Raw genomic sequence first — 59,420 nt, forward strand, 5'->3', positions numbered from 1 at the left:
ATATATATCTTATAAAATTATATAATAATTTTTTTTTTAAGGGGGGCAATTGCACTCCCCCCACCACCACCCCCACCACGGCGGCCTTAAGCTGAGTCTGCCCATGTCTATATCAAACATTAAACTAGTTTCTTAACAAGTTTGTTCACGAGCTCTATATCAAATATTAATCGAGCTTCTTAATGAGCTCTTATCGAATTTGTTTATGAGCTTTAAATGATATTATTCATAATCATAAACAAGTCAAATAAATAGTTATTCAAGATTATTTATTTAAGAATCGAGTATTTAAAAAATGGTTCAAACTTGTTTAATTAGTTAAACAAGCAAGACGTAAAATGACTCGGGCCATGAGTAACATGTGGAATACTTGATTCTTTTGTAGCTCTAAGTATAACAAAAACAACAACAATAAGCCTTTATCCTAGTATATATGTTTATGTGGGATATGCTCAATGAATCATTTTTTCTCCTTTGTGCCCTTTTAAGAATCAATTAAAAATAATTAAAGTTTGTACCCCCACGCATGAAGGCATGAAGCATAGAAAAAGAAAATATCAGAAAGTTAAATAATTTCATTGGTTGTTTTTTCACTTATTCTGGCACTTCCTGAAACAAATTCAACTCTTGTGTTGGGTAGTCAAAGTATAAGAGCAACCTATATACAGTGAATTGTAACTTATTTCTTTTGATAACAAAATATTGCTTTCGGATATCCCCTTAGTCAGCAACATATGCATGAGGGGAATATTCTGACTCAATGAAGGCATAACTAGGAACTGATTAATGTGTAGCTGCCTCAGCATATCAATGAAGTGTTGGATGAATGTACTGATCAAATGATTATAAACTTCTCTTAAAGTTGAAATTCTACGATGAAAATAAATCTTTGAATAATATCCCTACAAAATTGCGAATGAGAATAAGTAGACATAGTTAGTCATAGTTTGTGCAAAGGGGTACCGAGCAGCAATATACAATGGTTCCTAAGCATTGGTATAGACAAGTTCCAAGCTACATAACCAAAAGGTACCGAGCTATTATGGTACTGAGCATAGTACCTAGTACAGCCGCTTGGTATCAGCTACCGAGCGATACCGAGTTTGTCGAGTATCTGTAATGTGAGTTCAAAAATATAAACATTGAATTGATATTAAGGAAAAAATTATATTTGAAACCCACATTGAATCTCTGATACGCATATGTTAAAAAGGTTTAGCAATATTTGAAACCTCCGCATACATGTGTACTGCTGCTCGGTACACAATGGTACTGAGCATTCAAATCTTATTTCCTACATACATTCTAAAAACATTTTTACAGCAGCAATTAAAAGTTGGAAACCCTAAACCTATACATTTTATTTATATAAATATTTTACAGGAAAATAGAACCAACAGTTTCAATGGAGAATGTACTTCTATCCTCGTAACAAAATACGAAGATTTGGCACGACTTTTGCAATGATAGTGATGAGGAAACAAAGGAGCTTCAGACAAAGATGAATCACTCAGAGATGAAGAGAAATTGAAATGCCTTGATTTTGAATTTTTGACAGTGGCCCGCAGGTCTTTTTTCATTAAAAAGTAAATTTTCACGTCCGATCTAGGTCGAGTCGTTGGGCCTCGCATAAATTTGGAAAAGCACGAGCTTAATTTCAAGTTTTCATCAAGTCGGGTCTACATGTCGTCGGGGCACTACGTGGTATCATTTTATTGGCATCCGACTGTAGAGCTATATCAGATGTCCGCACCAAGTAACTTTTTGTGGTTATGGGGTATAAAGAGAGAAAATATCAGCAAGTTTTATATATATATATATATATAAACTAATTCAGTTGAATAAAATTTTAAATTTTCTATTAAAAATTAAAATTAATTGTCAAAAGTAGGATGGAACACCGTCCACATTAACTATGCATTTGATTTGACACTAAAAATAAAAAACAATAATAACTAAAAAAATAAAAACAAAAGGACGGCGTCGCTGCATTGTAGGCGCAATTTACGTGGCTCTCTCGCTGCAAAGCAAACCGCGGTTCACAGGATCCAAAATTTTGAAAGACTATAATACCCTCACCCTTTGGCTCCTTCCATAGACCAAAAACGTCCGCACCACTCGCTCTCATCCATGGACAAAATTGTAATCTCAAATAAACCTCCTAACAAAGCAACAAACTAAACCCATTAACCCCAACCCTTTCTGTCTTTCTTTGAATCTGTAGCCCTCTTCTCCACCTCGAAAAATTATTCTGTGCGGAGTCCCCATCCTCCATTTTCATTCTTATAACCCTAAATCCTTCCTTTTTCATTCTGATAGCTGGAATCTCTTCATCGGATCTCTTACCTTGCTCCTCACCATCTCCCTTACCCTACCAACAGGTAACCTTTTTTTTTCTTTTTCTTTTTGTTTTCGATCGATCAATTTCCTCCAATGATTCATTTCTTTTCAGAAGAAACGAAAATGTTTTCGAAATGCTAATTTCATTAATTTTTAACTCCTATAAAATGTCAACCAAGCAAATGATACTGTATTTCGATCCTTGTTTATTTAATTGCAAGGTTGCAACGGTGGCGTGGAAGGCGCGACTGGAATGACAGATGGAGGAAACAAACTCTCCAGTGCCCGGAAACAATAAGCCAGAGGAATCTACGGCAACCGGCAATTCTGGCGGAAAAACAACCCCGCAATGCTCTGTGATCATCGTGTACAAAGCTAAGATCGGTAACAAGCTCCGCAGGGTAACGGTAGTGTGGAACAAGACTCTCATCAACCACTCCCTCTCCATCTCCGTCGACGGTTCCGGCGGAAGTTGCGATCCACCCTCCACCTGCAGAGTCGATCTCAAGCCATGGCCCTTCTGGAGCAAGAAGGGTTTCAAATCCGTCGACGTTGGCGATCACCGAGTCGACCTTTTCTGGAACCTTCGCCACGCCAAATTCTCCGGTGGAGGTAGCCCGGAACCCACCGGAAGCTACTACGTCGCTCTCGTCAGCGGCGAGGAGGTCGTCCTCCTTCTCGGCGACTTGAAGAAGAAAGCCTATAAACGGACCAAGGCGCGGCCGTCGCTCGACGACGCGAAAATGGTTTTGAAGAAGGAAAATGTGTTTGGGAAAAGGTCTTTCTCGACGAAGGCGAGGTTTGATGAGAGGAAAAGAGAGCATGAAATTGTGGTGGAGAATTCGATATCAGGGGTGAATGGGAAGGAGGATGCGGAAATGTGGATCAGAATTGATGGGATTGTAATGATGCATGTGAGTAATTTGCAGTGGAAGTTCAGGGGAAATGAAACGGTGATGGTGGAGGGTTCGCCGGTTCAGGTTTTCTGGGATGTTCATGATTGGTTTTTTGGGGGGCCGGGGATGGGGCAAGCGTTGTTTATATTTAAGCCTGGGGCGGCGGCTGCAACGGCGATGGCGACGGCACTGGCGGAGATGGCCTTGATGGAGGAGGAGGAGGAGAATGAGGAGAGGAGCGAGAGCGATTTGAGTTGGTCGAGTGAGAACGAGGGAAAGCAGCAGGTGGTTGCAGAGCAGAATGAGTGCGGCGATGGGTCGTCGGAGTTTTGCTTTATGCTCTGTGCGTGGAGAGTGGAGAAATGAAAAGGAACTATGTAAGATAATTTGATATATATTTTATATTAGTATGAGATTATTTTGATAGAAATTTATTTTCATAGAATTATTGGGAAAGTATATGTGGCCCAATATTTGAAGTCTTAAGATGCTTATTTCTTCAAAACACATACTTTTTGATTTCTTAATCATTAATTCATAAAAAAATTAATCCATGCATGAGCTATACTTTTTAGTAATGTTGTGGGCTAAATATATGCCTCAATAAAGTCAGAGAATTTTTCGTCTTAGCGTTCTACGAATATTTAGCACATAAACAGAGAAGAATAAACATCGAGATTTTTACATGAAAAATCATTGAAAAGATAAAAATCATGGGGCCGCACCTAGTCGAAATGATTCCACTAAATTTGAGTGAATTACAAATGATTGATTTGTTCTTGCAGTTGAGGACGATCAGATTACAATAATCAATCATCAGGTCAAATCTAATGACGAACAAGGGTCGGACGGATCCTTGTACAAAGTTAGGATGTTAAACTTTATATTTCTCTACCGCAAAGAATATTCCATAACGCAATAAGAAATATATTTTATTATATTCATCTAACATCAAAAATTAATTAACATGATAATTCCATTAAATCATATAATTAGAAAAATATTATTTGTTAAGAAAAACATTGAAATTGAAGTCTTGTTTGTTTGACTAACACTAACTAAATTAAATTAGATTATGTCAGAGGATCAACTTGCAAGAGGAGACTCTGCGAGGCTGAATCAAGTTTAAAAACTCCAGAACCAATAGGAATTAGGGTTCAAACGGATAATATCCAATTCACTTGATTCAATCTAGCCAATCTAGAATGGCGTGGACTAGCTCAACACAACTAGGCCAACTCCTTCCATGCTTATGACAAAGGATCTTCTTTCTTAGACCATAACCCTAGCAGGAAGGGTAACATTGGATTAACCTCATTGAAGTAACCGCCAAAGAAGAGTATGATAATAACTTTGGGTTCAATTACATAGGCCTAAATTTTTTCTTTATTACGATGTCCTTTATGCTCTTCCTCATTTGAGATACTTTGATATGTTTCCATCCCACCTATTAAGTTTCTCGATCGGGTCTATGAAGCCAACTTTATACTGTTATAACATATCCTTAGATGTCTACTTTTAGAGCAAAATCATCTCCCATAAAATATTAGAGTTTTTTACTATTGATTATGTGTTTTTATATCACGCATATAGTTTTTAGATTATATGTTATGTAAGGCCAAGACCACAGTAAGATAAGTATGGCTTTAATTCTAAGCCACTCAGTATAAATTTTATCCTCAATCTGTGTATGTCCCTTAGAGGATTGTTCTTTCTTTGAATGTTTCTCATCAAGATCCTTAAAATAATCTATCTAAACTCAATAGTGAAGATCTCAACATCGTTTCTAATTAAGATGATCATAATGTTTTCTCTCACCATGAAGCTCTTTGCAATTTCCTTTACCAAGAGGATCTCAATGTCTTCTCCCAACTATGATGATCTAAGTATATTCTCCAAATTTGTTGATCCCATCATATTCGTCAACTTTGAGGATCTTAGCATTTTCTCTAACCTTGAAGATGTCAGCATGTTCTCTAATTATGAAGTTTTTAACATCTTCTTCAACCCTGAATATCTCAATATCTTTTGATCTCAATATTTTCTTCCACCGTAAAGATCTTGACATTATCTCCTACTAAGAGGATCTTAACATCTTTTAACGTTAAAGATCTTGATGTTTTCCCACCACTTTTATGATCTAAGCGTGTTCTCCAAACTTAAAGATCTCAATATATTCTCCAAATTTAAAGATTATGACATTTTGTTTCATGTTGAAGTTCTTGAAAGCTTCTTCAATCAAGAAGAGATTAGTACCTTCTCCATCCTCGAATATCTCAACATCTTCTCTATCCTTGAAGATCTTAGCATCTTCTCCAATCAAGAATCCTAATTCCCTTCCAACCTTAAATATTTTAGTATCTTTCTTTACTAAAATGGCCTAATTCTTTTTTTATCTAACTTCAAGGATCTCAATGTCTTCTCCAAATATGAAGATCTCAGTGTCTTCTCTCAACTTTGTAGATCATGTTGTCTTATTTAATTTTGAAGATCTCAATATCTTCTCATACTTATACATTCATAACATATTTTTTAACAAACTATTCAAGCACCTTTAGCTAGCCTATGTAGCCTAATCATACTAACCTAACTAAATCTCTAGGATAATTTCTTTTAGTTAGCTTTTCTAAACCATAACATTTAGATTAGATTCTCCTATGGCTTCCCCATTGCCTCCTTAGCTCACCTCAAACATCCATTAGGTTTAATTGGATGGTTATATATTAATTAAGCTTGATATAAGGCACTTTATCCATGAGATTTCAAAAGCTTGATATAAGGCCAATATAGCAACTTAGAAATATCCTACACTTGACATGCCACCATTATCTCTCCCTTCTAAAGAAATTAGGCCTAAGAATGGCCCATTTGACATAGCTTAAATTAAGAAAGAACCAAGTACCTCTCTATAAATCTCCTTATTATCTATATTTTGCTTTCTAAAGATTCGTAAGTGATTGTGAGGCTTCCTCTATTATCCCATTTGTAATTAATATCCTCTATGTGCACCTATAATGAAGTATTACAAGCTCATAATAGTGCTTTCGTTAGTATAAAGCTTGTTAAAAAGACATGAGTAGTTTCTTTTATCAAAGATTCATCTCTTCTAAGAAAACCTCACATAACCTTTTGGATTTTAGGCACCAAATGTTATGAAAATAATGTCCATAATCATAAAATTTATAACTATGTTTAGTTATTTTATGAATGCACACTTTGTAACTAATGATATGGCCTTAGGGATAGGTTTTTCTTTATCTCCTAATGGAGATCTAGTACTCACATATAAAGAATGTTATGTTTTGTCAGACATTAAGACTCTTTTAATGAACAATTCTTATTTATTGTTGGAGGTTAAAGAAGTCCCTTAAGTCCTTCCATCAGATTAAGTTAAATCATTGTCTATGATTTAATCATATCATTAAATATCTAGGTTTCCCAATTTAATAGGATTGCTCGATCGTAGATAAAATGGTTGATATTTATTATGGATAGGGGGGTCCAGCCTAAGGATAACATAAACTACATTGTTATAGAACCATGTTGAAAGTATAATAGTCAATTTCTAACTATGAATGCTTTCAAACTTTAATAAATCATAACTTTTACTAAAGATAAAATTATTTGAAATTAATAATGCTAGGTTTTGACTTACATCATTTTCTAATGAAATTGTTAAGATTTTGATAATTCATACAAGCTTTAACTCAAACTAAAAAAGTATAAAAAAAAAACTTAATTATCCCAATAAACTTTAAAATGTGTATTAGGAGATATTAGGATATATTAAATATTGTTTAATATTTAACATCTTTATATCATACATCTATTTAAGTGATACTAAAAATTTAAAAATTATTTAAATATTTATAAAATACTTTTAAACACTTTAAAATATGTTTAAACTTAGGCTTACCCAGTTTCTATAAGGTGTTAACTTTGGTTCATTTTAAGTGTTGATTTTAACTTGTTTAGTTTACTTAGTTTACCTTAGTGATTGTAGATGATATATTAACTTATCTTAGCTTGACCTTAATATTCAAAGGCAAACTACCTATCATATTGGAATTTAATTAATATTGAGGCTTCTTATATCTCTTCCTAATAATAGCATTTTCTCACTAACATTATGATGTTTAGTATTCTTACCTTTGCATGACCTATAAATTCATAAGCAGATCACCAATCCTATTGGATCCTAATTGACCCAATATATCTCTAAACCAATATTTGGCCATAATATGTCTTAATATTCTTAAGATGTCTAGTGGTCCTACCTTAGCCTTATATTGAAATCCATAAGCAGACCACCTTACATCATTGGATTACTTAATAAACAATAATGGCATGACCCATATCACACCTTCTTACAACTTAATTTATTCGCCTAGAGTATACCCTTATACTTTTGGTGATATGCTTATAATCTAACTTGATTTATCTTCCTTAAGCCATACATCTTGCTTATTATATCCAACTTCATTCAGTGAACTATAATATTCATATTACCCGTTGCTCCTTACTTTAGATAGTCTCAAGTGATCATTTATAACCTTAGCAAATCCTAAAATGAACAAAGGATTTTTAGTCCTAATTTAAAACTCTATAATCTTTAGAATCTATAGGATTCACCTTTTTATTGTTTTCTAAGATATTATAATGGTGTCATTTCACATTAAAGTGAGATGCACATATCACTTGTAACACTCTAGAATCTAATTTTAAAAGAATTCTCTATTTATCTATTAATTAATCAACCAGAGCTTTTATGAATTAACCAACCAGAGCTTCTAATTTAAAAAGAATTATCTATTTATCTATTAATTAATCTACTAGATGCACATATCACTTGTACCACTCTAGAATCTAATTTTAAAAGATATATCTATAAATATTAATTAATCTAGAAGCAACTAAAAATTCTACATATCAAAATATAAAACTATATTCATCCCTAAAATTATGTACAAAAGCCATGAGATCAATCATTACATTCATTTCAACTTTCTAAGCTCCTCATTACAAAAGAATAGAACTAGAGAAAAAATATAGAAATAAAATAAAACATGAATTCCTGATCTCTCATCACTCTACTAAATCCTAACCACTTCCTGAAATTATAAAACAACAGAGTGAGCTAACAACTTAATTAGTAAATTATCAAAACCTACAATTGAAATTAATATAAGATAATATAAATAATATGCATGTAATCATTCAATCACTATCAGCATGAACATATAAATATAAAAGCATGTAACATTAATGAAATAATAACATGAAATATAATCAATAAACATCAGTACAACTATATATCGTAAGAATAGTAATCAGTAGCCAAGGGAACCATAATTAGTTGTCCTATTAATTTTATACCCAATAATTATAAAATAGTTTATATAGCATCTTATTACATTAGTACACCTATCATTATCATATGCATGTCATATATCGCCTATGTTATGTATGTATATCATATAAATATATATTAAATATATTTGTATCAATTTTTTCAAATACTTGTATCAGCCATAATATATGTCTTATATAAATCATGTCATATCAATTGGTTTTCATTTCTCTGGGATGAGCAAACTTAAATGCAAAATTTCTTAAATAAAATTCTAACCATTACACTAAAAGGAATATTGATGTTTAAAAGTTTAGCTTCTTTTTTACTTAAGGGTTAACCTTACTTGGGTTAACCTTACTTCAAGTTTAACCTATGGGTTAACCTTACTTCAAGTTTAATCCCAATTAGGCCTAATAGACCAATTGATTTTCTAAGCCTTCAATTGCCTTATCCAATAATTTAGTCATATTTAAGTTAGATTTAATTAAACATTGGATCACTTAATTGGTTTTCATTGTTGTCCACCAAAAGTCAACCTAAACCCCTACTAGACCTTTGAGCTCAATTAGTTTTTTTTTGACTCATTAATTGGTTAGACCTATTCCAATAGGTTCAAACTAGAAAACTATATATAGATTAATCCATATTGACAATTAAACTACCCCAAATTAAGTTAAACTCATAGCTAGCCGCTAAATTATATAGACAATAAAATAAAATTAATCAATCATAGTTAGGGGTGAAAACGAGTTAACGAGCTCGTGAGCTTGCTCGAGCTCATGAGTCGAGCTTATTGAGTCAGGAGCTCGAGTTCGAGCCAAGGCAAACTCAACCTTATTACCTGTCGGCCCGCTTGAATTGGTATGGGTTAGTAAATTTGGGTGGGCAAGTTACATAATGCGTCATGTGAGATGAGAATATAAGCTATTTTTGAAAATGAGATTATGTTATTGCTCCCTAAGTCATCTTCTCACCCACCTTCTTCTTTCTTTCAACTGTGAAACTTGTTGTCGCTCCCATTTTCACATTCATTCCTTCCCGATGTTCCCACAATCTCTTCTCAATCTTCTTTTTGGGTTCGAGACTACCATCCAAAATCATCTTTTGATCACTCTAGGCTCCATTCTTTGCAATACTCTTCGATTAAATTTTCCCCTTTCATCTCCTTTGTAGTTATTCGATTTCTTATAGAGGTGAATACAAAATTTTTAGGTAATTCTTTCAACCACCCATGCATTAACGAGTCGAGCTCTAGCCTAAGGTCTGAAAACACGAGTCGAGCTCTACCCTAAGGTTTGAAGACACAAGTCGAGTTCGAGCCACCTGAAATCTATTTTAGTTTAGCTCTAGCTTGCTAAGGCTCGAACTCGACTCGACTCAGCTCAATTTCACCCCTATTCATAGTTATTAATCATAGTAGGTTCCAATATGTTATAAATAAACTCTTTAAGCGAAATTGTTCCTTTTAAGTCCTAACTGGCCTTAGTTGACATATTTAACTTAAACATGCCATAACCATGAAATTGACAATTTTGATTGAACCCGAGCCTTACATTGAATTTCAATAAATCATCCATAGTAAACAAAGTTTGATTATCTCATCAAACCCAACTTGATCTATTGAATCATTTAGGTCATTTTGACTAATTTGACAAAAAATGGGTCAATCCAATTATTGCATTGGTTTTTACAATTGTTTACCTTAAGTGTAACTAGTGAGTCAACCCAATTAAACCAATTGGCCTCCTTGAATCCAATTGGACCCCTTTGAACCCTTAAGGCTAAAATAACCAAAATAATCAAATTGACTTAAACCAATTTGTCCAATTGAATTAAATGAGTTCATAATACACAAATTAAACTCAATTGATATTTTCTTGACTAATTGAGCTTAAATGATCTAACTTTGTTCAATAAAAAAAAATCTTTTAATTATGTTTCGTTTTGGATAGCTTTATGAAAATATAAAATACCAATTATTTTAACTTATTAAAGCTTCATTTGTGAAAACTTTATTATTGCTTTCTAAAACAACTTTTTAGTACAATTTTTTTTTGCATTAAAAATTTATATACTAAAAAAATGCTTTAGAAAGTGGCAAGAAAGCTATCCCAAATGAAACCTTAATTACTTAAACATTTCCAAAAAAAGTATCAAATTGCTTGGAGATGTTCTTTATGCTTATTGAATCCATTTGGACATTGAATTCAATTAATATTTACTATCATGCAAGTTTTGAAATTTCCAATTTGCATATTTCAATTTTAAAAAATGCTTACATGATTCATTGGAGTATGAATTATTGCTCATGCACATCAAGTTGATGATTTCAAAATCATTTCATAATTTTCATACATAATTACCTATTATTAATAATTGAATTATGGGATCTTTTAATTATTAAAAAAATATATAATTACTTGTTTGCAAGGAGGTTCAAGAGTTGAAAGAAAAGAAGAGTTTTAATTCATTTCCCCATGATTGCACTCGACGACCATCCATCATCTTACTATTGTAGCTTGACTACTAATATTCAACAATGTTGTTGGACTTTAACGGTTTGTATATGAACACTTAATTTATGTTATTCCTATAAAGAGAATTAGATAATTATTATCAATTGTATAATTATTTCTTTAAAATTATAGAGAAAAATTGATTCTTGTATCTATAATTATATGATGGATTATTATAATTTAGCCAACCTTTTCTTTTTTTTTGGATTTTTCACATAACAAAATTTATTCTCTTACAAATTTTGTCAATGCATGGTGGATCTTATTATAAAATTAGGATATTAAGCACTCTATTGACATGAATTTTCTAGCATGTAACATAGATGGATTAATCAAAACTGATAGAGTGTAAATAATTTTTAACTTTTTATTTTTAATGTAAAAAAATTGCTAAAATGATTATTTAAGACGAGCTTTTAGTGCGTACAGTTTTGCTTCTTAGCATTTTTCAACGAGAAATTACAACTATTTCCCAATTCCATATCTTATGCTTTATAATAATTTTCATCATGCAAAAAAAAAAAACTCTTAATAATGCATTGATAATTTTTTTTTAAATTTACATATATATTACAATATTTTCATGTATTTATATATCTAACACTTCAAATTTTCTATATATATATATATATCATTTTGATATCTAAATCATATTAAAAGTTATGCAAAATAAAAAAAATATATCAATGATATTTTTGATGCAATTTAATTATTTAAGTATTATATAATAAAATATTAAAAATTTAATTATTAAATACGTAAATATAAAAAAAAATATAATATATATTCAAAGAAGAGCAACAAATATTTAAAGTGCACGACTCAAGTCAACAACCATGACCCATTGGATCCATTCACGGCTCCCGCTATTCGAAGCTTGCTAAAGTTCGCTGTAATAGTTTTTCAGTTCCAGACCCTAAAGCCTGCGCTTTGCGATCGTTCGCTCTGGGTTGCTTCAACAGCCATGGTTTCAGAGCCACCGCTCCCGCCTTCCATCTCCGCGCAGCTCAAGTATCTACTTGTCCATTCTCCTCACCCATTCAGGGTACTAACATAAGCTGAGACTTCTTTTTGTCCATTACGATCGACAAGCACAAACCCTAACTTTAGATCTTATCGTATTCTTCCTCAGATCGAACAGATTTGGTCCGGTTGCAAGAATTCACGCTTCTCCGACCGCTTTACCCTCCTAGTCCCTTTTTGTCTCGACTACGTTAAATGTGAGTAAATTTCTTGTTAGCGTGGTTTCTCATTGCCATACTTCATCGCTTACTTGGGTTATGTTAACTCGCGATTTTTTGGTGTGATAGGGGATATTATATATAATGCTTTCTATCCCTTCTCGGCACCCGACATTGTCTTCTTGCTTGATGATGAAGAATTCCGACCACTTCTTCCAGTTAGTGATCGTGAGGGGGGAGCGGAAATTCAAGCCCGGTTAATGAGAAGCAGCTTGTGGGACTGGAATAGCAAAGATCCTTCCAGGCTTTTCAAGCTCGTGCATGAGATGAGGTTCTCGGTTCAAAGATCTGGGTTTACATTTTTTTTTAAAAACTGGTTTACATCTTTTTAGGTTCTTATGATTGTTTTTTTGCTATTTTCTCAAATTTTAGGGACTTGTATGTGCAATATCAGAGGAGGCGTGTGGGGGAAGTTAATGATGCCAGACTGAAGTTTGAGATAAGCACAATTCTCTCCCGGGAGGTTGGTTTAAGAGATGCTGTGTGAATTGGTGCTATAATTGGTACTTTAGGCAGTGGTTTTTGATGTTTTCAATTACAGGGTGTGATCTGCTTTATAACTTTTAATTTTTTTTCGATGTTGACTTTTCTCCACCTGTAGATCCTAAAGAGAAAGCCTAAATCTTGAAACAATTTTCTTTATCGGATAGTTCTGAAACAACTTATTGTTGTCTTTAGTTTCTTACCCTTTCCATGTTTGGAGGATCTATTTTCTTATATCTTTCCTCTTCTATTCCCATATTTTATGGCATTGGGGTGTGGTGCAGCCCATGAGATACTGGAGATTTCTAATCAAAGAACTTAAGCGCTTACTTAAAATATCTCAAATTATGACTGGCCTTTTTCTTTAAGTATCTGCCATACGTAAATTAAAACTCAGAACTTTGCTGAAGGCAAAATCATTCTAACTATCAAAATCTTGATTCTTTTGATTTAGTGGTTTTATCTTTACCAAAGTGTCCCGTTATATATCTAGACCGAAGTTTAATTATTAGAAAATCTTGAAGCGATGATCTATGGATACAAAAATTTTTTTTCTTGATAATGATAGCCATGTAGAACAGAAAAAAGGCCAGTCGGAATAAGAGGTTTATTCAAGTGATCACCATAAAGAAGATGAAAATTAGGGCATGTGGTATACTTATCTTTTATCCTTAAAAATCTAAGGATTTGTGATTTTAACGAGGTGATGACTAAAGTAACTCATGATATGGTATAAACAGCTTTATTTTTCATACTTGATTTGTGCTTCAACATAAAGAAATAGTCTTATATGAATTCAACCCATTTTGCATGCCTGTGATTAAGGTTTTTTTTTTTTTTGGTGTTGATGAATTTAAGTGCTTGATGGTCAAAATGTAGGACAAATTCATTATGTAATAGATAATATCTCTAATGTTTTAGGGATTAGATAATGACATAAAATTTCCTATCATAATTGGAGTAACGTTACTTTGCATGGTTTAAATTTTTACTAAAATAAGAAACATGATCGTCTTGACTACGCACTCCAACTATGTCGATCCTAGATGCATCAAAAGAGACTTCAAAAGGCTTGGCAAAGTCAAACAATCAAATGATATGTTAAGTGGTCATGAGGATTTTAATCTGGTCAAAGGCTTTGACTACTTTAGTATTCATACAAACTTGTTTTTTTTAAGGAGGTATGTCCTTGGGACCATGATTGCACTAAAATCTTTAATAATCTCCGATAAAATGTGGCCAATCCATAAAAACACTTAACATCATAGAATGATTTTAGTATTGGCCACTCTATTATAAATTTAATTTTAGTAGGGTCATGTTGGAGTCTATTAATTAAAATGATGAACCCTAGGAATATGAGTTTTTTTAATGGAACATTTTTTGGTTGATGTAAAGTTTTTAGCTCTTATGATTTTAAAAACAAGTTGAAGATGCCCTAAATGTAATTTTTCAACCTTGATATTGATCAAAATATCATCAAAGTATAGCACTAAAAACTTTTCTATGAATAATTTAAATACTTTAACCATCAATCTCATGAAGGTTCTAGGAGCATTGGACAAGCCAAAGAGCATAACTAACTATTCATATAGGCTCTTTGGTGTCTTAACATCAATCTTCTATTCATTATCAAGTTTTATCCTAATTTGATGATAGCCACTTTTAAGATTTATTTTAGAGAAAATGACTGGCCCAGAAATAAGATCGAGCATGTTTTCCAATCTAGGGATGAGGAGCCTATACTTAATTGTGATTTTATTTATGGCATGATTATGTATGCACATTCTCCAATATTCATCTGTTTTGGTGTGAGAAGGACTAGGACAACACAGGGACTAAAACTTTTGTATAAGAAGCCCTTCTTAAGAAGGTCATTCACTTGGCTTGCAATTATGCATATTCAGTAAATTTCATCCTATAATGGGGTAAGTTAGGCAATTATGAACCTGGGGTGAAGTTAATGGCATGCTGGATATCTCTCATTAGAGGTAGCTTATCAATTAATTCATCAGGGGTCAGATTAGAGAGCTCAAAAAAGTTATTAGAGATTACAGAGGTATTTGAGTCTTTGAAGAAGTGAGAGAGATCTCTCCTTAACATGTAAAAAGTATATAGTGTGACGTCCATGAAATTTTTTTTCTCAACCCTTTGAACCCTATATTTTCAATATGGATCATAATAAGAGGAGGTAAATTAGTCGAGAATGCTTTCAGGGCTAAGGGTGAGGGTGAAGTAGGGGGGTCAATAACTATAATCTATAGTTTGACTGTTTTCTTATGGGAAATCATAGATTTTAGGTTAGAAGAGGTTTTATGTGGGGGAAGTAAGACTTATTTCTCTTGTGGTTTTATGGGGAGCAACTTGATGGTCTTATTATTAACTTTGAATACATAAATATTTTCACGATCATTATAAATCGGGCCCTTATTATAAAGCCATAGTTGCTCTAATAGCATGTGCCCTATGTTTATGGGCAGAACATCACACCAGATCTGATTCTCATAAGTACTTACGTTAATTGAAATTAAGCATATAGAGTAACAGGTAAAAATGTGTAATTTACCCAACTTGTATGAAATGGCTCAGGTTGAGGTTCATGTTTTAGGTTTATCCAAATAAGGGAACTAGTGGAGATAGTATTCATTGTGCTTCTACCATTTATAAAAACTTTATATATCTTTTCATTACAAGTGGTTATTATTTGAGAAATGCTATGTTGAAGTCAGTTTTTTAAATTTTGTTTTGCCACTATAAGACATCTCATAGAAGTCATGAGTTCATTCAATTCAATTTTTATTTTTGAAAAGGGTCATCATCCAAAAATACCTCATAGGTATTATATTCAAGGGACTCAGTCTCATCTAAAATAGGATTTTTGCAGTACATTGGCTTTGCATGACCTTTTTTTGACATTTAAAACAAATAATATCATTAGTTATATTATGGTTGGGTTCAGGGGGAGTTTTAGGCTGGTGAGTACTAGTAAATGACAAGATATTAGTTGTTGAGGCTGATTGTCTAGTAGAAGATCTAGATGTGCAAGTTGAGTATGATAGTTTTTTAGGTTTTAAAAAGCGGATCATTTTCTTTTTTTTCTCAATTATCCGAGTAAAGTGAAAGGCATCTTTTGAAGTATAAGGACTATGTAACTCAACTTCATTCCTAATTTCATATTGGAGTCCAGTGACAAATTTATTGGCAAGTTGTCGATCAAGGTCGGTGTAGTTTGTCCATGCCAGAAGGGACTCGTAGGTATTCATATAGTTAATTACAGGCGTAGTTCCTTATTTGAGGGCTAATATTTGGTTATATAGATATTTTTCAAGAAACCTCGGATGATATTTGATTTTGAAAGTTCTTTCGGGTCAACCCAAGTCCATTGGCTTCCATCACTCCTAAGTTTTTTTTTTTTGCTATGATATTGGTCCAATATACTTTAGCATACCCTATAAGTTTTCTCTTGGCAAAGATTGTGTGCTGATAATCAAAATATTATACCAATTAAAAAATCCTCCATTAGGTCAATCGGTATAGAAATTTATTAGGGTCATGAATTTCATTAAAAGTTGTGGCTTTAATTTTTATTTGGGAAACCCTAAAATCTTGTCTAGGTTGATGTCGTTATATAGGAAGTCTTCTAAGTTTATCATCCCTAGGTTTAGGCTTAGGTGGGGTGTGGAGCCTAATTATTAAATTTTGTCATTGGTGTTGAAAAGTGGAAAACCTATTAAAGTTTTCATCAATAACATCTATTTTTTTTCTGTGGTTTTATGGATGTTGCTTACATTATTTTGAAATTCTTCAAATTGATGTAAGGTGACAATTTTAGGTGACATTTTGATATGCAATGTGTGGTGATTATTATTATTATTTTTAAATAATTAATGAGAGAAAGATGAGAGAGGGAAAAGAATACATGTGTTATCAAAGTGAAATTGAGGTTAAAAGAGAACTTCTAGGAGAAGATGATGGTACATGACCAGTTACGTCCTAAGTTCTCATCAGACAGTTTAGGTCTTTTGACAAAGTTTTATTTAGCCTTAAAAGCACTGTATTTAGTACAATATATTCTAATGCATGCAATTTATTTTTAATCTTTTATAATTTTTGCAAGGCAACCAATCATTTTAAATAATAATAAATGCACAAAGCTTAGAAAGTTTAAATGATGACTACATAAATATAATTTCTAGCTATCATACCTTAATTTCAATTAAGGGAAGGTTTTTATTCGTGGAACATACCCTTTCTATTTAAGGAATTTTAGAAAAATTTAAGTTATAGTATGTTCATACAAAGGTTAGGTCAGGTCTTTTTTGTAGTGTTAATAATTTGGATAAAGAAAAATTCTTGTAGAATTGCTAAATAACATATAATTTTTCTAAATTTGTTTGAATAAGCTACCAAATAAGAAAATTTAAGGCTTTGGGATAGCAATAATGACCTTTATTGAAGAAAAACAAAACTTATTTGCAAGGTACCTCAAATTCTTCCATTCTTGAGAAAATTAGACCCTTCAGCAAAAACTTTCAGTTTTTTGCATTCAAGGTTGTTGGCCTTGACTTCTTTGGAGCCATTGACTTTGATACCACTATGTAGCAAAGGCAGCGATTTGATTGGTGTCTTCTTATGGTGGTGATAGATGGTTTAGTTGGTTGTTGGTGAAATGAGAATACAAGTTTTTGACAGATTTAGAGATGAAACTTTTAGACTTTCAAATGACAAGTTTTTCCTGGATAAAAATAGGTAGGAACTTCTAATCAAAGGTTTGGGAACTAATGGTAGTTTTTTTGGGTTTTTGATTAATAGTTAAGGCATTATGTTGTTTTTAAGTCGGTTGCTCACAGAAGGAAATCGACTCGCGATATTGGTATTTTTGCTATGAGTTCTTGTGGTTATTGGAGATTTGAGTCCCTAGAAGATTTTGAGGGATGCGTGAAGATATTTGGGAGAGTTTTGGAGATGTTGGATGTGTTTTGGAGTTGAGGGAACTAGACTCAAGGCTAAGTGGAAGTGGTGAAAATTGTATCAGAAAAGGAGGGGGCTAATGGTAAGAAGAGATAATTAAGGACAAACCAAAGCTTTAGGGGGGTCAACCTCCAAGCTTTACCAATAAGTAGAGCAGCCACCAAGCCTCTTTATATGAAATTTACACATTCACAAATAGATTTTATTCAATGAATCAATTAGTATAAAACATTATCCTATTTATAGGTTTTTTTTCAAGAGTAGACAACTTTGAAAAGTCTTATGATCCAATAATTATATGGTTTGTTGACATGACCTAATATAAAAGGAAAGAAAAAAAAGAAATAACTAAATAAAAAGCTTTTAAATATATGAAAATTCGGATTGACCATATAAGACTAATAAAGTGGTCTTGAAATCAATTAATTTTTGAAGATTATTGTCTTCTCGACTGATATGTTCCATCTACCCATCAATGGCTTTAAATTTAGCTTTTTAATTACTCTCTTATGATTTAATGAGGATTATGAGACGTTTATGGGCTTGTATGGAGAGTTGTGCATAATGAACGGCTCAAATCTTGATCCATGACATTGATTTGTGATCTTGTTCTTGACCTTTGTCTTGATGCTGCATCAGACAATAATTTAGTATTGGTTTATAAAGTGAAGTTCTATAAGCTTATTCAGTTCTTAATGTAGCCTGAGAAATAAGGTGAATAATATATTTTTTTCCTGATAAATGGTTGAGATAATAGTGTAAGTTTTTAAAGGAAATAATCCAGCATAGTGATATAAAATGAACATAGGCATGCATATAGATGTACTTGTGATGATGACATCGTTCAGAGATTCTGACACGTGTACCGGCAACGAAATCGTAGATCGACGACTACGATTCAGTGTCTCTACTTTTGATGCATTATGTTTTATTTAGTTTTGTTGTTTTTCGAGTTTACCCTTATGGGGAAGTGTTTTGTTATTGTAGCCAGGAGGGCAATTGTGTACTTTTTTTTTTCATGTTTGAGACATATATAGTGGTCTTATGTGTTGTAATAGGATGATGAATGATTAAATAAAATTTTGTTTTGTCTTCTTCTTCTTCTTGTGAGTGTACTAGAGAGAAGGGAGAGCCCAACATGTGGGCAAGCGCAATACCCATCAGTCACTGGAAGAGTCCGTGGCTCGTGGTCTTTTTCTACGTTCTCTATTCTATCTTCGTTATCACCCACCGGCTTCTCGTCACTCTTCCACCTTCTTCCTGCAACCAAAATACCTCACCTCAATCCCACTTAATTCCCCTTCCAAGCCCCCCACCCGTCGTCCTAGCCCTTGGCCACCTCAACCCGACGCCAAGCCCACCTCTTCCCTCCTTGACCGCCAGCCCCATCCTTATCCCAAGTCATTATGATGATTTTAATCATCATAATGACTCCCTAAATTGGCTTTTGCAATGAAGGAAGGAGTTAGAAAATTTTGAAATTCAAATTTGAAATTAAAAAACTTTCCATATTTACAAAATTCTAAATAAGAAAAGTTTTCAAATTTGAATCCAATCTAAATTTAATTTAGAGAGGATTTATTATTTTCCCTCCTAATTTGCCTTAGCTTGTTTGGAAAGTACTCAACTCCTCCACAATCCCCTCACCCTTCTCTCTTGATACCGCCGGCCCCATCAATGGGGATTTTCTCCTTTGCTTCCTAATGAGGCCCCACCCCTATTTAATTTGATTTCAAATTTCAAAAAATCCCTCCAATTCTACTTAAAATTTGAAATTAATTTCAGATTTGAATTAAAACTTCTCTCCCCTCTTCAACCTAACCTAAGTCCTCTCATCTAAGCCGCCCCTCTCTTCTCCCCACCTTTGGCCGCCCCTCTACTTGTGCCTCCCCTCTTGAGAAACCCTAGTTGCTCATGAATATTGAAACCAAGAGAAGAAGACAAGTTCCTCCTTCATCCTCATCATTGGTGCATGGCCGATCCTGAGGTCGACCATGACCTTGCCTACAACGCCCAAGGGAAAATCGACATTCTCCACTCCCCTTTCTACGAGCCTGTCTGGAAGTACGACGAATCGGTGGAAGACTACGTCAACCACATCCTCTACTGCCTAGTGGAGATGATCGAGCTTCAACAACCCAGGACACCTTGGCTTCTCCTCGGGAGATCCACCCCACCTCCACCCTCGGCTACCTCTCCATCAACGAAGGTCTTCGGTGCCATCTTCATAGTGGTAGCCTTTTTCCTCGTATGCTTCGTCTTCCTCCACTAAAGCCTAAGAGTGATTGAGTGAGAAGGAACTCTTAGTGACTATATCTTGATGTTACGTCGTGAATTATTGTTTATTTGCTATTAGTATTATTATCTTGTTTTCGTTGTTATTGCGATTGTCCTGCTAATCTCATTGTAAACGCTTGCTATTACTTAATCTTTTAACGGAAGTTCTAAGAATTTGACTTGAGTGGAACATAAGTTCTTAATTAGCACAGTTCATGTTCAATATAATTTCAATTTTTTTATCAAGGTTAGTAAATTATCAATAGAAAAAGTTTGCCGCATCGAGTAAAAATTTGTTATAAACTCATGATAGATCTACATGATTGAATATTGAAGTACCGCACATATCTCAATCTATCTTCTTCTTACCTTCTTTTAATGATAATGATTGTCACAACTATTAAGCATGACATGAGCGTGGTTTGAGTATTCAACATCGTGAAAAAGTTCTCTATATTCAAAGTGGATAATGATGAATTGAAAATGCTCAGTGAAACACATGCAAAAGCATTTCTGAATGATTATGTAAGACTCTAAGAAGCATGGGATACAGTGATTTAACTATGGTTTAATTGCTTCCAAGAGCCAAATGTAGTCTAAAAATTAGGAGTCAAGAAAAAAATGACATTGATGGAATATAAATGTTATTAGGAAAATGCTATTTTTGATTTACAAAATTTGTCAGTTTGCTTTAGTGATTTTTGACTTGTAAGATGCTTTCTATTTGTATTAGTAATTTTACTTGCCACTATTTCTCACACTCACAATTTCTCTTATTTTTTTCTCATGAGTTTGACATGCAATTTCAATTGCATTTCAGTTCACATACTCAATTTGATTTTCTGATTGAATTAAAGTTTATCCAATTTATCTTACAGGGAATCGAAGTCTGTTTGATTTCTGGGCCTGACAAGGTATGCCCTTTTGATAGATAGTTCCATTGTTATTGTCGTCAACAATATGATTGGACCACCTAAATTTCTCATTCCAGCGCTTAGTATAATTACATTTTTTTTGGTTTGCCCCATTCGCCCTTTTTTACCAAGATCCCCCTTTAATTTTCCAGTCGGAGGAGGTCAAATTTGTTGTACCATTACTAGACGTGAATTTGAACAAACTTGTGCACGCATGCCCTTGGAAACAAGAACAAAAGATCTACTTGCAGGTTTTGTTGAGCTCTCTTTGCAATGTATTACATAATCATATTTTAAGCAGGAAATATTTCTATTCATTATCACATGTAGAGTTTTAATATCTTTGTATTAATATTGTAAATTTTACAAGAGAATATTTCGACCTCATTCCATTATCTTGTGACAACCTAATAGTAACATTTCTTTTCTCTTTCTTGGTTCTATTACATATCATGTTTACCTTTTTTTTCATACTAGGATTTTTGAAGTCGTCTTTTCTTAGATTTGTTTAAACTTCTTGAAAGAAAAATGGTTAGTTCAAGGGTATTCAGCCATTCTAAATTTGTTTGATTAAAATTTCTTATAAATTAGAACTTTTACTTTTTTGATAAAAATGAATCTTTGAAATTTTAAGATTTTACAAAACTAAGGTTTGAGTGTCCTTTGCAATATACTTATATGATTATATTCGTTATATATTCAAAGTCATATCACATAATGATCATGCTTTGTAAGATTTTCTTGGGTCTCTAGGCGGGGATAAATCATCATTGTCGCAGCAATCTTATCCCAGCTATTTGGAATAATCTTTAACTATTTTTTTCCTTCTTCGGATAACTGACAAATCTAAAACTCTAAACTCATCCATTTTGCAATGCTCATCATTCTCAAGAACTACAAATTCACTGTAACAGCATGCTTGGCATATTCGGAACGAATATTTAATACGGCTGGTATAGGATTTAAGAAGGTTAGAAGAATTTTTTTTTGTTTAATTACTTGCATTTGTGCAATTTGTGTTGTTTTCTTTGCCATGCATTCTTTTAATATCACGAACAGCTTGTATGCATTTCATATTTTTGACATTTGATGCAAGTAAGTTCAGTGTTGCTTCCTTTTTGTACGTTAGGGGAGCTACAGAATGTGTAACCACAATAAATAAATTTCAAAGAAAATATTGAGTTTTTTTATTTATTTTAAGAAAAGAATTTCCAAAATTTCCCCTTTTTGTACCTTGAAAGTTAAATATTTTGTCTCTGATTTTTTCCTCCCACATATTGAATGTAAACTATTCAATTCAATCTTAAGCCGGGGGCTTGGTTTGACAACTTGTTCTCACCCCATAAACTTGAGTCTTACTTAGTCTTAGTTGGTTGTGTTGGCTCAAACAAGCCAGCCCCAGGAAGATTAGAACAAAATTTGAATCTTTAAATTCTTGGTTAAATTATCATTGGTGACTGGATCGTCCAAGATGATCGAAATCGTCCGGTACGATCAGTTTAATGAGCTGATTGTCATTATATTGTCCAGTACGATTAGTTCAAAACTTGAACTTCTGGTTTTGACTCAATCTCACTCCCCCTAAGTGTGTGTACATGGTCACCAAACAAGCATACACCCTTATAGGACATGACTCAAGAAATAAAAAATACATCAATAAATATTACAAAAATTGTTACAACATAACTTATTCTATCCAATCTTGAGCCTTGAATCTTTATTGGATGGTGTATAGAATTCTTGAAAAGTTAGTACATACAAACAAAAATATATTGCAAATACAAATAAGAAACAGGATGTGAGCCACAATATTTATCATCATCAAAAACATAAACTCATAAGCTCGAGTTACAACAATAAATATGTTGAATGTCGTAGAAATTAGAATGTTAAGATGGATGTGTGATAAAATTAGGAAGAATAAATTGATAAATGATTATATTAGAAGTCGGATGAGAATAACATCTATTCAAAATAAGACAGTGAAAAATAGACTTAGGTGTTTTAGATATGCTCAGTGACTGGTAGAAGATATATCAATAAGATAATTAAATAAATTTAATATAATAGGTTTAAGAGGATGACAGTTAGATTGAAGTTAATTTTGATAGAGGTGGGGAAATATTTGCCAATAATATGTTCTACTGATGATTTGTTCTTACTAATACTTCCACTTTTTTTTTTGGTTGAGGTTTTAATTACTTTTCATATTCTTATAGTTATAATCATGCAGGTTGTGTTTCCTGTTTCTAAAAGTTATTCTCTCGCTCCTTTGGCACCACGCATAAAGTTAGTGTCTTCTTCACAGCTGAAGGACTTGTTATCAGTTGAAGACGTGAAGCTTCCTTCTTGGGTTGATGGAATGTAAGTCATCCTATCAGGTTAAAAGGTTATTTTAATCAATATTTTGTTCACTCTTTTTTGGCAGTTGTGGCTGAGAATTCTATTGTTACCATTAGTTGTTTCTATTCATGACTTCAAAATTTCTACAATTTCATAGGTGTATGGCTGAATACCTTCCTTCTCTGGAAGACACTCTTATTGTACAGGTTAGTATATTTGTCATATTGAGAATTATATTTTGTTTCTACTGTCTTCTCACTCATCACCATTATTAGCTTACAATTGAGGGTTTCATTTTGTATGATTCGATAAATTATTTTATGTGCCTCCATATTTTTGGTGCTCATTGGTGAAAAGTTAATGCACGCAAAACCATTTGTTGTATAATTAGCTGCCATTTTTTGGTAGACTAGTGTTTTTGCCTTTCCCATGCACACTTGTGATGGGAACATATGTCGTAACATGAGAGAATGTCAGCTCTGCAATTTGACATTGATTTCAGTTTGTGCAACCCTGAATCTCATGGTGCTTTAAACTGTGTTATGATTGATTTATTTAGACATTTGTTGGACTAGTTTTATTGCCCGTGCACTTTGTGCACGTTGCTTGAATTTAATAAATATATATTATAAGAAGATTAAATTATTATATGAACAAAATTAATAAAATTTTATGCTTGCCTAATTGATAGTGACATTAAATGCATGTGAATAAATTTTTTTTTAAAACTTATCTTATGAAAAATTAAATTATATTTTTTTTATTAAAAATAAAGTTATTAATTTTATCCGTTTAAAGAATTCTAATTATTAATTATACTAATGAAAAGTTATATGTTTCTCTTAAAATTATCATATATATAAAAAATTAATATAATTTTATAATTCAATACTAAAATACATATTTTTTTCCTGTAGAACTAATATCATAAAAATAATTCATTCACATTTAGAAGAAAAGCTCAAAAATTCATTATAAATATATCATTAAGCATAATATTTATATACTAAATTAAAAGGGTAACAAGAAGAATAAGTTTATTATAATTCATTCACAAAAGAACAGCTGATCACCCATAGATTACTATCTTACAATCATAATAATGCAAATGAATTATTCGTTCATTAGAGATATAATGAAATTAAGATATTTTTTATTTCTCTCGTGCTAAATATATGAATAACACAAATTAAGATTATTATTATTATTATGATAATCATCATTATAGTCATAATAGTAATCACATGTTTTTATTTTTATTTTTTTTATATCCAATATCCATCATGCTTAAAATCAAAGAGAATGCTTAACGAAATGTAAAATCACATAGCAAAGTGACAATGATTTACTTGCTTGTAAAGGGTCTAATTTTATTGCACATGCATTAAATGCAAGCGAATAAAATTAAAATGTATTTGAGCATTAAATACATGTGCATTAAATGCACTTGAATAAAAATTTTAATTATATGTTTTTAATTTTGTTCAGAAGAAACGACGGCTAAATAATTTTAAAAAGATAATATAGATTTATAGGTTTCTTAAATTTTCTTAACTTTGATCAAAATAGTGGATAAAAAAAATCTTCTTCCTTTTCTCCAAAATAGATCATTTTGTTCAAATTACAAAAAAATGTACAACAAAAGATTAATGCACATGAATTGATCACTTCAATATATAAGAAATCTATCATTATTAATTTATTGTATTAACTAAACATATAAATAAGACCCATTTGTCAATTCATGTTATAACACAAGCTCATCCTCTCACCAATTCCTCTTATTCCATGAGCAAATCTCCTAAGCAATCTCTAAACCAACATAATTCATACAACCTTTCACCAAACCTATATAACTTGAGAAAAAATCAACCACTCACAAAGTCTAGTAGCAAAATTAAGAAGTAGAATCTAAACCCAAAAATAAAAAAAGACTCTAAATTGCTATTGATTTATCCTCTATGTTGGTGATCTTACTGCAATTAATAGCTTCAAATACTAATATTATATAATTAAAATAGCTTGATTATCATAATCATAAGTCTACCAACCAGTAGGATATAATTAAATTAACCAAGAAAAAAAAAGTCTACCAACTAGTCATGAGCATAAGTCAACCAACCAGTCACGAGCATAAGTCTATCAACCAGTCACAAAAGATAGCAGTTGTGAAGTGAAGAAAAAAGAAAAAAATCCAATATTATCACCCTATAAAGGCATCCTCTTATATAAATGATATGCTTCAGAAGCATCATTTAAATCAGAAGACTTTATATTTGTAAATCTGAATTAAGCTTGAAGTTATGCGGTCGCTTAACCTTATCCATCTTTCTAAAAGTAACAGATATCCTGCAAAATTTAAGAAAATAAAAATTAAATACATTAAAAGTTCTAGATAGATGTATAATTGAAAATGATGTTAAATTATGAAACTTTTTGCAGGAAACTGCAGAAATACAATGCTTAGCAAGATCATCTCCATTTCCATTTAAGACAAGCACAGATCTGAATATTTGATATTTGAAGTTAAGAATCTATATGATATAAAATTATCTAATTTCCATAGAAGAGTTTATTGTATAACTTCTAACTTATTAAAAAAAATTAAAATATGAAAGGAAGAAAAATAATATCTTATACTTACTCAACTGGAAGAGGATTTGAAGCTGATCCAATGAATTCACCCGATCCAACAATTTCTAGCTTGTGTCCAAACATTATATTACACTCGCTTAAAAATGACACGATAGAAAATGACCTTACAAAATCATGACTGTCAATATGAGGCGGTATGCAATCACCAGGTTCATATATATTAATAATGCAATTATCATGTACATAATTAATAGGCAGAACATGCGATGTAATTAATCATTTTATCATAATCTAGAAGAGATTTGGAATAGGATCAGCAATCACATTACGAAGCATACCCGGAGGGATCCCGTTCTTTTCCTGTAATTAACTTCATTGTTAGTTTTAAATTTATTTAAAATCAATAAATATACAAATAAATAAGTTCAAATTAGAACCGCGTAGTTATAACAACATCCGAATTGTATTGTAACTTGTCCTTTTCCACGCATCCATGTTTTTAGTTAAGAATATGTATGCTCTAAACAAAATTTTAAAATTTATCAAATGTTATAAATGATAAGATAAGATAAAATTCTAAAGAAATGACTAAGAATATAAATGTTATACTTTTAGACATATTAATCAAGGAACAAATTAAGGAAAACATCAACAATTATATATGCCAAAACTCAAATAAATATGAATATGAACTCAAAGTTTAATATTTTGTGAACATACCTCCAAGTTCATTCTTCCTTCCTTTGTTTTGCAAATCATAGATAAATTGCACAATTTCTTTTTGTTCCATAGAATTAAAAATGCCAATGTGCAACTCTAGGCCATCCAAAATATTTACAAATCTTCTATTTATCCTCTCAAGAGAAACATAATCTTTTTTCATGCTGAAGCCTGTAAAGACTCGTTGATTTCTCTCTTCTATGCAGAGTTGGTGTTCTTCATATTCGACTTGACCTTTTCCTCTACTACAAATTTCTGTGTATTCTTCTTCTTGTTCTTTTCAATCTCTTATTTTTTAGATAAATCAATCCAAGAAATATGATCATATCTTTCAGGTGAGCCCATCTAAGGAAAAGATAAATTTCACAAAAAAACTCAGAAACAAAGTATTTAATAAACATGAATAATGTATATAAAAGGATAATTGTTGAGTATCTAATGAAGCCGAAGAAAAGTAGTTTAACGACTTTTAAAAGTGTTTAATGTTTTAAGCATATTCTTAGTGGAAAAAGAAAAATAGCACATAAGCATAATTAAAATAATTAACTTATACTTGAAAACCTATTACACAATTTAAATAGATCATTGAATAACGACAAGCTCAATCAACTACGACAAAATTGGGAAAGCCTTATTCAGATATGACCTTCCTTATCATAGATTGGTGCTTGATCATTGCTCAACATAAAATGTTGTGGTAGATGTGTAATAACGGATTTAGAAGACCTAACTAAATAAACTGAAAAATCAAAATCTATAAAAAAAATTATATATATAAAAATATATATCTATAAAATAAAAGCAACATCTAACATAAAGGCTATCGGTGCATCTTAAATTGAACACTACAAAGACTATATTACTCTTTTAGCTCACACAGGGAACACAACTTAAGGAGCAACCATAAACTTAATAGGATAGTCTGTTGCATAAGTCAATAAGGTATGAGTTTCACAATACTTTATAAGGAGAAGCCAAGGAATTAAGTTATTGAATATTCAAATGCTATTATTACACCAAAATGGGCTATGTATTAACAAGGCCTAATAGCATACAGTGGAAATGATTAAATTAGCAAATCAAGTTCACTAATTTTATTAAAGTTTAATAACTTTACACAATTACTATAAATAAGAATGTTTCACACTAATGAAGAGGATTAATATTGTGGGATGATAAGAGAAACAAAGTAAGTGCAACACATGCATGACTTAAGATCATATCTAAAAATTTAAATGGGTTAATTTAAGTTTATACTATTTTTCTTAAGATAAAAATCTAAGCCTAGTTTCTAGAATATATCATTTATACAAATTAGTTAAGACGAAAGTAATTCATTAAAATTAAATGAGCTATATCTTTAGAGGTTTTAGAAGGCACTGCATAAGGCAACAACAACAATTCTATAAAAATTACTAATCACAAGACTAACATTTAGCCGAGAATTGTTTAGGCAAAATCAACAAAAAATCTCTGTAACTCTCCTTAGAACTACAACAAAAGAATACAATAGAAGAGAAGAGAACTATAGAAGTATCTTTACAGACTACAATCTACTCAAAGCTTTACTACTTTAAAGTAAGCTGTTTATGTCAGTGGAGATAAGTTAGATAATTGAATAAGTATAATCTTGCAAGTCACAAGCATCAAAGAGGGGTGGCCTCGGCTTTGAAGCTTTTCCCATCAACTCCTGTGTTCCTACCTCTCTTATAAGAAACTAAACAACCTCCATTCCATGATCAATATGTAATCATGAATGACTGGAAGGCTAATATACTTGACATAATTAAGAAATTTGTTTTAAGGCTAATATCCATTACAATAGTATTTCTGGAATGGAAGCAATGACGATCAAACAATTGACATAAAAATAATGTCAAAATTAAATCATGAGGAAAAAGTGCAGCAAAAATTTTTATAAGAAAAACAATATCTGCAATCACGCTCAAACATTAGTTCAAGTACTTGTGTACAAATGCAACCAATACGGCAATACCTATGGATCTACAATTTCTTAAACATTAAAATTCTTAAAATCCTAGCATGTATGAGTGATGCAGAACAAGCCCCACATCCAAGGACCAAGCCTAGATAAATGTCAAGATTCTAGAGAAAATTGCATTGATCAGATCAAGCTTGACCCCAAATCTGAAGTCTCATTCCTGGTTTACATTCATTACATAATTTAGGTGCAATAAGAAACCATAGTTTATATAAGTTGTTGACAGTCTGCTCATATAATTAGTATGAACTATATAATTTTCAAACCATCAGCAATATACACTAACTTTCCTCTGAAGAAAAATATACTCATTAAACTCAGAGCTTTTGCTTGTATCAAAAATCATTGAAGGTCTCAAGATGCCAGGAAAATCTGAATGCATGGGTATACTTCAAATATTTTTATAAGCAAGTTCAGATTGGGATTCAAATAATTGAGAATCTAATTGAACTAAATGCCAAATAGAAGATAAAGAAAAGTTTTCTTACAGCTTTTAACAGTGCGATCACCAGCACCTATATATACATGAAAAAACAAGTTATAAATTACTAACTCTAAACATTCTTTATAACTCATTGTAGAGATCCAGAAACGAAAAGAGTTATTAGACAATTTTAAGAAACATAATTCAGACAAGAAATATATTCACTGGTAAAGATGAACTTAACAAATGATTTACGTCATAAGATTTACCTAAATTTGAAGCCGAAATAGTATCCAGATTCACCGTTTCACTGAAGCAGAAATCATAGAGATCCAGAAATGAAAGAGCTATCAGACAATTTTAAGAAACATATTCGGACAAGAAATATATTCACTTATAAAAATGAAATTAATAAACGATTTACATCATAAAATTAATTACCTAAATTTGAAGTCGAAATAGTGTCCTGATTCACAGTTTCGCTGAAGCAGATATAGTAGAGATCCGGAAACGAAAGAGCTAAAGGAAAACATGTGAGTAAAAAGAAGATATTAAATTACTTTAATTCATAGTCATTCTCTAGGCATACAAACCAAAATGCAACAATTACGCCATATTTACTCTACAGGAAATAACCACTTGATCACGTGAGTTTAGATATAACAAAATATAACACAGTTCCAAACAAACACAAGAGTCATTTGGCAATCATAACACGAAGCAGGGATCTCAATTTAAAAAGCTCCAACTAATTTTAGTCTACGGTAAACTCACAAAAATACCTATGCGAACGGAAATAGAAATAAACTCAAAACCATTGTTTTATTTTTTCAATGAAAAAGATCAACATCACTAAAATTTAGTTCAGGTAAAAAAAAAAAACCTCAAAATAAATGATACAAAGCAAACAGGGAAGGATCCTTATGCTTTTCGCCACCGAGGATTGCCTTTCCTTGCCAAAAAGGCTGTAGATTTTAGCCTTGATGGACGATTCTGATGGCTTCGGGTTGTTATGAAGCAAATCAGAGAAAGAATCGCTGCAATGTACGTTCCCCACAATATTTTAAATCAACGTTTCCTTTGACCTCTCCGCCATCGCCAGGATAATCTTAGATGGGTTTGCGAGAGACCTAGATGCTTGTAAGAAGAATTATTACTAAAGTTATAGAAATTAATTGGAGAAGAAACCTGTCGAAGAAGAAGACTGAGAGGAGAAAGCGAGGGCAAGCCGAAGAGTCCAAAATGAGGAATTTGCAACGGATTGAACAAGAGTGTATAGGTTATTGAAAATATACGTTCGGCTTGGGTTATTGTAACCATAAGGGAATTTGAAGCCGAACGGCTGGATGTGATAGAAACGTTTGGATGTGAAATTAAAAGCACGACAATGAAATAAATTAAGAATATGAAGCGCTCTAAGCAGTAAATAAATGAATAATAATAACAATAAATAAATGAATAAATAAATATTTTATAAAAAATAATAAATGATAGAATTTGAAGAGTTATATATGAATTTTTTGATTTATTAAATATTTTTAATAGAATGGACGGCCAAGATAATTTAAAAATAAGTAGAATGGATGAACAAGATTTGCCGGAGGAAGGAAACTCAAGCCCCTTTTATAATAGTAGTATAGATGTGGAATCATTTATTAGCCAGCTTTTCCGAGTCTATAACCCTTGATTGTTTGTTTTGATGGTAAAAACCCCTTCCCAGTGCTCCTCCTGTCCCACCCCTCCATGTTGCTAGGGACAACCAACTTCAAGCCCTTTTTGTCTGCCTCTTCTTTCTCTGACTTCTTTTTGTGGAGCTGAACCAGGAGCAGTTGCTGGAAATGAATGATCCTCGCTCACTCAACTTGTTGACCAGTATGTATCTTATTGCTGGTATCTGCTCTTTCCATCTTTTTTTTTTTAATTCAGGTCTGTGTCTTGAGTGAGCCTATAGTGTTATGTTGTAGACCTGATATCAAAGAACACATGCTATCAGTAAACTTTTGCTGTTTTTTTCTAATTTTTTTTGTGGGCTTTGTTAGGGGTGGAGCAATTTCCATTATTTTGGTTTTATTTTGTGATTTTGGTTATTTTGAAGGCCTATACTTGCTAGAGCCACTTATCTATATGCTTTTTATGATTTTTGAGTTTTTCTTCTTTTTGATAGTTAAGATAAAGTATAAGGTAATGTGATTGGTCCTTTCTTAAGCTTCCTTCTGCAGTTGATGTGTTTCTGTATTTGATTCTTTTAAACTTTTATGCTTCTTGGTCCCTTCCCCCTTTTCATTTGACCAGTCCATCTCACAACATGTTCCTTGGTTTTTTTATTCCCCAGAACATACATCATCAGTGCCATCATTGCCTTATTTAAACTATTTGGGTTGGCTTTATAAATCCTCACTTTCCATTCATTTTATTTGAGCATGATGAATTCTCACTTTTATCATTTGTGCTGAGCAGCTCATAAGGTGTTAACTATATTCTGTGCAAGTATTTTCGTACAGCTTTTAGCCTTCTTTTCGTTGATTATGCCTTTTTTTTTTTCATTGTAATCCTTCTACATCTTTTTAGCGCATACTGCATTATACATTGCAAGACCTTGATAGGAAATACTTGAAATCAAGTATTTCCTATTCACTTTTACAACAGCTCTCCAAGCAAACTGCTGTCCACAGCAGGAAAACAGCCAAAAACAGTAGGAAAACAGGAAAAAACTGTAAAAAAACGGAGAAAAGACTTGTATTTTACTAGTAGTTGCAAGGAAAACAGCAAAGATACAATTGATCCTCAATTCGAGAGGAGGATCGATCTCTCCCAAATCTCTAGACACCGCTAGAGCCCAAAGAAACTAAAATCTACGAGATCTCAAATTTCAGCCAAATTCAAGATACTCAAACACTAGGAAAAACAACTATTTAATGCATACAAATCAAAAGGAAATCCCTAAACAGTCCCTACATTCAAATTCCCCTCTTAATCTCCCCAAAAAACCTTCCTATTAGGCTCCCGCACTGCTAACGGCTCGCGCGGCCTCCGCCCAGGCGAGAAATTTCGCGTGTTTAGCGTCTGGGCCGGTCTCGCATGGACCGGCTGGACCGGTCCGCTGGACCGGTCTAACAATACTCCCCTCCCGAAAATCCACCTTGTCCTCAAGGTGGAGATATGCTCGTGTTCCAGTGGAGGTGGCCATCCTTGAGGTGACTGAAAATCCTTACTGTATTGCTGAACCAAAGGCTGCACGGAAAGAGACACATCCCCTCCCTCCTCCATCCTGATCACATTCAGCTTGTGTAGTCCCACCATATAGTCTTCCCCCACCTCTTGCATATCCTTGACCATGGTCTTAAGTGATGTCATGGCTTTGGATAGCCCTGCATCTCCCCTTATAACCACCTTTCTCCCCTCCACCATTAATTCCATCGTGAGTGCTCCCCAATTGTCCTTGGTTTCCCCCAAGGTTGCAACCACTTCATCCCCAGGATGACATCAGTGCTTCCTAAGTCTAGTGGGAGAAAGTCCTCCCTTACTTGAATCCCCTGGATGGTCAACACCACTCCTTTACAGATCCCTTGGCCTTTCTCCACCTTCCCTGTACCCATCATCACCCCATAACAACCGGTGTCCACCAATTTTACTCCCAGTTGGTTGACAACCTGAGTGGAAATGAAATTATGGGTAGCCCCACTATCAATTAGCACCACCACCTCACGGTCAGCTATCTCTCCTTTCACTTTCATAGTATGACTCGGAGTGAATCCCACTACAGAGTTCAGAGAGACTTCTGCCACATCCAGGTGCAACTTCTCCTCCTCTCCAGATCTGCTCCCACCTCCCTCCTCGTCTTCCTCGTCTTCACAGACAAGGAGAACATGAAGAGTTCGGTCCTTGCACCTATGCCCTGGCATGTACTTCTCATCACATCTGAAGCACAACCCCTTTGTCCTCTTATCCTGCACCTCCTCCTCTGTCAACCTCTTGAAATTTTCCCCACTCCCTCCTCCTACTGGCTTCTCTCGGGTGGTCTCATTACTGTTGCCTGATGCAGGCCCCTTGGGTGCTAGAAGAGTGGTCGTCGTCCTGTAAGAGCCTCCTGAATGGTTTCCCCGATTCCCTCTTTCAGACTTCTTCTGGTCCTCCACCAACTGGGCCAACTCCATGTGATTTCAAGGAATTTTTCCTCCAAATCTGCTTTTAATTGGCCAAATTCGCCTTCTAGGACTTCAATCTTCTTTCCGGCCATCTTTCTTTCTTCGAGTCACAAGAAATCTTCCTCCGAATGCCAAAAAACCTGCTGAAATTTCAGGATTTCAGCCGCCGATGGTCCCAAAAACGACGCTATGATACCAATTTGATAGGAAATACTTGAAATCAAGTCTTTCCTATTCACTTTTACAACAGCTCTCCAAGCAAACTGCTGTCCACAGCAGGAAAACAGCCAAAAACAGTAGGAAAACAGGGAAAAACTGTAGAAAAACGGAGAAAAGACTTGTATTTTACTAGTAGTTGCAAGGAAAGCAGCAAAGATACAATTGATCCTCAATTCGAGAGGAGGATCGATCTCTCCCAAATCTCTAGACGCCGCTAGAGCCCAAAGAAACACCTAAATCTACGAGATCTCAAATTTCAGCCAAATTCAAGATACTCACCCTAGGAAAAACAACTATTTAATGCATACAAATCAAAAGGAAGTCCCTAAACAGTCCCTACATTCAAATTCCCCTCTTAATCTCCCAAAAAAACCTTCCTATTAGGCTCCCGCACTACTAACGGCTCGCGCGGCCTCCGCCCAGGCGAGAAATTTCGCGTGTTTAGCGTCTGGGCCGGTCCCGCGTGGACCGGCTGGACCGGTCCACTGGACCGGTCTAACAGACCTCTACGGTTTTTTCTTCATGACCTGATATGCAATAAGATGCTATTTCTACTATCTCAGTATAACATTATTCATTTCATCCATCATTTCTAATTTTCCCATACGCACATCCAAACTTTCTCATTTTTGCAACACTAAACTTGACAATCAATGATTTTTTTTACTAAATAACACTTAAGTCCATATAACAAACCATTTAATTGCAATATATTAAATTTATCAACTCTCCATGCATACATGTTAATAACATAAAATAGCATGCACTAACAGACCCACGTTATTTTTCTTGGCAAGTCTGAACAAAGAAAAATATTGTGCGCCATGTTCGATGCTAAACATATCATAATGAGTGTTTTTTTTTTTTTTTGCTAAATTCAATTCTAATGTTAATGCAAATGTATTTGTTCTACCATTTAACTGAAGCAACATTGCTAGATTTTTAGTTAAGTAGAGATCTTTATCCTCCTTCACGTGCGGGGTTTTAACCTATTGTGCTCAAGTGTTACATATTAATTTGCAAGGCAGAGCTTATACAATGCTATGCAATGATTTTTTTTGTTTTTTTATTGAGGAAAGATTTTATGCTTTTTTATTGATGCACTGATGATGGAAATATGAAAGCATAATTGCATCGAAATCATAGAAGGTGATGATTTATGTGCTTTATATCATTGCTCTTCATTTTCTTTTGGTTATTCCATTTAAAACATGCCTATGATGATTTCTATATGCATGGAATGTGTTATCCAGTATTTTGAGAAGTCTGGGTGTCAACTTGATGTTTCATGGTTTTAGCCAATATATTGAATTCCAATCAGCACCTGTAGGAGTTTAGAATTACCAGTGTTTATTGCCATTCACCACTGTTCATATTTCCTCAATGTACTGTTGCAATTCCATCATACGTTAAATGTCACCGTGTTTACAAAATTTCCTTACTGGAGACATGTTGCTAGTTGAATTTGCATTGTCTATTTCCCGCATATGTATTGTTATCGACTTGCTTGTTTTCCTGTTGGGTTGTTGTTGCACAATCAACACCTTCCAACTACTTTCCTATTGCTTTATTGTGCCTCCTTATGACTCCTGCCATTCCAAATATAGTCCTGCACTGCCATCGTGCTCGGGGTCCTCTATTGCTCACCGCTTAAGGAAATTTTACTCTTTTGTTGGATGTTTGACACAATTATGAATGTGAAATTTATGAAAAAAGTTTATACTATTTGAATTCATGCCATATGTATTAAAATGTTCTATTTTCAATATATTTTTATAGATTTTGCGTAGTTTCTTATTTTGAGTTTTTTGAAGCACATAAGTAGGACCCTTGAGGCACATACAAATCATTTAATATTGAATATTGAAATAAAGTGTCAGTTCTTCTCTCTTCACATTTGCTTGTTGAATGTGAGTTAAGTTATTCAAAAGCGTGGATAACTACTTCTAGAGGGAGACTCCTTGTATTAGCACGAGGCTTAGTTGTTCCTTTTTGTGTGATTTCCATCAATATTCTTATCTCTTTTAATAGTTTGGTTGCTAATTTTATGAGAGTGATTGAGATTTTGTCGAGATAAATGCAATCTACACGTTATGATTTTTTTTTTTTTTGGTTTCATATTGTATCTCATCCTAGGTTTATTAGAAATCATGGACCTTTAATTATTATGTATCAAATTGGTATATAGCCTAGGTTAGTGCTTACATGTCACTTAAAAGTTCGGCTAGTTATTTAAGTCATTTGATAGATCACCAAAAAATATTTGACAAAATTGATCAAATGAGTTACTAACAAAACAAGATCAACCAAGCAGAACCATAACTTGGATTAATGAGAGTCTTGGAACGTTCAAAACTAATCAACTATACACACAAGAGCCGAGTAATGAATTTAACTCAAATGAAGAACCTATTTATAACACCATTAGGAAATATGAAACTTATCATGGGAGACATAATCAAGATATATATGCTGTGGGGAATATGTTAATGAAATTATAATCATCATTCATGACAACCTTATGACATGATTGAGGATGTAACAAGGAAAGTTAAAGAGGATGCATTTATTTATGATGAGAGGATAGGTTCTAATGCTTTCTTGGATTAGGTAATGAATGATACTGTTTTGATTGACAAACTTTGTGGGGAGAATGACTACGTTGATAAGTAAGATTGTTAGGCCTAACACTAGCTCAATCCATGAAATTCCAATCAACACCATTCTTGCATCGCTTTCTGTTTTCCTCAACTTTATTAGCGGCCTGTTTATACACCTTTTGGGCTCGTTTGTTTACTCATAATTTAATGGATACCTGTAGGTCATGGAGGCAGTTGCATTTGTTGGTGCTAGAAGGCGTTTCATTGAGGCTTTAGTCTCCAAATTTGGAAGGCCGCTCGAAGCTGACCCGGTATGTTTATTTATTCAACTGTTGTTTAATTTGATTGATGCTATGGAATGTATACTGATGCTTTGTTTAATCAGATTTTTTGTAGGAAAGCTACCATTCTTGCTGTCACGGGAGTTTTCACATTCCTTGTATGTTTTGAACTATTTGCATGTCGGAATTATGTCAGTTTTCGGTGTTCAACATGTATTTATGGTGACGCCCACAAAAATAGTGGACACAGCCTTCACTGTTAATATTTAGGGAAAGTGTGAAATTACTTTTTTTTTTCTTTATGTTTTTATTTGTTCATTACAAACTTGCATTCTCATGTTGTTGTTGTCGTAGTTGTTTGTTTTTATGTGAAATAAGATATATTTGATATTTTATAAATAAGTTTTTAAAGAGCATGTTTTTAAAGTTAAATAAATAACTTAAGTGATCCCAAATATGCCTTTAATAATTCGAGGAAAAAATTATAATACGTTATCATTATTATCATCATCATTTGCTTAATCTTAACTACTTTGATAAAATTTATGAATTCTTCTTCTTTTTCATATTTATAGAAAACTACTTGAGCTGTTAATTCTACTTTACACGTGTTCTTGCACAACTTGTAATCATATTATCTTTGATTTACTTTTTATGTTTTTATTTCTTACATATTCGTTTTATTACCTCTCTAATTGGTGCATCATATGTCCTCTGATGTTTAGGTCTAAACCTGTACTCCTTTTTTGCCATCTTATTTCTAATATTGCAATTCCTATAATGTCTCTCAAGTATGATTTCTTAATGGCCTGCATTTTATTACCTCTCTAATTGGTGCATCATATGTCCTCTGATGTTTAGGTCTAAACCTTTACTCCTTTTTTGCCATCTTATTTCTAATATTGCAATTCCTATAATGTCTCTCAAGTATGATTTCTTAATGGCCTGCACTTATTATATCATGCATCCATCAGACCGTTCTCATCTATGCCAGTTTCAACTTGTTCAAGTGATTTTCTTGCCATAAAAAAGAATGAATGCATGAAAACTTTAAAATACATCATAATGTTTGCGGAAGAATACGAGAGAATTTAGTAGTGAAAAGAGCAGCAATTGTTGAAAGTTGTTTTTATCGCCTGTTTCCATCTCTTTGTTAAGCCAATCTATAGATATATGGCTTTTCTGGTAATCAAATAGGCCCAAATTTACTTTTCAGGTTCAATTTTACGAACTCCATTTTTTTCACAGTGATAAAGAAAGAGACCTTGAAGCAATTATATTTGCTTTGTACTTCCTCTTTCCTATAGTTCTGACAGCTATGGCTTAGCAATGTCTTTGTGGCAGGTGCACTTTTCACTTTCCACTCATTTCCCTAAGCAACAACCTACATTGATTCTGCAAAGTTCCCAGGTTTGTTGTTTAAATTTATTTCGAGACCAGAGAACAAAAAACTTCAACATGCTTACTAGAGATGCTTGCATAGGATTTCATGTGAATATATCAGCAAACTAAATGTTTGCTTTCATCTATTGTACTCAGTTCTTCATATGTTCAACTGACTTTATTTTTTATGAAGCTTGTCTGAAAGAAACATAGATCTCTATTGTTGTTGATGGTGTTATTTGGCTTTGGCAGGGGGGGAGGGGGGAGGCGCTGGATGGCTTTGCCCAACAAACAACCTAGTGAGCTCTACTCGTAAAGAACCCTGGCTTGTTGGCAGGGAGTTGGTGGGTGGACTCAATGTCGATAAGTCTCATGATAGTGAGCTATAATGACGGCGAGCACTCGAGTGATGAGCTATTCAGAGAAGCAAGTGATCCAAACTAGTGTGGGAAGGTCATCTTATGATGAGACAATGCATGTCATCTTGCGAGATTGAGTCCTTTATCGTGTTAGATTACTAGCTTGTGCATGGAGATGCATTCTTATGTTTCCTTGTTAATTGCTTTGGGTTTTCCTTTATATTCTTTTTGGAGTATGCCATCTTGGTTTCATGTTACAATTTTTTTCCCCCTGTTTTCATTATGTGTGAATGAAGTAAACCAAAAAGTGAACAGTGAAATTGCATGATATGGGAGGAGGAACTGTAGTGATGATGCAGTCCAGGAGGCGCTGGATGGCTTTGCCCAACAAACAACCTAGTGAGCTCTACTCGTAAAGAACCCTGGCTTGTTGGCAGGGAGTTGGTGGGTGGACTCAATGTCGATAAGTCTCATGATAGTGAGCTATAATGACGGCGAGCACTCGAGTGATGAGCTATTCAGAGAAGCAAGTGATCCAAACTAGTGTGGGAAGGTCATCTTATGATGAGACAATGCATGTCATCTTGCGAGATTGAGTCCTTTATCGTGTTAGATTACTAGCTTGTGCATGGAGATGCATTCTTATGTTTCCTTGTTAATTGCTTTGGGTTTTCCTTTATATTCTTTTTGGAGTATGCCATCTTGGTTTCATGTTACAATTTTTTTCCCCCTGTTTTCATTATGTGTGAATGAAGTAAACAAAAAAGTGAACAGTGAAATTGCAGGATATGGGAGGAGGAACTGTAGTGATGATGCAGTCCAGGAGGCGCTGGATGGCTTTGCCCAACAAACAACCTAGTGAGCTCTACTCGTAAAGAACCCTGGCTTGTTGGCAGGGAGTTGGTGGGTGGACTCAATGTCGATAAGTCTCGTGATAGTGAGCTATAATGACGGCGAGCACTCGAGTGATGAGCTATTCAGAGAAGCAAGTGATCCAAACTAGTGTGGGAAGGTCATCTTATGATGAGACAATGCATGTCATCTTGCGAGAGATGAAGAGAAGCATCGGTGTATGACAGTGAAGGAATCGTCTCTTGATAATTTAGTTGCATATTTCTATCGAAGGTGACAAACAATCCCAGGTTTGTAGGTAGAAGGTGCAATGACGGAGTAATGAGGATGTAATGTGATACAATCCCATGCGAAAATGATTTTCTTAATGAAAGTTTGCACGCTTAGATTTAGAGGCAATAATAGGCAAGATCTTATGCGGAATTGAACGATAAGATTAATATTAAAAGGCACTTAGCTTAGGTTAAATCACATGAATAAAAGTTAAGTTCAAAAAGATAGCCAACTTAATCCGACATTGCATACATGGATCGTTCCAACAATAAATTCCAATATTGACAATAAGATTAGTCTATGAAAGATCCCTCACACAACTCTTCTAATTACTAGGCTTTAGCGGAGGAGCGTCAACTTGGTCGTCATGAATTTACTAGACCACAATTGAGAAGCACTACGAAGATAAAAGAGTTGGGGAAAGAGTTTACCGAAAGACGAGAGATTACGAAGCTTCCGGTTTGATCACCAAGGCACTGGATGACGAGTAATCAGCAACATCACGGCTTGGACACGGTTTGGGGAAGAAGTGGACAGCAATACAAGGTTTGGGGAACCTTTTGGACGGCAATCAGAGACCCTCTGAACAGCAAGACAGCCGTAGGAATTCTGCTAGGATGGCTGGTCAGCAACTACAGATGTTTGGGTGGTCACTAGGAAAGCTTGGCCAGCAATTTTGACCCTTGAAAAACTTCGGACAGCAGCCTTTGAGGTTAGAAACGCCTTGGACAACACGTGAGGGATTTCTGGTCAGCAAACAGGAGCAGGTTCTGGCAGCACTATGGCTGGTTGGAACTTCCCGAACAACAATTTCCACTTGGCAAATTGCTGGACAACAATTTACTGCAGCTTTTAAGAGTTAGGTTTTGAATTTTGAATCCCCAACTCATGTGATCAATGCCATAAAGTGGCATTTAATGGACTTAATCCCAAGCAAGGCCGGCGGCTTAGAGAGGGGAGAGGAGGGAATTAATTCACAATCCTGAAATAAATTTCAGAATTTGAAATTTTAGTAGAGAAAACTTATTTGAAATTAATTTCAATTTCAAATAGGATGGGGCATTAAAGGAGCAATCAATGGGGGGGGGGATCCTTCATGGGGGGTGGCGGCATGGTGAGAGGGGAGAGGGAGATTAGGGAGGGACTAAGCGCTTGCCAATTGAATCGATGCCACCTAGGATGAAAAAATTAATAATTCCACCTGCCATAAAATTTTGATTGGATCAATTCAAATACTTTCCTTTTTAGGAATTTTGCAAATATGGAAAGTTTTGAATTTCAAATTTGAAATTCAAAATCGGTAACTCCTTTATTTATTGCTAGGCCACAATCAAGGAGCCATTATGATGATTGACATCTTCATCATGGCTTGGAGCAAGGGGTGGCCGGCGGCCAAAGGAGGAAGAGGGACTTGCCGTCGGGTTTGGGAATTTCTTGATGGAGCTTGGGTTGTAGTGGAGGAAGCTAGCGGGTAAAGTGGTGGATGATGGGATCTCGGGTAGGGCTTGGCGTGGGGAGGAGGAAAACGAGAGTTGGAGAAGAAAAATAAGATAAAATAAACCACGAGTCGAGGACGCTTCCAATGACTGGCGGGTAATGCTTTTGCCCTCACCTTGGGCTTTCCATAGAACTCACACAAAGATCTAGGAGAAAAGAACTCACTAAGAGATCTTCAAGAAGGAACTCACAAAGAGAACACAAGAGCCAAATTTTCATTCAATAATCATCATCCCCTTTTCCAAGAGGAAGGGGAGGGCTTAAATAGCCAAATACATGAGGGAAAATAAAAGACACAATTGCCCCTAGGGAAAACATAAAACAAAGCCCTCAAGTGAGGGTAGAAATGGAAAAGTACAAACAACAAATAAAATACATGAAAATAAATAGACACAATCGTAGCCGTTGATCTTCGATGTCCTCATCAGGATGATATAGAGGGAAATCTTGTGATGATGAGGATGTGTGGTACCTACTAAGCTATGATATCTTAGCTTTTTAAATGGACATTGAAGTCCACCTCCAAATTGGGGATTTCAAGGTACTCATATAGGAGCTTAGAACCTAGAGTCAGTTTAAGTGTTGTCTGCCCTTCCTTGTTATCTCGAGAGGGCAAGGAAGGGTCGTTGGGTGGAGAGCCTAATTATGAGGACAGATGACTGGGAAACATACCTAAGAGAATTAAGTGGGAAGAAAGAGAGAAATTACCTCATACTAGACTATGATTATAGGGTTTGAAACTCTTGGTGCCTCACTAGGGAGTGTGATCAATTGCAATGATCTTCAGATTGGCTCAATAACAACGCTCATTGAGATGCACATGTGGATCAGTAATAATGTTCGAGGAGCGCACAACATCTGGACGCATGCACATGGGACAAAGTGATGATGACAATGAATAGTGCATTGTTGCACATAGAGTGATGCCAGACAATTCTGAGTGTGCGAAGACAAGTGCACACAAAATGATGTGATAGTAGGGAGCGCTCTTGTACGCACAAGATGATGCAATGACAACGAGGGCGAAACATTAGGCTGGTGTACATGAGTGCTATCTTGTTTGAAAGAGTAGTCATGCATACGAGTATGCACTTGTTGTTAGTGCAATGTGTGCAGAAGACTAGAAGTAGCTGTCAGACGCATTGGGGTTGATAGTTGTGAGTGATTGTGAGGCAAATGTTTTCATATGTGTGAAGGGAAAGGACAATGGATGCACATGCGTAGTTGAGCGTACATGTGTTGGGTTATTGGAGGTTCGTGTTGTGCCACTCATGCGATGGTACAGATTCATTCTTACGTCCTATAGTTTCCATTTATTCCACGTTGCAGTAGCTTTTGGCTGTTAAGGCCATAGTATTGTTCTAGATTGGCACTGTTAAGGCAAGCCTGTCACACATCTCTCAACAATGAAGCTGGCCACTTATCATTTTACTATTTAATCTGAACCCAAATTTTCTATCTACCATTAGAGTTTGACGTGGCTCATAGAATTGGTGTACCTAGATTGATTTTAGGACCTCATGTATGCTCCATCAATCTTACTTTGCATTATTATGACAATACAACTCATTGTTTTTTGTTCAACTTGACGTAAACTTGACTTCCACTTATTTTCATAGGTGTTTTATTATGGGCATTAGTAGATCACCTCGGTTTTAGGCCTTTAAGAAGTGGTGATCAAGCATAAATGCTCCATATTTCTATGTGATTCCCAACATGTTTCCTTTATGATGTGAAACAACATGCGATGTACAAGAACTGCTTGGAGATTTTAATATAAGATTGTTAAAGCTTTGCTAGTTATAAAATTAATGCTTCCCCAGAATAAGTTTTCGGAATTATCAAGTCGAAATTAAGTAAAGCATGCGGTTACAACTAGATTAACGGGACAATATCAAATTGACAACATAGACTTAGAGAGTAACGTTATGGGGAGAAACAATAATCCACAATTAACAAATAGAACTTTTCACCTTGGGTCTCTCACTCACTCTCTTGCTGGTGGCACTTTTAGTGGAGGAAGATTGAGAGCAACCGAGCGATGCCACTAGGAGACAAATGGTGCACAAAGTGTAGTCCGTTGGAGTGGTAGCCGGTGGCGGGTAGTCCATGGGATGACTAGTGAGCATCCAACGTCTTGTCAGTTCTTCCTTGATCATCAAAGACGAAGCCGTGGTTGATGTCGGGATCGGCAAGCCTAGGTGAGGCCTTGAGAAGTTTCAGCCTTGATGGGGAAGAGAAAAGCTAAGAAAATTTCAGCCGTGGAGGAGCCTGAAGGGAGGCGGCTGGTTTGGGAGAAGTGAGGGCTGCTGGTTGGCCTAGTTCGGCTAAGAGAGATTGGGAGGGAGAAGGTTTGAATTCATTCCCAAAGAGGAGAGGAATCCAAGGGGTTTGATTGGGAGTATGGGGAGAAATTCGAAATCAATTCCTGTAACTGAAACTGTTACGGGAATTGAATTTGGGGAAGGAATTTAAAAGCCAATTTCAGTTTTAAACATAGAATAATATCTGAAAAAAAAAAAAACTGTAATCACGTTAATGAGGGGAAGGTATTTGGGAGGCTTTTATGAGGGGCTGATGTGGCAAATAGGAAAAGAAGCAATAGGGGTAATATAGCCGGCAATAGAGGAGAGAGAGGGGCTCGGAATTTAGATGGGTGGGGCCCAAGGGATTAACTCAATTAAAACAATCTGATTTGCTGAAATTCAGATTGATTTTAGTTAAGAAACGTTTCAGGTTTAGGGGGATTAATAGAGGGAAAAAGAAAAAAAAAACAAGGTTTGAAATTCAAATGTGAATTAAATCCCAATGAATGATTTCCTAAATAGGTAGAAGCTATCTTAGGAAAGTCACTTAAACCAGGAAATTTGGAATTCATAGAGGATGGGAGGGGGAAGGGCCGGCGGCAAAGCTGGGAAGTTGTGAGTGCCGGCAGGAGGGCTGTCAGCTTGGACGGGGTTACATAAGAAAAGGCCATATAAATAGGTCTCAAAATGACAAGAAAGCAAAAGACTAAAATGCCTCTCGGGCTACAATAATGACTAAATACCCATAAGGGCAAAAACGGAAAAACATAAAAATCAAATAAACTACTACATAAAATGACTCAAAATAAAACTCATGATCGTGGCCGTTGATCTCCGGCGTCTCCTGATGGTACATGTGTCGAAATATCTGACGATGTCCTCATCACTTTAAGTTAATCCTTGTGAGTTGCCGAAAAGATTTTTGGGTTATCTTAACTCCACTGATCGGTTGGATTCTTTATCCTGTTCCTTAAAATTCTTATCTGAAATGTATATTTGTTACTCTATTTTTTCATGTTATTTGTATCTTATCTAGAAAATTCATAAAAGTTCTTCATATCGATCTTTTTGTGCAGTATTGCATCGCTTAGCAAATTTGTAATAGAAATCCTTAACTTCAAACTTCCTGTTCCAATATTTATTTGAACCAAGAGAAAAATTTGAACCACAAATCCCTCTGACTCCAATGATCCCAAATGGATCCGAAAATTTCATAAAGCATGAAAGAACACATGCTATTACTGTTGTACAATAAGGACAAGAAGCGCACGCAAGAATCCACGTATATAGGAATTTTAGCATAATCACATGAGTTATATGTTCGAGATATAAAAATGTGAGTGCAGATATGCGTCACTTATATCCATCATTTGTATTAATCTTCACTGTATTTTCTTTGATAACTTGTTAGCCAAACGGATTTTAAAGAGAACATTGGATATGAGAATTGAAGCATTTGTTACATCTCCAACAGATATTTTAGGGTCTCAGTGTTTGGCTTACACAAATTAGATGCATATTCAAAGTGTCGTTTTATTGATTTCGATCATGTATGGAATGCTTGATACATCTTTCATTTTGATGCATTCTTTAATTGTCAGTAGAGGCATGTTTTATTTTCTTTTTAAAGCATTTATTTGGAGAATATTAATTTTATAAAAAGGAGAACAACTCTGTTTTGAACATTAAGACCATATTGGCAACAACTGCAGCACTTCAATTCTCAAGGAGCGCCAATAATGTCACCTCCTTTAAATAATTATCCATGGAGCCCTAGATGGGATGCAGCAGAGATGGTTGAACGCATATTGTAAGAATGATCGAAATGTTGATTTTTTTTAATCTGCTCCCGCTCCCATTGATTTCTTAAGAAACTTGTGTTGCAGTGATTTTCTTGTCAAAGAATGTACGAGCTTCAAGACTTACTGCCTGGATGCGGTGGTTCAGTAATCCCTCCCGACATGGCATCTCTTCTAGAGGTATGCTTCTCAGCAAACTAGCACGTATTGTTTGTTAGATGTATTTCTAAAACGTTCCATCATGTTGTGGATTGCTACAAACTGCATTTTGTGGGACACATTTTTAAAAGAAAATTAATTAAAAAAAAATTATCGAAGGGAGTACTGTTTGGCCTAGGGGTGTCAATAATTGACACGACCCGAAAACCCGACTCAAACTCGACCCAAAAATTTCGGGTTAGGGTCAACCTGTTTTGCAAACGGGTCAGGTTTGGATTCTCGGATTTGACAAGTTTGAAAAAATGGATTGAGTTCGGGTTGACTTGGAAACCCATTTGAAACGAGTTGCCCGCGCATCTCGTCCAAGCTGCCCACGTGTCGTGCCGACTACTCGCTGTCCGAGTCTGCCCACTACCCGCTGTGCACGAGTTGTGTCGCCCGGCCACCCGCTATCGACGCGAGCCTCGCCGTCCGCCTTACCGCTGTCGTCGTTCAGCCTTGTCACGTCAGATTCGGGTTTGCACTTCTGACATGTTTATATAATAGGTTCAGGTTAGGGTCAACCCGTTTGAACCCGGGTCAGTTCCGGATTCGACCCAACCCGAAACCCTATGTTAACACCCCTAGCTTGGCCGCATCATCTCTCTTGTAGGCGCTTGGAAATTTTGTAAAGGCACCATAGTTCAAACAATATTGTCGTCGGTTAAGGACAAAGATAAGATTGTAGGAACAAAGCATCAAACATTGTTCGGTCTTTCTTGGACGAGGATAAGATCTCTGATCATAATAGACGATAATATATATATATATATAGCTCAATTATAAACCAAAACCCTGAGCCCCAAAAATTAACTGAACTCTTCTTTTGCCTCTCTGTCGCCTTTGTAAGTTGACTTATCCTGGATCAAATTTGACATCGCGAGAAGCGCATGATGAATACCTAATCTGCCATGAACCGACGTGCAGCAACAGTTTGTTGCACGTTGTAAAACATGTATGCAAGAAATGAGTGGAGAAGCGTACTACCATTCTAGATGAAAATTGATGGAACAATATTGTTGATCTCATCGACAGATACCATCAGACTATTCGCTTTAATTGATCAAGGTTATAGCGTGATGAGGTGTAACTCTGGCATCAGACATGACGGCTGTAACTCGGTAATGTGGAAAATTGCTGGCTGCGTTTTTCTTTGGGATTTGGAATTTGGGATGGCTTCCTCTTGGGTGGTTGTTTTTGGATCTAATTGACCCTATGGAGAAATTATTTTGTGCGGATGCCGGACATAGCTCTACGTCCGGATGCCGCGGTACCAAACAATACAAGTGGGGATACCAAGCCACAGTACAGTAAAAGGGCGACGTGGTGCATTCTAATTGGTCTCCGGACGACAGAAAGCGTTCGGCGTCCGCACAGAATAATTTTTCCTATGTATGATGAGGAAAATCTTTTGGACGAATAGAGGTTAGTTTCCAAAAATAGAGGTTAGTTTTCTGTTTTAATTTCACCCAACCAACTTCTTCTTTCCACTCTCCTTGTCTCCCATTCTTATTTATAAATTCTAAATTTTATTGTTTTATAAGTGAGTTCCTACTCAATTCATATCTATAAATTTATCCTTCTAAGATTATTATTTAAATATTCTTGAGATTCTCATCAGTCATTTCTTATTTAGATAGAATTATAATCTACTACACTTCTTTGTTGCACATGCGACTTACAATGCCATTAAAAATGGCAGCTCTTTAATGGCTTATTGAATATTTTCAGCTCTGCAAATATTAGATTTTCAGCTAAGTGTTCAATTTCTTTCTGTAATTTCAATTCGGATGTATAGATTAGGGGAGCAATTTATTCCACATTTTGGAGATGGAAGATTGAAGCAAACACTTCCATGCACCTTCTACTTATTCCTGTAAAGAGCGAGATCATATTCGAGCTTCTTGGCAACTGCTACAAATGGGTCTTCACAAACATGCGGTATGTGTTGTTTATGTAATCGTGTCTGTACAAAGTTGCACCATGAAATTATTAAAAAAAAAAAATCGAAGCTTCTATGGCAATTTGTATTTTCCCCTCATTTTAAGTTTTAACAAACCTCAAAGGCTTATAACTTGTAAATTTGGTTTTCTTGTAAATACTAGATTTATCTTAATTATTAGACCAAATTATCTATTTCAGGGTTGTTTGGTTTGTTGAGAAATGAATGCAGAATGTAGTGTATTTGAAATGTTTGAAGTTATTTGGATGAGTGTAAAAGAAATACATGAGATTTTATTTTTTGTGCTCAATTTGAAGTAAAATGAATGCAATATAGTAAAATGATTGTGGTGATTAATAATGGTGGATGACAATTGGTCAAGAGTGAGCGGTGGCAACAGGCGATCCAGTGATGGTAGATTGGCGAAGGGTGGCAATGGTTGACAATGCTAATGCAGTTAAATAATTCGATCAAAATTGTAAGTTTATAACACAAAAAATGATCTAGAGTGTAAAAAGAGCTCACTGAAATTTTAGATTGCATGTGTCGTCAAACTAGATATTTAAATTTTGTTTTACATTTTATATTTTCTTTTAGCAAATCAAATTGCCTCTAAATGTCAAAATTTTCTTTGCATAAATTTTCTCATATAATTTATTCATGCTAATTTTTTCTATTCATTTTCTTGGATCTATTGTTCAGAATGTTGGTGAAATAGATGGGGATATTATCAGTAGAGTTCAAGTTGAATGGTTGGAGTAGAGGAATGCATTGAGCTTGTTGTGTGATAGAATAGTTCTCCTCAAACGTAAGAGAAAGTTCTATAAGATGGTGGTGAGACCTACAATGTTTTATGGTGTTGAATGTTGGCCATTAGAAGAGAAGCATAATACTAAGATAAGTTTTGCATAGATGAGGATGCTTAGGTGGATGAGTGGCTTTACCCTTAGAGATAGGATACAAAATGATCATATACATGAAAAGGTTGGAGTAGCTCTAGTGGAAGATAAGATTAGAGAGAGTCACTTTAGATGATTTGGTCACATAAAATGGTGGCCTTCCGATGATCTAGTTAGAAAAATAGATGTATTAGATTTGACTTATGTTAAGAAATGTAGACGTAGGCCTAAAAATGCTTGGTTAGAAAATATTAGAAAAGATCTTGCTATATTAGATTTAAACGAGATTCAGACTTTTAACATGACACAATGGAGAAAAATGAATCACGTAGTCGACCCCACGTAGTGGGACAAAGGCCTGATATTATTGTTGTTGTATTTCTTCCAAATTAATAATTAGTGGTTGGCAAAATATTGTTCAATTGGCTGAGTTTGATTTGATTTATTTTTAGATTTGGGTCTTTGCAAACTCATAATCAAATCAAACTAAAACTTGTAAGGTATATCTTAGGCCATTCAATTAAAAAAAGTTTTATTTAAATTTTATATTTATGAACTTTTGTTTTACTTTTATTTCATTTTAATTGAACTAAATAAATCAAACAAAAATATTAATTTTAACTAAATCAAATAAAACAAATTCAGATAATAGTTTCTTTTTTTATAACGCACATGTAAAAACATAAGGCTAAAATTGAATGGGTTGGTTCTACCTGAGGCAGTTTGATTTGTAAACTATATTTTTTATATTCAAATAAAATGCTGTGCACTTCTAGTTTGTGTTTACAATTTATGAATTTTACTTTAATAAATGCACACTGTTGTTTTTCCTTATTAATCAGTTGTTTTGAGTGAAGTTAGTAGACTTTATTTGGAATAATTTTCTTATTATTTTCTTTATAAATTGTAATTATAATTTCTGTTTAATCATTGCTTTTAAAAAAATTATATTAGGAAGTTATTTTTTGTAATATTTTTAAAAAATTATTTTCTCTATAATAACTTTATAAAATAATAAGAAGTCTAAAAAATAACCTTAGCCAATTGTCTCAGTTTTTATCACCAGAATAGACAAATTTTTATGTAAGAAATGTGTTGTAATAAGATGGCAACAAGGCACAAGGGTCGGTTAGGAGGTTGGGATTCAGTGTTACTTAGAGGAAGATATAGTGTAATTCTAGTAAGATTTATGGTGCAACCTATGCAATTGCTATGAAGGTTCTGATTAATGATCATCATATTGTAGATCTCAATGTTATGAGCACATTGTTAATAATGGATTAAAGTTTTGATATTGTTAAGACAGCTAATGTTGAAAAAATGATGTATGATTAAGGGAATTAATACAGATTGTTTGATGGAGTATTTTTTATTTCAACTATATTTATAAAATATGTCACTTTTAAAAAGTAGAAATAGTTTCTCACTCATATACTCTATATGAAGGAGACCATATGGGCTTGAGAAATAAGAAAGCGTAGAAGTTTGAAGAATCTTAGAGCTCTATCGGACTATCACCTGATGACCACTACCAAACAACGACCCCACCATCCGATTATCGATTATTGCTATTAAAAGTCCATTTATGGACCATTATAGTCTGGCCATCATTTATGGATCATCGACGTCTAACTATCACCATCTAACTACGTTCGCCTAACATTTATCATTGTATTGCCATCACTCAACCATTCTTGTCAAACCAATGTCACCAGACCTCTATCATTCGACATCATTGCCTAATATTGTCCTCTATCCATCGTCTCCTAACAACAATTCTCCAATTACCATTGGCCAATTGTGATTTATCCACCATTGAAGAACTATGGTTCTCTAGCCATCATCCTCTAATTATGGTTCTCCAAGTACCATTGCTCAATTAGAATTCTTGTAATGTCATCGTTTAATTATAATCATCGAGCCACCATTAGCCAAATATGGATATTTAGCCACCTTCACCCAACTATGGTTATAAATAATTATCTGACCACTATCACTCTTATAATATCTTGACCACCACCAATAGACAACCATCGTCTAAACACTTGCTCGACTATGATATTCTAACCAACATTGTTCGATTATGATCATCATCACCCGACTATGATAATCTGACTATTGTTGCCCAACTATTGTCACCCAACCACTATCACCCGACTAATATCCTTCAACCATTGTCATTTGAATATGATCCTTCAATCATTGTCACTCGACTAAAATCCTCCAACAACCTTCAGTCGACCACAATCCTTCGATAAGTGTTCCCTAACTATATTCCTCAAGCCACCATTACCTATTTATGATTCTTCGACCAACATCGCCCAACTATAGTTCAAATTTGACCTTTGTCCCTCAATTATGATCCTCCGACAACTTTTGATCAATGATGGTCAATCGACCAAATTTGCCTAGTTATGATCATTTGATCACCATTACTTGATTATGATCCTTTGACCATAGTCAGCGCCTAACTATGACCTTCCGTACATATTCATCCAAGTACGATCATTTAACCTTCATCATCTGACTATAATTTTCTAATCACCATCATCTATCTTTGGCCTTCCAATTACTGCTATCTCACTATTGTCTCCTAACCATTCAACACCAACATTGATTCCCACTAACTTCATCGCTTTCCATCCCCAACAATATCGATGCATGTTATCACTTATATGATTGATTTATAACTTCATCTTAAAGGTTGACATGCACGAACTACATTGCCACCAAGATTGATATACATCATCGCTCATATTGTCGATGCATACATCAACACTAAACCAAAATTTTGATTTTAACACCAAGATTTATATTAGATTAGTTGTCCTTTAGTATCCTTTCTTGAAAGGAGAAACACCGAACAAATAACAAATGATCCCTTGAAGACAACTCCAATACCTCAAGTCTCTTACAACTTTTACTACAGAATCAATCCTCAATAATTAATAATTACTATATTGTATTAATTCCTCCACCAATTATAAAAAGGGCACAATTTGTAACTAACAATATATGCTAATGAAATCTTTTTAATTAGGTTAGATCTTATGGGTTTTTTTTTTATCTTTTTTGTGATTTCTCATGTAAAAAAGTTGGTGTTTCATACATCTCTTCTTTTTTCTGTATATGTGAGGGACTTTTATGCAAGGTTAAGACATTAAAAATTGTCTCTCTATGACCATGAACATTCTAGCATATAATAGTTGTACATCGTCTATGAAAAATGATTATGGGATAGGGGCAACCTTTACTATAATCTCAAAAGTTCGTTTACATCAACTTCATGGATGCATTTGTAATAAGCAACCCCTTTGCCATATATTATTTCATTAGTTCTAGAAGTGAAAAGCCAAGATTGAGGGGAAACCTCACTTATAACAAAAATAGGATGAGAACTCTGGGATAATTATTTACAAACTTTTCTTTTTTATCATTTAGTGTTGCAGTAGTTCTTGAATTTTTATCCTATCAAATAATAATATATTCAAAGTAAAAATATTATAATCAAACCGGGAGATGATTATTGTAATCTAATCATCCTCAATTTCAGGGTCGAGTCAACCACTTGTAATTTAAGCAAATATCAATGCAATTCTTTCAACTGGGTGTGACACCGTGATTTTTCCCTTTTTAAGAGTTCTCACGTAAAAATTATAGTGTTTTTTCTTTTCTGTTTGTGTGCTGGATATCCCTAAAAGGCTAAGATTAAAAATTTTCTAACTCTTTCATCGCATATATTCTAGCTTTCAATATATATATATATATATATGACCAGCTTTTTTAAATAAAATAAATTTAAAATTTTGTACTGATATTAATTCAGCGGTCAAATACAGCGGTCAAATATTACTGTATTGACTTGCAAATTGAAACCTTCAATCACCGAAAATATTCACAGCGATAAATTGACAGCACCCACATGCAATTCATGCCTCTCCTCCCTCTTTCTTATAGCATTCATTGTTCCAACCTCCCATATCCACAGTACCACTTGCAAAATTACATAACCATCCATAATAAAATAAGCTACCATATCCATATGATGTAATTGCCTATATAATATTAGCTCATCTTGGTTCCTTCTGATCTGACTCTCACACCAAATCACCTAATCATTAGCACGAATTCCCAAAACCATTTTCATCACAACAATACAGAATTCTTCCACAAAAAAAAACAAATTTACAGCGAATGATCAAATGAGTGCAACCACGTGCCATTCCTCTTTCTTCCCCTTCAATCATTTATTGCTACGGACCATCCATCAATCCCAATAACCATCCACAAAAAGGAAAAATAAATCAAATGCAGTAATTTCATTAAGCGATAACTACCACGGCCAACAACACGGCGGCAACGCCGCCGGCGAACACGAACCTGGTCCCTGAAGCGGCATTGTCGTCGGCAGCCAGATCTGCCGGCGCAGCGTCCGGCGAGTCCACCGGTGTCTCCGCAACCTGCTTCCCCTTTTTCTTTTTGCTCTTCGCTGGCGCCGGCTCCGGCGCTTCCGTTTCTTCCGGTTTAAAGAGCTCCAGCGGCTGCAACACCTTGTCGACTTCGTAAACAGCCACGGGATCCTGATCAATCAACGTCGATGTGATGGTTGCCGTGCTTACGCCTGTCTCGAGCGTTACCTTCTCGCCGTCATCCTGTACCGTGAAATTGTAGTTCTTCTTAGCTCCACCGTCGGTGGCGAGCGTTGTCACTACGCCGTTGTTTGATTTAAGCCCCTGCAAAGAGCTGTAAACGGGGTATCCATGGTAGAGCAGGAGAGAGGCCTTACCATCGGCGGTGAGATTTTTGTACACGGGCAAAAATGCCTTGACGGCAGGATCGCTCGGACAGAACACTGTCAGCCCTCCTTCTGCACTTTCCGTGAAAGTCTTGAGCGTGTCGGAATCGGCAGAAAGAAGGCCGGCGAAGAGCGCGCAGCCTTTGCGGGTCATTAGATCGGTGAGATTGACGGGTGCGGGCGCGGCGGCGGGAGCTTCGGCCTCCGGGGATGAAAGGGGCTTGCTGATCTGTATGATGGAGAGGTTGTAGGGTTGCTCGTTTAGGGATTTGACGAAACTTGAAGAAGGAGGTGGAGGGGCTGAGGAATCATCGGAAGTAGCGGAGAAGGATACTAGACCGGCGCGGTGGTCGGTGATGTTGACGAAGCCGGAAGTGCCGGGGGCAGCACCAGTGGCTTGGAAGAGTGAGGAGGCGAGGGCGGTTCCATGAGTGATCTGGTGGAGCTTCTTGGCGCCGTAGTAGTCGACGAGGACGTGGAGGGAAAGGACGTTTTTGAGGGTGGGGAGGGAGAGGTGTTTGGCGAGGAGAGGGGACATGGCGGCGTTGTCGATGGCGAGGACAGTGATGGTTTGACGGCGGTTGATTTCGGAGGCTAGGTGGGTGGCGGTGAGGTAGTGATTGAAGGTGGAGAAGTCGGGGTGGGTTGCGAGGATTTTTGTGATGTTGAAGCCGTGGGTTGCGGACGGCGAGGTGGCCGCCAGAAGAAGGAGGAAGGGGAGGAGGAAAGGAGGTGGAGACGGCCGCCGCATTTTGGAGGGAATTTAGTGTGAGCGGACTGAGACGACGAAGGAGACAGACGCGGGGAGGAGATGTAGCCTTAAGTAGTAGAAGGAGACAACCGGAGTAGGGTTGGAGGGGTAAATTTTTTTTGGGAAATTTACATACATACCACTTTGTAATATCTTATTTACATATTTAACACTAAAACTTTAATATTACATGAATGTCACCTTATATTATTTTAATATCAAATATACCACTTATATTTCTTTCCTACCTCTCATATATTTCATTTCTACCACTTATATTTGGTATGAAAATGAACTATGGGTCGTATGTATGTAATATTAAAGTTTTAGGTGTTAAATATGTAAATAGCATATTATTAAGTGGTATGTATGTAAATCTCCCTTTTTTTTTAAATACTTCATGTAAGAAAAATATTAGATTATATAACATTTTATTCAAATTATATAATTTTTTTTACAAAAGTAAACTAAAATTGTTATCAGATTTATGTTTAGTTTGGGGCGGCTTATTTACTATTTCTAAAAAAAAAATTTAATAAAAATTTTAATTTGTATATTAAAAAATTGTTTTAAGACGCAATAAAAAAGTCGTCCCAAATGACTAATGCTATCAACCCATAGTTTTTTTTACACGTTAAATTGGTCTGAGTTATTAATATATAAATTTTTACACTGACTTTTAATATTTATTTATTTAATAAACAATTAATATAGAAGGTCCTGTCAAACAAAAAATTAATTGCATGTTATCTTGTATTGTAAATATTAATTAGATTTTTTGTGGGGTATTTTTAATAAATTTTGCATGATTAAGACCTCAACAAGTATTTACATAGCGTTTTTTCACCATAATTTCTTATGCACGAAAATTAAAGAATATATAATAAAGGAATAATAATAGATTTTTTTAGCTCTTTTGGGGAGGACAGAATCGTAAATTGAAAGAAGGGGAAGTGCATTGTTTAAAGCAAGTCGAGAACGTGGTGGGCCCCACTTCATGCAGCTGTATATGCAAAAACGCCACCGCAGGCAAATGGTTGAGGGGAGGATATGACAGAGAAAATTATACTACTACCTGAGCTACACAAGCAAATCCTATGGGTAGTTGAATATCCACCATTAAACTAAGCTTAATTGCTTCATCAAGATTCGTGCTGTATCTACGGGCGATGCTACTGATAGGATTTCTATGCATAGCGTACTGATAAACTTGTCGACCATCCACCGACACAGAGGAGCTGTGCGGGATCGTGCGGGCTGGGTTGGAGCCAGAAAGGACGATGCCAATCAACGGACATGATTTCTCAGTTTGACGGCAGCGTCAGGTGACTAAAACAGCTTCTTTTCAGATGATTAGAATTCATAAGCCGCCAACGCAAGGCAAGTATATGCTCTCAACCATCTTAAATATTTAATTGAAAAAAATCACCCTTTAATTATATATAGATTTCAATTATTTTATAATAGTTTTTAAAATTTTAAATTTTAGATAAAAAGTAAAAAAAATGATAGAATTTTTTAATGATTTTGAATCTTTGAGATAATTTGTCTTTTTCGAATAACTTTATCAATTTTTTTTTTAATTTTTCAGATAACAATTATAATTTTCTTTGGATACTATTTTCTCATTATATTTTTAAATTTTTTATGATAAAAAGTTGTTTTTTACAATCAGAATAACTAAGGCTTCGTTTGGGACGGCTTTCTTACTGGTTCTTAAGGCAACTTTTTAGTATAAAAATTTTAATTTTTAAACTAAAAAGCTGTTTTAAGAAGCAATAAGAAAACAGTCCCAAATAAAGTTTAAAGTTTTATTTGGGATAGTTTTTTTGTTAATTTCTAAAATAACTTTTTTATACAAAAATTTCTTAAATTAAAAAATTTTATACTCAAAAAAACTGCTTTAGAAAGCAGAACGAAAATTATCCCAAATAATCTTCTACTGCAGTCATATGAAACAAATCAATACTTTCATGAACTTGAATTTTGGCATCGGCCCAAATAAAATTATCAATTTTCGTACAACTTGGGCTCACTCGGATTTAGCCCTATTCTTGCTAGTTATAAAACAAGCAATAATAGAGTGGTTGGGTGTGGCTTAAAATCCAACCAAACAACAAAGTTTGGTTAAAATTGTTTGATAAAACCCATCAAAAATGACAAATCTGTTGGTCCGATTTGAGAAAACCTTAACCCTCTTTAGACATAATGTGGCCACTGATAGCTCAAGCTATTAAAATGATACTCAAAAGTAAAATACATATGGTATGGTACTGTGATTAAATAATTATCAGTAATTTGCTTGTTCTAGTCGATAATCATGTTTGAAGGCACTCACTTGTGTTCGTGAGGAAAAATTATTACGTACGAATTCCGGATTTCATTTGGATCTGACCAGGTGGAGCTACGTGATTTTTTTGCTCTCTATTGTACGCAATGTGTGTACAAGAGAGAGAATTCACAAAAAAGCCTATGTGGCTTCACCTGATTGGAGTCCGGACGAAAAGCTACATCTTGACTCTGTAAATAGTAATTTCTCGTTGGTTAGAGGGACATTAGCTAAGGGATAGGAATTACATCGAGATTTTTTGATATATTTTAAATCAGAATAGACTTCAATAGACCTGTCAATTTCGAGTCACGGGTCGGGTTTGGGTCAAACCCGGAACTGACCCAGCATTATTCGGGTTCGGGTCAAACGACCCATTTTTACAAACGGGTCGATTTTCCGGACCCGCACCCCACTCGCTTTGGGTTCGATTCAACCCGACCCGACCCGCTTCGGTTCGATTTTTCGAGTTCCCACATAGTGCAACGAGAAGTTGGCAGCGGTGCAGCTGCGGCAGTGCCGGCGAGGCAACGGGTCCGATGCAAGCGGCGACTCGAGGCTTGATGCGACACGCCGATACAAGCTGTGACGCGACGGGACTCGATGCGGGCTGTGGGGCAGGCGGGTAGCCCGGGTAGGCGGGTCGTGGGGTAGTCAGACAGCCGGGGCAGGCAGGGCACGGGGCAGGTTGGCAGACTCGGGCAGAGCGGGCAGGGCCGATTTCAGGGTCATTCCGAGTCATTCCCGGGTTGCCGGGTCAACCCGAACCCGACCCGGTTTTGCAAATGGGTCGATTTTCTGGACTCGAACCCGACTTGCTTAGGTTTTGGGTCAACCCAAACCCGAAATTTTCGGGTCAAGTCCAATATTGACAGATCTAGACTTCAAAGCTCTTATATTTATGTTGGAATTATTGTCATTCAGAATATCATATATAGCATTAATCATAGCACAAATCCTGAGGCTTTGAAACCAATCCCAATATAAAACTCAGAGGATATCTTGACACAATTGTTTTCTTAGCTAAAACTTTCATGAACTCACTTTGGTCAGCATGTTGCATCATTAGTCTAATACAATAGCAAAAACATTATGCCAGAATATTCTGATATTTTTTATATAAAGATGGGATTATTTTTATTTCATGTCTTTGATGTCATGCGTGCATCATATATTATTTTTCAATACAACTATAGTTAAAACTATTACATAAATATAACTAAATTAATAATCTATGACAAGTAATCATAATATAGAAAAATAATTATGAATGTCTAATAATTTTATTGTATTTTTTTAAATTTTAGGTTTGTTTGGGAGGGCTTTTTAATGCTTTTTAAAATAGCTTTTAGTACAAATTTTTTACTAAAATTTTACTTTAAAAAGCATTAAGAAAGATATTCCAATATAAGCCTTACTCGTCTTTTCTAATAATTTAATTATATTAAAGAATAATATGACTCATAAAATAAATATAAATATATTTAAAATAATTTTTTCTAATGAAAAATAAATCATGACATTTGACATAATTTTGTTAAGAAGCTTAATTATTATCTTATAAAATAGAAGAAGACGTGTCTTTTGATTTTGTAAAATGTAAAGCATGTCTTATATCACAAAATAACATCACGCTATCTTTTTTTTTTTTTTAATAAAAATTATTTTTAAAGAATGCTTCTCACGTTTCTAAAATAATTAATTATGACATATTATATTAATAGAATTTGATGTGTAAGATAGTATTTAATAAAAAACTTTTCTTTTTTTTAATGATATAAAAATAAAAAATGGTTAAATATAAAAAATATGATCGGATATTCTAATTTAAAACATATTATTACCCCATAAAATTTTGTCACATATTAAAAAATTAGGATTTTATACTAAAAATTTAAATTTAGATAAAAGCATTCTAAACTTTCATTTAAAGCTTTTCAAAACTACTACAAATATATCAATATACCAAATTGAGATAAATATAATATTAAGCATTATTACGTGTTATAATATTCGTGATAATACAGCAGATTTATACAAATATTCAACTCATGAACAGATAAATGAAAAAAGCATAAATGACACTCAATTTTTTACGTTGAAAACTCAAAAAGAGAAAAAAATTGCAGTATCTGACCCCTTAAAATAATTCGACCCCCTTAAAATATTCCCTCCCCCAGTCGAAATTTAGATAAGTTCGCATCAGGTATTTCTCGTACAAGCATATCTTCATAGAGTATATTCATTTTTCATAATATATATAAACATTAACTTAATTAATTGAATATGAATATGAAAATCAGCTAAAGTAATCTTAAAGTTGGCCTCCCCTTTAAAATTTTTTTGACTTCGCTATCTAAATGCGTATCAAAAGACTTCCATCGTTGTGACATAAATTATCAGAATATTCTTACATAATCTTTTTGTCGTGTTAAATTTTTATCATAATTAATGTCTTAACAAGATTTTTTTTAATTAAATTATACTTAAATGTGTTTAATAAATTGGTAAAAAGGGTGGCCGACACTTAATTGCCAGCTAAGTAATAGCTGCGCAATAATTTCAGTAGAACAAAAGCCATAATCTTCAGGTAAGTTGTTTTCATGTCAACATCAAATCTTCGGAGATAACACGCAGTGATTGTGGCGTGGAACATTCAAGTTTGAAGAGAAAGACCATTAATGGAAAATGATTTTTAAGAGAAATTATATTATCTTCAACAGATTTGAGCCCTCTGAATATTCGGTAATTCTAAGCATTAATTTTTTTAGTTAATAAAAATTACTTGAAAACTTTTTTTTTTTAATGTTTCATTATGATATTATATAAGAGGATGACATTTATGGTATCATTATGAAAAATGTCCAAGAACACAATTCTAATTAAGGATGTCAGTATTTAACACGACTCAATATCTGACTCATAAAATTTCAAGTTTGGGTCAACCCGTTCGTCATACGGGACGGTTTTGAGTTTCTGACTTATTTACAACACATGTAAGGGTTCGGGTTGACTCGGAAATCCAAAAATGATCCGGATTGACCTCGCAGCCAGTATCCGCATCCCACACCCACTACCTTGCACTGGCACACCCACTCCCTGCGCTAGCGGCTCAACCCTTGTGGACTCGTTTGCAAGTAGTGACTCGACCCCAAAGGCTGTTGGCCGCAGCCCACGCTCACCTCATATGCGGCATCGTCGCCTGAGCTTTCCTCGCCTGCACGTTCTCGTTTCGCGCTCATGTCGACGTTCCCGCACTAGTCTGTAGACCCATCATTCTGCGTTGTACGGTCGTGCCCTAGCCCTACTGCTGATTCCCGCTCCCCTTGCCCGCGTGTTCCCACTCGACAACTAATCAATTATAATTTTTTGACAATAATGCTCCTTTAATCAACCAAATTTAAATGTACCATAAGTTTAGCCTTCATTATATATATATATATATATTATATTTGTGAACTATTTGATTATGCTAAATATAAATATAAAAGAAAATAATAAATATTTTAAATAAATATTACATTGGATGAATTTGGATTTTAAAGAGAGAGAATACCGAAATCCAATATTAAACGAGAAACGTACAATGAAAAAATTTTAAATCAAAATATGGATATTATATATAAATGTATTTGGTTCCACCACTGAGTACTACACAAAACTCCAACATCTTTCCTCTTCAATTTTCACTCATCGCGATAATGATGGTTTACCTAT

At 34.6% G+C, this 59,420-nt stretch overlaps 3 protein-coding genes across 4 annotated transcripts; 2 read left to right on the plus strand and 1 right to left on the minus strand.

Annotated features, from left to right (window-relative positions):
• The first annotated feature begins 2,190 nt into the window (after positions 1–2,190).
• On the plus strand, positions 2,191–3,666 carry LOC110097488. Its single transcript, XM_020823866.2, has 2 exons — positions 2,191–2,381; positions 2,562–3,666. Exon 2 carries the CDS (start codon positions 2,601–2,603, stop codon positions 3,600–3,602), a length of 1,002 nt encoding a protein of 333 aa, XP_020679525.1. The 5' UTR covers positions 2,191–2,381; positions 2,562–2,600; the 3' UTR covers positions 3,603–3,666.
• An 8,255-nt stretch (positions 3,667–11,921) lies between these two features.
• LOC110097498 (BRISC and BRCA1-A complex member 2) lies at positions 11,922–47,128 on the plus strand. 2 transcript variants are annotated; one of them, XM_020823877.2, is made up of 14 exons: positions 11,922–12,150; positions 12,238–12,325; positions 12,416–12,617; positions 12,719–12,809; positions 20,956–20,991; positions 21,144–21,242; positions 23,225–23,355; positions 23,492–23,540; positions 36,261–36,350; positions 36,425–36,478; positions 37,665–37,730; positions 44,703–44,800; positions 44,877–44,969; positions 46,786–47,128. In XM_020823877.2, the coding sequence occupies exons 1-13, from the start codon at positions 12,070–12,072 to the stop codon at positions 44,938–44,940; spliced, it is 1,149 nt and encodes a 382-aa protein (XP_020679536.1). In that variant the 5' UTR covers positions 11,922–12,069; the 3' UTR covers positions 44,941–44,969; positions 46,786–47,128. The 2 variants fall into 2 exon arrangements, with proteins under 2 accessions (XP_020679536.1, XP_020679538.1); XM_020823879.2 differs by having other exon boundaries at positions 23,300–23,355.
• Positions 47,129–51,852: 4,724 nt separating this feature from the next.
• Positions 51,853–53,433, minus strand: LOC110097496 (fasciclin-like arabinogalactan protein 1). Its single transcript, XM_020823876.2, has one exon. The coding sequence runs from the start codon at positions 53,372–53,374 to the stop codon at positions 52,151–52,153; it is 1,224 nt and encodes a 407-aa protein (XP_020679535.1). The 5' UTR covers positions 53,375–53,433; the 3' UTR covers positions 51,853–52,150.
• Between the last annotated feature and the right edge of the window lie 5,987 nt (positions 53,434–59,420).

This window comes from Dendrobium catenatum, unplaced genomic scaffold, assembly GCF_001605985.2.
Source record: "Dendrobium catenatum unplaced genomic scaffold, ASM160598v2 fragScaff_scaffold_743, whole genome shotgun sequence".
Lineage (NCBI taxonomy): Eukaryota > Viridiplantae > Streptophyta > Magnoliopsida > Asparagales > Orchidaceae > Dendrobium > Dendrobium catenatum.

Bases quoted from the DNA above. Each gene is read 5' to 3' on its own strand.
- LOC110097496 (XM_020823876.2), bottom strand. From the start codon at position 53,374: ATGCGGCGGCCGTCTCCACCTCCTTTCCTCCTCCCCTTCCTCCTTCTT.
- LOC110097488 (XM_020823866.2), top strand. From the start codon at position 2,601: ATGGAGGAAACAAACTCTCCAGTGCCCGGAAACAATAAGCCAGAGGAA.
- LOC110097498 (XM_020823877.2), top strand. From the start codon at position 12,070: ATGGTTTCAGAGCCACCGCTCCCGCCTTCCATCTCCGCGCAGCTCAAG. The intron at 12,618-12,718 runs GTTCTCGGTTCA...CTCAAATTTTAG, and splicing joins AAGCTCGTGCATGAGATGAG to GGACTTGTATGTGCAATATC. The intron at 44,801-44,876 runs GTAAGAATGATC...CTTGTGTTGCAG, and splicing joins GAGATGGTTGAACGCATATT to TGATTTTCTTGTCAAAGAAT.